Below are 72,089 nucleotides of genomic sequence, written 5' to 3'. Positions count from 1 at the left end.
TGGTATATTTTCATTTAATTTACATATGCTATCTCTTCCCTGAAGTCACAGGTTGCAACACCTATTTGACTGATACTAATATTAATAATAAAACAAAAAGCCATTATTTCTCTGGATCAAGGTTACCTCTTTATTAGTCATGGATTATTAATAATTGCAGCTGGACCTAGGGGCTTCCCAAGTGGTGCTAGTGATACAGGATCCGCTTGCCAGTGCAGGAGGCATAAGAGACTAGGGTTCAATCCCTGGGAAGATCCCCTGGAGACATAAATGGCAACTTCACTCCAGTACTCTTGTCCAGGAAATCCCATGGACTGAGGAGTCTGGCAGGCTAGAGTCCATGGGGTCACAAAGAATCAGACATGACAGGGTGAGTAACAAAAATAGGACAACAAAGAATAGGCTATAAGCAGACATCATATGTGTCAACATCATATGTGTCTATTATGGTCTGAAGCACTTAAAAACAGGCATAAGTTTTCCATACTCTTTGTTTCCCACCAGTGGTAAGCTTCGAATCCCTCTGTTGAAATGGTAAATCCACACAGTGTAAGCAGATTGGATTGTTGGATCCCAGTGTGAAAGGAAGTTGTTCTACAAAACTGCTGGATGCTCAGAGCAACTTGTAGAATGAGAAATGAACTTCATGTTTAAAATCATTAAGACTTTAAGATTTACATATTTCTGCAGCATAGCCTGGTCTGATTGACTAATACTAGTGGGTTAAGAGCAAATTTGATAAATATACAACTAAAATATTAAACATTATGCTCCTTCATAAGACAGTATTAATGCATTTTTTGTAGTTTGGTTTTCACCTCCTATATAATCACATAAAGACAACTACATAATGCTTAAAGTTTTTAAATTTCGGAAAGGTAATTTTATTGTAATTACATTTTTCACTACTGAAATTTTTTTCCAGGTAATGTCATATTCAAGGCTACTATAGACTCAATAACAAAAAATCAATACATCTCTGTATGAAACAATATTTATCTCATTAAAAAAAACTCAGTTAAAATCAGATGTAGTTATTCTAATGCCCAAATAAATGCTGCTGCTGCTGCTAAGTCGCTTCAGTCGTGTCCGACTCTGTGTGACTCCATAGACGGCAGCCCACCAGGCTCCCCCATCCCTGGGATTCTCCAGGCAAGAGTGCTGGAGTGGGGTGCCATTGCCCAAATACATATTTTGATACTAATGATGCATTGTCCTTTTGTAGCAATGGATGGGTAGCTATTGTGGACTATTTCATTTCAATGAGGAACTGAATTATTGTAGCCATTTATTTGTCCAATGTAAATGACTCTTTTGGACACATACATCAGGAAATTTGAAATCTTTAGAGTTGAAATGTCTTTTGCCCATCAGATGTTAGTGCATTGGAGTAGGCATTTACAGATTGTTTTAATAGATTACTATGGAATACAGCAATGTAAAATATCTATGATGTTGTTGTTCAGTACTAAGTCATGTCTGGCTCTTTGTGACCCCATGACCATGCCAGGCTTCCCTGTCCTTCACTATCTCCTGGAGTTTGCTCAGACTCATGTCCATTGAGTCAGTGATGCCATCCAACCATCTCATCCTCTGCCACCCCTTCTTCTCCTGCCCTTAATCTTTCCCAGCATCAGGATTTTTCTAATGAGTGGACTCTTTGATTCAGGTGTTTAAAGTACTGGAGCTTCAGAAATAGTCCTTCCAATGAATACTCAGAGTTGATTTCCTTTAGGATTGACTGGTTTGCTCTCTCCTCTCAAGAGTCTTTCCCAGCACCACTGTTCAAAATCATCTGTTCTTTGAGGCTCAGCCTTCTTTATGGTCCAACTCTTAACATCCGTAAATGACTTCTGAAAAAACCATAGCTTTGACTATATGGACCTATATCGGCAAAGTGATGTCTCTACTTTTAATATGCTGTCTAGGTGTATCATAGCTTTCCTTCCAAGGAGCAAGCGTCTTTAAATTTTATGGATGCTGTCACTGTCTGCAGATTTTAGAGCCCAGGACAATAAAAATCCATCACTGCTTCCACTTTTTCCCCTTCTGTTTCCCAGGAAGTGAAGGGACCAGATGTCATGATATTAGTTTTTTGAATTTCAAGCCAGTTTTTAAACTCTTCTTTTTTACCATCTTCAAGAGACCCTTTAGTTCCTCTTGGCTTTCTACCATTAGAGTGGTATCATCTGCATATCTGAGGCTGTTGATTTTTCTCCCGGCAATCTTGATTCCAGCTTGTGAGTCATCCAGCCTGGCATTTCACATGATATACTCTGCATAGAAGTTAAATAAGCAGAGTGACAACATATAGCATTTTTATACTTTTTTCCAAGTTTGGAACCAGTCAGTTGTTCCATGTCTGATTCTGACTGCTGTTTCTTGACCTGCACACAGGTTTCTCAGGAAACAGGTAAAGTGGTCTGGTACTCCCGTCTCATAGAGACTTTGCCACAGTTTATTGTGATCCACACAGTCAAAGGTTTTAGTGTAATCAATGAAGCAGAAGTAGATATTTTTCTGGGACTCCCTTATTTTCTCTGTGATCCTACAAATGTTGGCAGTTTGATCTGTTTCCTCTGCCTCTTCAAAACCCAGCTTATACATCCAGAATTTCTTGGTTCCCATACTGCTGAAGCCAAGCTTGAAGGATTTTGAGCATAAACTTTCTAGCATGTGACATAAGTTTAATTATGTGGTAGTCTGAACATTTTTTAGCATTGTCCTTCTTTGGGATTGGAATGAAAATGGACCTTTTCCAGTCCTGTGGTCACTGCTGCATTTTCCATATTTGGTGAAATATTTAGTGTAGCACTTAACAGCATCATCTTTTGGGATTTGAAATAGCTCAACTGGAATTCCATCACCTCCACTGGTTTTGGTGGTAGTAAAGCTACCAAGGGAACATTTCATGCAAAGATGGGCTCAATAAAGGACAGAAATGGTATGGACCTAACAGAAGCAGAAGATATTAAGAAGAGGTGGCAAGAATACACAGAAGAACTGTACAAAAAAGATCTTCATGACCAAGATAATCACGATGGTGTGATCACTCACCTAGAGCCAGACATCCTAGAATGTGAAGTCAAGTGGGCCTTAGAAAGCATCACTACAAACAAAGCTAGTGGAGGTGATTGAATTCCAGTTGAGCTATTTCAAACCGGAAAGATGATACTGTGAAAGTGCTGCACTCAATATGCCAGAAATTTGGAAAACTCAGCAGTGGCCACAGGACTGGAAAAGGTCAGTTTTCATTCCAATCCCAAAGAAAGGCAGTGCCAAAGAATGCTCAAACTACCACACAATTGCACTCATCTCACATGCTAGTAAAGTAATGCTCAAAATTCTCCAAGCCAGGCTTCAGCAATACATGAACCGTGAACTTCCTGATGTTCAAGCTGGTTTTAGAAAAGACAGAGGAACCAGAGATCAAATTGCCAACATCTGCTGGATCATGGAAAAAGCAAGAGAGTTCCAGAAAAACATCTATTTCTGTTTTATTGACTATACCAAAGCCTTTGACTGTGTGGATCACAATAAACTGGAAAATTCTGAAAGAGATGGAAATATCAGACCACTTGACCTGCCTCTTGAGAAACCTATATGCAGGTCAGGAAGCAACAATTAGAACTGGACATGGAACAACAGACTGATTCCAAATAGGAAAAGGAGTACATCAAGGCTGTGTATTGTCACCCTGCTTATTTAACGTATATGCAGAGTACATCATGAGAAACGCTGGTCTGGAAGAAGCACAAGCTGGAATCAAGATTGCCAGGAGAAATATCAATAACCTCAGATATGCAAATAACACAACCCTTATGGCAGAAAGTGAAGAGGAACTAAAAAGCCTCTTGATGAAAGTGAGAGAGGAGAGTGAAAAAGTTGGCTTAAAGCTCAACATTCAGAAAAGGAAGATCATGACATCTGGTCCCATCACTTCATGGGAAATAGATGGGGAAACAGTGGAAACAGTGTCAGACTTTATTTTTGGGAGGTCCAAAATCACTGCAGATGGTGACTGCAGCCATGAAATTAAAAGACGCCTGCTCCTTGGAAGGAAAGTTATGACCAACCTATGAAAAGCAGAGACATTGCTTTGCCAACCAAGGTCCGTCTAGTCAAGGCTATGGTTTTTCCAGTGGTCATGTGTAGATATGAGATTTGGACTGTGAAGAAAGTTGAGCACTGAAGAATTGATGCTTTTGAACTGTGGTGTTGGAGAAGACTCTTGAGAATCCCTTGGACTGCAAGGAGATCCAACCAGTCCATCCTAAAGGAGATCAGTCCTGGGTGTTCATTGGAAGGAATGATGCTGAAGCTGAAACTCCAATGCTTTGGCCACCTCATGTGAACAGTTGACTCATTGGGAAAGACCCTGATGCTGGGAAGGATTTGAGGCAGAAGGAGAAGGGGATGACAGAGGATGAGATGGCTGGATGGCATCACCGACTTGATGGACGTGAGTTTGAGTGAACTCCGGGAGTTGGTGATTGACAGGGAGGCCTGGCGTACTGTGATTCATAGGATCACAAAGAGTTGGACACTACTGAGTGACTGAACCGAACTGAACTGAACTGAATGCTTCCTAAGGCCCAGTTAAATTCACACTTCAAAATGTCTGGCACTAGGTGAATGACTGCACCATTGTGGTTATCCAGGTCTTTAAGATGTTTTTTGTATAATTATTTGTATTTTTGCCACCTCTATTAACTGCTGTTGCTTTTGTTAGGTCCTTACCATTTCTTTTCTTTATCATGCCCCTTCTTGCATGAAATGTCCCCTTGATATCTCTGTTTTTCTTGAAGAGATCTTTTGTCTTTCCCGTTCTGTTGTAGCACATTTCTAGATGAATAAAGCACTTCAGTTGATTTATATCAGCAGTAACTTAGAATTGGTAGATCAAATGAAATGTTCTCTCAACCTAGATAATTTCTAGCAATGCTAAATCAAACCAATTGAAATGAATTTTCTAATCAAGTCAAAGCCTTTGACTGATAAACCTGGAGATTTTTAAATTTGAATTTATTTTATGTTTATTTTTGTTTACTTACACAGTGATCCCTTAGTAGATATAGTACACATTCATAACCATAGTGAACAGTAAAGTTCATGAGTCAGGAAAAACACATTTATTCTTTGGTTGAAGTATATATTTTTAAATGCAATTTATACTAAAATAATAATAAAAATAACAAACGTGTTGAAGTCTTACTTTAAGTGCGTTACATATATTGACATCTTACAGGTGAAGTAACTAAGTCATAGAGACGTAAGTAGCCTGAAGTCACTCATACCACCCAGCTAGAAAGTAACTGAACTAAAATTAAAATCTAGGCAGTTTGTTTTCAGAGATCATTCTTTTAACTACTTCATAATGATGCATCTCAATTAAAAAATAATAAAATTAGAATATAATAATAATTACTAGTTACTCTGGCAAATAAAAATAGGGGAGGCATTAGGCTGTAAAGATTAGAAAAATTGTAGTACTGAGATTATTGGTGGATCTAGGTAATCAGCAATTAGTGTTCCAGCCATCGCCTACCTCTAGTCAAAAGACTGAAAGTTGTATCAGGTATATCACACATTTGGTCAACCATAGACTGAAATATTAGCTGACATTAACTGAGATGAGGATTGAAACAAATTTCCTACTTCTTCACAAACTCTTCTCAAGAACCTCAAATAAGAGACAAGATAGAACTGGCATTCCATGGAGACCTAGCAAGGGACCATGCTTGAACCGAAATATCATGCCGAAACTTATCTCACAGATACATATGAGAACTTCTTATGCAGAATATATTCAATTTCCCCCCAAATCTCTTTGTATTAGTACAAAAATACGTTTTATCCAATACTTTGCAATAATTTGATATTCTGGGGAAAAAACACCATGTTGAATCTGGAACTGAGTGTACTTACTGCCACTTAGAAGTGAAGTTGCTCAGTTGTGTGCGACTCTTTGTGATCTCATGGACTGCAGCCTACCAGTCTCCTCTGTCTATGCAATTTTCCAGGCAAGAGTACTGGAGTGGGTTGTCATTTCCTTCTCCAGGGGATCTTCCTGATCTGGGGATTGAACCCAGTTCTCTCGCATTACAGGCAAATGCTTTACCCTTTGAGCCACCAGGAAAGCCCTGGTGCTGCTGCTGTTAAGTCGCTTCAGTCGTGTCCAGCTCTGTGCAACACCATAGACGGCAGCCCACCAGGCTCCCCCATCCCTGGGATTCTCCAGGCAAGAACACTGGAGTGGGTTGCCATTTCCTTCTCCAGTACATGAAAGTGAAAAGTGAAAGTGAAGTCTCTCAGTCATGTCCAACTCTTGGCGCTACCGTCACTTAACTGCATCCCTAAAAGTGGGCAAAATGAAGATTTTTAAGTTCTGTATATTTTGCCACTATTAAAAATAAAAGGAAAGAAAAAGGGAGACATAGGGTTATGTAATAAAAATAGCAATTTCCCATGTGTAATATGCTACTTCACTGATACTTCATCCTATCCAAGCTACCTAGATCAGTGTCTCACTAGCTGGCCTCCGTAGCCTCAGACTCTCAAGTGACCATACATTTGTCCCCCAGACCTTTGATAGTAAAACAGGGCACTATTAATAATCATCCCAAGACAATTTGCATAAACCAAGATTAGTCTGTTCTCGACAGAGAAGCCAGAGTGTTCTTTGAAAACAGTCAAATCAGAACCTACTGAATACCTACAGCAACCTCCTGTCTCCACATGTAGCCAACGGCTATCATAATGGAAAGTGTTGAGCTAGATGATTATATACCTAAGCTCTTTATTTTTCCAAAAAAATGACCTTTTCCTCACTTTGAGAAGTTTAATAGTTTTCATGACTTCAACTAGGACATTAGCTCCATGAGCACAGAGATCGCATGTTTATTCACTCCCGTATGGCTAGTGTTGTCTCTCCTGTGATGTATCTCCAGAATTCAGTTAAGTGTCTGGCATGAAGTAAGGACTTAATATATTTTGAAATAAACAATAATTGCATTAGCAATTGTTGTTCAGTGGCCAAGTTGTGTCTGACTCTTTGCAACCTCATGGACTATAGCACACTAGGGTTCTCTGTCCGTTACCATTTCATAGAGTTCGCCCAAGTTCATGTCCATTGAATCGGTGATGCTATCCAACCATCTCATCCTCTGCTTCTCTCTTCTCCTTTTGCCTTCAATCTTTCCAAGCATCAGAGTGTTTTCCAATAAGTCATTCTTCACATCAAGTGGCCAAAGTTTTGGAGCTTCAGCTTCAGCATCAGTCCTTCCAATGAGTATTCGGGGTTGATTTCCTTTAGGATTGACTGGTTTGATCTCCTTGCTGTCCAGGGGATGCTCAAGAATCTTCTCTTCTCCAGCACCACAATTTGAAAGCATCAGTTTTTCAGTGCTCAGCCTTCTTTACAGTCCAACACTCACATCTGTACATGACTACGGAAAAGACCATAGCTTTGACTATACAGACCTTTCTCGGCAAAGTCATGACTCTACTTTTTAATATGTTGTCTAGGTTTGTCATAGCTTTCCTTCCAAGAAGCAATCATCTTTTAATTCATGGCTGCAGTCACCATCCAATACTGTATTAACAGTATTCAAACAGAACATGATTTTGTTTTCAGACCAGAAAATTTAGATATTTAAAATATATTCTAAATATTTAGAAATATTTAGAAATTTCAGTACAGTGTTTGAGGAATACTCCCCTGGAATTATATTTGTTTTCTATTTCTAATTTCTCTGATAAATATTGTGATAGAAAACATGAAAATGTTTGGTCCAAAAGGTAGATAAATAGACATTAAAATATCAAGGTGTCAATGTAACTGGTACACGCTGTTGGAAAATTGAACACAATATTTCAACTCTGTCTTTCCTTAGCCAGTACTGAGTTTTCACTTTTTCCTGGTATTTCTTTTACACAAAGGAGATACCCATTACAGTGGCTTCTACTGATCAATTGGATCACATTTTACTAATCACCACCATTCATAACCTTCACTTCTGGAGAGAGAGGGAGGTGGGAATGGGAAATATTGGTGGTGTGCAGGACTCACAAATAAATGCCAAGAAAGACCATGTAATGTCCTACTTCTTCTTCTTGTTTTTATTTAAGTTGGCTCAGGTAAGAAATGTATAAAGCTTCCTATGGGGTCTGTGTATTTGCGTGAAAGAGAGAGAGGAAGAGTGGGAGGGAGGAACCTGTGCTTGCTCATGAAAGTCAGAGGATGAAACTTGGTACAGGGACTTGTATCATTTTGGCTGTGTGTTCTGGTCATACTTCCTAGAAATGAGCCAATGGATTTTTCCATTTCATCATATTATAAGTAAATTTTTAATAGTGTTTACATTTTATTTATTTCTGCATTATTCACAGCACCAAGCTCTCAGTAGGCTGTCCCAATATGTTTTTTTTTAAGAGATTCCCAGTTAGTATTTGTTATCAACTGATGGCAACCAAAATTATATTTTTGTAATAATAAGCATATATTGCACAAATGTGCAGAGATTAATTGGATGACTATTACTACAGCCAGGGAGCATTTAAAACACTCAGCATTTCACATATGCAGTACAAGTATCTTCTTGCTATTACTGAATTATTATGGTAAAAGTTTTATTATTGCTGAACAGATGACTAATGATGCAGTAAGGAATATTGAAAAGTATTTTTGTTAACTGCATGGACAATGCATCTAAAAGTGTTTGAGGAAAGTGTTTACTAAACATTCATCTACATATGACCTCAAGCACTGTAAGAAGAAATGTGTGTGTGTGTGTGCATGTAGCAAGTAAAGACCAATGGGAATACAGGTTTTTAGTCTTTAATTCATGACATCAAATTCATAGTTAGCTCCTGGGCACACAGGGCTTAATCTCTTTCCTCTTTGCCATTCTTGTCTTTTGTCATTTGTTTACCACGAAGAGGCTGGAGAAGCTTGTTAAAGTACAATGGCAGGAGAATAGAGGGTCACAGAAGAAATCCAAAAACTAAACCACTCTGCCTGGCAAGCAGCCCATTGGAAGGCATGGCTCTGAAGAAGTTGGTAGGGGCACTTAGTTATTGCAGCCTTTAATTCAGCATGAGTTGCCCAAATACCAGGAGTTTGGATCTGTTATATATTAATTTAGTTAAAATAGGCAATTTTTTTCCTCAAAATAAACTGGGTGTGCAATGTATGCCTCTCAAATCCTGATTTATAGCCGTTCCATACTTGAGAGATAAGGGTTTAGGTAGTGTTGCATTTAAAACAAACACTTTGCCATTATCTGTAAAAATGTGGTTATTCTGACTTCAGGATTGTCCTTCCAGAGTCTTTTCCCTTCACACACACGCATACTCACACGTACACCTCATGAATGATGATGACATATAATGAAATAATGTTACCTTCTCAAAGCCACTTACTTTTGAACCCACCCCAGACAATACCCATTTACACTGAGTATGTGACGGTTGGACCAGATGCATTCTGACTTCTTTGCTATTGAAGTTGCATTCTATAAATGACAGAAGCTTTAACCTTTATTTAGCAGGCAAAACCATTAATCTGTCTTCTGACTTTCCCCTACCTCCCCACAGAAAAAAACAATTTGCTCTTCAAAAGTTTGTTTGGAAATGAAACCAAATTCGGTGTTTCCTCTACAGATGGTTGACCTCTTTCAGTTGGTGGCTGCATTACTCATTTAAACAATCATACAGGTCAATAATGTGTAATCTAAATTATTTAGTCTCTTAGTGTTTTTCAGACACTACTGACAGCTGGAGAAGCTCCAGCTGCTGATTGTACCTGGATTTGAACTCCACCCAATGATAACAGAGTTTTAGTCTGAATTCCAGAGCCCATCCATGGACAGTGCCTACGAACCCGCTTGACGGTCTTGCACGTTGGTCCAGAGGGATTATAGCTTAAGAATCTGTATGTTGACACATGACGATTAATTATTTTCAGATGAAAAGTTTAAAATCTGAGTGACTTACAAAGACTCATTACTACCTGAACGGTCTTTTCTTCTGAAGCCTAACTTTAAAACACCTTTCTTTTTTGTTTGTCCCCCACAGGGAGCAATTCAGCTCTACCAAATAGACTAGCAAAATATTATGATAACCTTTTCCATCCTAATTTGTACTGGAGGCTGAGTGTGTACTAGGGTCAACATTAATTACTGTATAACATTTCAGCAGTATGGTTCATGGAAATGTCAGGAACTTGGCTAAAGGGGACTTGGGGTCTTGGAAACATCAGGGGGGAAACAACTAAAGAACGTGTGCTCCACAGGACAATGGGGACTTACAATCACAAAATTTAAGGCTAAGGTGGAAAAAATAAATAAAAACAAAAACAAAACCCCCAAGTCTGAGGTGTTAATGCCAGGCAAATCCAATATAAGTTAGGTTTATCAAGGTAGAGAAAAGGCACAGTGCAATACAATTTGGTGGTCTTTCTGCCATTTTTAAATAATTTAAAAATTGCTAAAAACTTAAGTTCTAGCCATGAACACAGCAGCTTGTAAAAACCAATTCTTTACCATAAGGGATCTAGTGTGTTAAAGTTAATATATCAGTTTGAATTAATGAATTTTCAATTCAGATTCCTTTTGCAGCTTGAATTCAGACTAATTACAGGTTTTAAATTGTCACTAGTCGGAGCTCAGCCAAGGCATATTTCCTCTCTTCTTTACTTGTACCCTGAGAATTCATGAATCAATTTTTTTCTGGGTCATGACTTTGCCCCACCAGGAGCAGAGAGAACCCTTCAGTGAGAAGAAAATTCAATGGCAGGGATCCCAGTCAGTCAGAATTTACACGTAAAATACAAGGGAAGTAAATGACAGAGGAAATTTCCCAGCTATGAGGGGGAAAAGGCTTAAAATCACATATATAATCGAAATAGGAATGAATTTAGTAAATACTTTCAGGCACAGCAGTACCCACTTCCATCCTTGTAATTTAGAATTACTGAATATTTTAGGAAAGGGGCTGCTTTTTGCAAGCCTTTTTTTTAAACAGCAGAGGTCACCTTAGTACAAACCTCTTCGGGGGGAAATGCTTTCTGTTCAGTGGTAATAAATTAAGTACTTTTAAACCATCAGCAAGTCTTCTCTTATTTCATTGAAACTAAAAAATCAAACACATATGGTTAGCTGGATTTTTTTTTTAAGCTTAGACAAAGTGAATTTTTTTAATTAAATTACTCTCCAAGTTTACATCCTTTAAAAATGATTGTTTTTCAAAATGAATGTGCATGATAGGAAATAATATAGGTAATAATAGCATCAATTATATTTCCAATTTACTTAACAATTTTTTATTTACTATTAGAAAAATATCCAGCGAATCATTCTTATCCAGTCACTGTACCTTATTTTTAAATCTATAAAATATATCCATTAACAAAGAATAGCTAATAAATAGCTGACTAAATATAAAAATTTCCAAAAAGGGAAAAAAGTCATTTAATAAAACTTCATTTAATAGAACATACATTAACTTCAATAAATTGATAGTAAGCTCTATTTTTGTTATATGACTATTTTGATGTTGAACTGTAGTTCATCTAATCTTGGACTATAAGCTACTATGGGCATTTGCTTTTCATATATTTGAATACCAGGAGGTATACATGGAATGCTGTTTTTATAAGATTTCACATAAAATATTCTCCTTTTAGTTATCTAAAGTTCATTAGAATACAATTTTAATTAAAAATTATGTCTGGTTACATTATATACCTTTAAATATTTAATTCATATTTTCTAATGAGCTCATTACCTACAAGGGACAATCAATTTTAAACAAATATTTCTAATATCCTTTTAGTTACATGTGTCAGAATATTATTTTCATATTATAATGAACAACAATAACTATTGACAACGAGAAAAAGATTTCTAACTTCCTCTCCTTTCCCTGCCCTTTCCTTGTCCTCCAACAGATGACAAAGTTGCTTTAACTTTCACACTAAGATGGTGAAGACAATTGCCATTTTTAAGGGAATGAGAGGGAAATTCAAAGAAATAAAAATGCCCAGGAAATTCTTAAATGCTATTTTAGATTTTAATCACTTTATTAGATTTCTTGCTTGAGTGATTTGTGCAGAAAACATTTTATCTATTTTGTTTTCCTCTGATTACCAAACTGTGTTAGACACAAAAGTCTACTTGAAACCAGCTTACAGTTTAAAGACAGGTTTAATAACAGGTGAACACTGGAAAATATGCAAACAAAATGGCAGACATGAATGACTTCATTTAAGGCATAATTGCTTCTCATCAACCCAAGAAATCATGCAGAAACAGTCTCTGTTTTATCCAGCCAGGAAGAGACCAGAGAAATCACTCAGGCAGAGATACTAAAAAGAAGGTCCATTCTTGGGCCTCAGCCAGACAACCACTCCACACACAGATCCAAGCGTAAAGACAATAGTCCTTAGAATCACAGTTCATCATAACAGATAATTATACAGCAAGTAAGACAATAAGGTTTTTTGGCCTCTGACTATATAGACTAATTGCTGGCTATGGAGCTCTGCCTGGAAGGCACACAGCACTGCCTCTGCAGTGTCTTCTTATTATGTGAGGACTGGTGTAATTTGGGTGGACAAGAGCTTTAGTGTCTAGTGAATTCCATATGGTGGCTCTTTCTCTTCTGTTGATTTTCTTTTTTCCCTGACAGATATATAGCGATATTCCAAACATTTCCTGATTTATCTGTTTGGAAGGAATTTTAAGATGAAATAATCCTACCTAGTATTCCAAAGAAGTTGATTTAAAAAAAAAAAAGATAAAAAGACACAAGGAAATCTGGCCATTCAACTACAGTGTTTGCCTTTATACCTTACAAAATATTAAAATTAGGATATGATGTCAGGTTTTATTTAAATGCATATGAGTGTCAGCAGATTTGCTGGGTAATATAGGCAAAATTCAGAGTTAACAAACAAACACTGCTTTCAAATATGCATCTGGAAGAAATAAATTCTTCCCTTCATTTGTGTGGGTTTTATTGTCATTGGTCCCTTTACACTTTAACAGGATCTATCATGATTGCATTTATTGTTTTTTTGTTTGTTTGTTTGTTTGTTTTAATTTATTATCAGGAAATGTGTCTGTTTTATGAGTGAGTTCCTGGCAAGACAGTAAGGGATTCAGAGGCTCTGGATTAGCAATCCCTTCTTTCCCCATCAGAAACAAATACCTCTCTCTGCAATTTACACAGCCCCCAAACCCAGCCAATTAACTTGAAGTTGAGTTTTGACTCAAACTTGTGACCCTTCAAGCCATCGACCCCTCTTCTACCTCTGGTGTCATTGAACCAAGTTAGAGTAAAATAATCTCTGCTATTTGTGTGTGTGTGTTGCTTCTTTTCCTTTTTGTAAAAAAATAATAATAATTGATGTTTCTAAGACCTACTGAGGTCTTTAGAATTCCTAAAAGCTTTCTACATGGTATTTGTATGTTTTCCCCACTTTGGGAGGGAAAGAGAGCTGGGCAGGATATTTTTATTGAATAAAGTTTGCAGTTCACGAAAGGCTTTCTTGCTCCCATGTGCAAGTGCTGACCATTACATCATGCGCCCTGAGGGTTGTGCTAGAAAAGAAAAAAAGAAGGCGAAATCAGCAAAAATAAAAGAGTCTTCCTGACTTGAATGGGAAAAAGTGCTTGTTTTTTGTTAAACACCACAAATTCGTAGGAAGGCTGGCAAGTGTAATAGCATTCTGAGCATATGCTACATCGGAGGCACAAAGCCCTCCTTTAAAGAAATACACACAAAATGTACATTTTGATTCCCAAGGTTTGTTCAAATAAAACTATAGTTTCCAAGCTATGTCATCTATTTTAAAGTTAGTTTAAAAATTCTATTAGGATTAAATATGCACTAACCAAAACAATATCGTTTCACTCACTTTTTATTGTAAATTAATTTGAATTTTTTTCCACTGAAAAAAGAAAGAAGGTGGATATCTTTTGAAAGAAGGTGAGCTGAGAGTCAAAATAAAAAAGAGGTCCTGGGCAAAATAAATTTGCTCTTTTTTCCCCCTGCTTTATTCCAGTTTTCTAAGAAGGCAGTGACATTTAGCTGTTGGAGATGTTTGGTGTGTTATGTAAAAAATATATAGTTAGACACTGTAAGTAATAGTATAATAGAGGTTTCAGGAAATAATGAGGTTCATATGTCCAAAAGGGGCTTTGAACAGTGTCTGCAATTTAGCTGTCATTAAATACTCATCTCATTTCGACCCCATTTGTCTATTTTTAATTGGCAATAAAGTGAATTCACTATTTATTCGTGGTTTGATTTGTAGGGAAAAAAAGTGAAAACAAAACCAAGCCCAACAAGGCCAATCACTTTGCTATTGTGGTGGCATTTTAATGCATTCTCTTATTCTGTGTGTTTTTTTTTTGAAAGTACACAGATCTTAAATACCGTAGCTAGAAAGTTGATATGGTTTGGATTTCAGATGATAAACACTACCAAACGGTGTCATATTAAAATGTAAAAACTCTGCATGCATGCCACAGCCTCTGCCTGCTATGAGTTTGGTTGTAGGAGTGTTTTTTTGACTTCTAAATCACACATTTGCTAAAATGAGCTCTGCTAGATATCAGTTTGTGCTCAGGCACAATGTGTCTCAGTCAGATTCATAAAACAGATAGCTGAACTAGAGTTTGACTTTTGACATCAACAATCTGACTTCAATATTTCTCCACAAAAAGAGACTCCTGACTCTGCACTGTTTTCACATGATGGATAGCTTTTCAGCTGCTGACAGCACTGAACATAATAAATGTATTCATTAGCATTGGGGGCTGCATATCCCCATGTCTTAAGTTTTACAGCTAGTGGCTTTGAAATGCCACCCAGAAACACCTGCAGCACTGCCTCGTCTCTGCAGAACCACAGAGCCACTGTGCAAAAATATTATTATAAAGTTGTCTGTATATCAGCATTTCTGTGCTAAACAACCTTTTAATTGCCTACCCTCTAATTTTTCTTTGCCTGGAAACACTTGCAGGCACATATTTTAATTTAAGCTGCTCTGTTTGACTCCTCTGATCATCTGGGTTTTCATTGTCATTGCTTCACAATAATTTAATGTCATATATAATGGCATCAAATTGGGGAAAACCCTAAAAGCTGCCAATCCAAAGTGATCTGAATGTTCCTGCGTACAAGCCTAGATAAGCTTGATTTGTTTGTGCCAACATTATTCATCACATTCTGTGTCTAACTGGGCCAGGGTTCTCCTGCTCTTGCGTTTTCAAATCCTCTTTCAACATACACTGAAGCTTCTTAATCAGTGTGTTTTCTATACTATAGTTAACAAAATGGTTGAAAGTATGCATTTGAGACCAGAAAAAAAAAAAAAGAGTATTATGATGATGCTTAGCGTACTACTATCTAAACATTTTACCATACTGTTCTTTCACTTGGTTCCTGTTAAACAAATTTCATTTTGTTTGCCACTAGAAGAGGAGAGTTGGACCACATGTGCAATTCACCATTTGTTTTAGATTTTCATTTAATAATTCTACAGAGAGATAACTACCCTTAATGAAAACTTATTTGTGAGTCTTCTCCAAAGCTGATCATATATGTCTTCATGGGAGAAGAGTTTTATTTTATAGCTAATTAAAAGTTTCTAAAGATGCCGCGGATTTTTTGGGGGTGCAAATTAAAATTAATTAGAGTTATTAAGGAGCCATGAAAAGAAGGATTTGAGAAATAGTGAGAAATATTATTTAAACCCTAATGGAATTCAGTGAAACCCACAGGTCTATTACAAGCCCCTGATTTGCCAGGATCACTGCAGGGAATCTAACATTAATAAGCACACTGGTAATTAAATCATTTGTTACTTTGTCTGTAATGTTGTAATGTTTCACTGATACTCTGTCAGAGCTCTTTGTGCAGATCAGAGCTAATCAAAGGTAATCAATTTTCAGCATTTGAGAAATCTGTAAATGATTATACATTCATCAGATCATTTAGTGGAGTGCAAGGAAAGTGCAATGCAATTAATCTTCCTGCATGAGGAGGAATTACCACCACAGAATTCAACAGTTATAATTAATTTCATTGTCTTGCTGTGAATTTTGATTGCTTTTCTTTGGACTGTATAGTACAAATGATGATTCATTGCAAAGTATTTGCAAAGCAAACACACCAGTGTGCTATGCAAATTAAAGTAGCTGTATAACAGATAGGTTTCAAACTTCCTATTTACTCAGGGTTGTTGAGTACTAATTTGCCAAATAATAATTGCTTGTTAACTTTATACACTCTTCCCTTGAATATCAAGATTGGTAACCAACATAAATAGAAAGCACGTGCTATTTTGTATCTTATGGTATGTATGCAAAATACTAGTTAGCACTTAAACTTCTTCCCTTTACCCCAGTAGCCTAATTTAAGCATTAAAAAATAATAGTTATTTACCTCTGAAATAATTTGCTATTTATTTTACTCACATACAAAAAAGAGTAGCAAATAGATTATGCATAGAAATTGTCTTATAAGTGTATTGTTTTTTCCATTATTGTAACTATAAATTTTTAAGAGACTTTCACGTGAAACATTTGATTCTTAGAATCTATATCTAGAATGTTGCTTGTTTTAAAAAGAAGTAATTTTGATACATAGTGGGATGTTGCCAAAACACATTCTCCATAATTTGCAGATTTCCTATATAATTTCTTTTTAGTTTTCTAATATTGTTCATTTAAAAACATGCCTATGGGAACAAAAGCTGATTCAAAATGACCTAAAAGTTCATCTCACATTTTGTGAATAAAATGAAAGGATTTAAAAAATGGAATCAAGATTACTGACCAATAATGAAAAAACGTGTATAACTTTAATGTTAACTGTTTGCCAAATAACTCCAGTTCCTGTGGTAGTTAAAATGCGGATCACAAAATTTCTTTAAATCGCTTTGTGAGATCCAAGTCTCTGTTTTCCTCCTGTTTAAACCCTGTAAGTCTTGAAATCAACTCTGATTCTCTCAATTCATACAGATCCATGAACATGAAACCCTATTTTAATATTTCTTAATCAAGAAGTTGAACTATGTGAATCCCAATTGAAAACCAAGATAAGATATTACCTTTCTTTCAAATACATTTTGTTTGTGATGTTACTGAGGCCTTTGTTGAATGCATGTTGAGGAATAAGTCATTTTTCCTGTATATTAATTTTTAAATCTGTGAATCAGTTTAAATTAGCTCAAACCATTACTTGCTAAAACCAGAAGGGTTAATATATGTCTTTTTTCTGTTTTGGAAAAAAAAACCACAAACCCTTGAATAGGTTAACTAACTAAGCTAATGCATTGCAAATCATGTACAATTAAAAATGTCAAGGTATTTTCACTTAACATTCATGATAAGGTAACTAATACTGGGTAATAGACCAAAATAATGCAAAGATAATAGTAAACTAATGTTATTTTTTTGGAGAGAATTAAATTATCAAATTGTCTGGAAATGCAAAGAAATAGTCAAATAACAAATGAGGCCCCCGAACCACTACTTTGCTGTCAAAATTAATAAAGCAGCTATGGAAAAGTTTTTGGTAGCAACAAATCTTTCACATATTTTAAAATTCATGTCTAATGTGGAGATGCCATGTGTACCTCATTCAAAACTTTGATAAAAAAAATAGTATACAGGTGCAGAAAAGTCCTTGTTTATTAACCTTAAACATATGTACGTTTTCTACTTTTTCACAGGAACTCTTTCTCTTTTATTTATTCAGTTTGCTACCATCATGAAATGATTTTCCATTGTTGCTGGGATCATAGCATTCCTATTTGTCAGTTCTTTCAAGCTTTCATATTTGATGCACCATGCTGATTTCAGTTATTACAGTTGGTTCAAGCATTATTATGTGCTAAATATAGCTCAACTAATTTAAAATTATTTGAGCTGCCAAGCTTAGAAAATTTGTTTAAGAACAATCTTTTCAATTGATGCCTTCCATCATAATGTCTTAAGGTTAAATCTCCAAATATTAATCTATTTGATCATTTCAACTAAGCAAATTATTTGGGAAAAGATAGTCTATTTGGTTTAATAGAAGAAATAGAGATAGAAACACAATATAAAACAAGGATGGAAGCAAATGTAAATATATAATGTAACATGTTTTGTAATGAGGATCATGAGTTTGCAGTAAAAGAAAAAAAAAGAAAAGACGATTCAAATACTGGGTTAGCTTCTTTAAGGTGGTGTGATCTTGGGAAACTTTGCTCATGTAAACTTTCTAAGTCTCTTCTGTAAAATGGGAAAATCTATTTTATAGGAAGTGTTTTATTGCAAAAGTGAGTTAGCATGATTGGCATGCTGTAGGCACTCAAAAAATGAAAGCTGTTATTTTGATCCATGGAATGAAGAAAAGGAAATGTATGAGGTGATGGTGGAAATAGTGGAAGAAAGAGCCCTAACTTCTGGGTTTTATATATGAATGTCAATTTGTTTTTCAACCATATTGACCTCTTAGTTGTATAAATAAGGATAGCAAGAGTAGAAAATGTTATTGATCAACGAATTTAAAACACATGATTCACAGTGGGGTAGGGATGTTCAGATTTTCTCCATTCACTGTCTCTAAAAAGTTTTTCTGTTCTGTAAATGTATTTGAACAACTCCAAGCTTCTGTTTTTGAATGTTCATCAATTTATGTCTCTTGTATATCTATTTTTTAGAAAGTTTCTGTGTTCTCCCGAATTATTAACTTCTCCTTCATTTGCGTTGGGACAGACAAGTTTCAAATGGCAGAAACATCTCAATAATACCTATTAGCCTATTCAATATTATTTTTGTCAACAATAATTCAGAAAATTATGTATTAGATTTATCATTAATTTAGTTAGGCAATGATTTTCTAGATAAGATAGTAAAATCCAAGACAGAAACTTTTGGCTCATTAGAAGTCAATCTGATAATTCAGCAAGGGTCAATATAAAGCTGTCATAAGACAACCAAAATATTTTTAAAATTACTTTATTTTATTGAAGGATAATTGCTTTACAAAATTTTGCTGTTTTCTGTCAAACCTCAACATGCATCAGCCATAGGTGTACATATATCCCCTCCCTTTTGAACCTCCCTCCCATTTCCCTCCCAATCCAACCCCTCTAGGTTGATACAGAGGCCCTGTTTGAGTTCCCTGAGCCATACTGTAAATTCCTGTTGACTATATTTTACATATGGTGATGTAAGTTTCCATGTTACTCTTTCCATATATCTCACCCTCAAGTAAAAACTTTCTGGGTGGGGGAGGTAGATTTTCATGGTATAGTCTCTTTATAATTCTTGACTTTTAATTAAATCTCTTCTAAGAATTTCTAGTTTGAACATACATAAAAAATCTTTGTAAGTGAAAAGTAAACTTGGGAATAGTTTTATAAGATTGGGAAAAAACTGTTTATTTTGATTTTAATAATTACAAATCCAAAAAGTCCCTTGTCTGTCATTTAATTAAAAATTTGATGAGATCTGATGTTTTCCCCCAGTGCAAGATTCAGGGAAGCTCTTTATAACTCAGTAGTTATGTTTATTAACAAAATATATTTGATAAATATTTGCTTCCACTGGTAATTTCCATGATTTACCTACTCAGTAACAATTGCTCTTCCTTTTTCTAATTTTTTAATTTCAGAAAGTCTGATTTTATTTTGTTGTACATTCAAATGGCTTTGAGGAATCCCCAAGTGTAATTAATAAAATGAGTTGGAGAATGAACCATATATATTTTTGATAGATTTTTGCAAGTGTTCTATTTTTTTCTTTCAAAGCACCAGTCTTTGAAATTTTTCCTTGATATAAGATGGAGAGCATTATAAATAATCTATCTGACTTAAAGGATATAAAAAAAAGAAAAAAACTTGATAGATTCTTACAATATCATGAATTATGTGAAACATGAAAAAAAAAAGACATGCAAACATAACACCTTTCCTGTCTGGCTTCATCTGTATTCATTTGTTGTCAAAACAGGTTTCCATATTTAACTTCTTTTTTTGATTATGCCTTTTCCTTTATTTTATGGAATGATATGTTATTATCTCTGAAGTGTAGATTTCTGCCAAGTTCTATGCACTTCAATGTTAAGAGTATGGCCCACAACTCTGGGAATCTTTGTTGAAGCTGTAGAAATAAAATGAATAGTATAAAAGCTTGATGGCATCTGTGGATAGGAAACTCATTAAAGGCCCCAGCCCTCTGTTTTATTTCTAACCACATTTTCCCTGTGGGATTTCAATGTCTTGCAGGATGAAACCAGCAGGACTCATTACTCACAAAACAATGTTTAGAGTCCTTTGGTGGTGTTGGAATGCTTCTGCCAGTCAGGTAAAAAACCTAGGCCTTTATCCTTTTGGGGACAATGCCGACAAGCTCAAAAACTGCTTGGAAAAGTCATGCCTTTGAATGTAACTGCAGGTGTTGCACCCCAAAGACTGTTGGTTGGTACCCTCCTATGCAATGTACAATGGGATAATAGAAAATTCACTTTGGAATTCAAACAAAGTCTTAGAGAAATGGAAATAATAGGAACACAATTTTGAGACTTCCTTAGTTTTTCCCACGAACTATGGACCATGACTAATACCCTCAGGGCAAAAAACATCCCTTTGCCTTTAAGGGATGTATACAATTCAGTGTTTCAGATAAATAAGTTTCATGACCTCACCAATTTTGTGACTTCCATTCATTTACTAGAAAATATATTTAAGTAAGGGGAATACCATGTTATGGATAAGATCTTCAAGACTCTCAGTTTAATAAAAGATCAATGCATTTGAACATAAAGTATAACAAAGTTTTTTTTTTCTCTTAAAAAAAAAAAAAATCACTGCTCTAACTGGGTTCCCTAAATCAAATTAGTATAGTTCTGCCTGAATTGTCTGTCTCTCTTTGGCACTGTGGCTAGTGGCATTTTGGAAATATTCTTAGAACTTGTAAAATTCCTGCAAGAATAATAAGGACCTTGCTATTGTGGAATCAAAGAGATTCAATCACTTAAAGTAGTACTACTATAGGCTTGTCAAGTGGAATTGCTTTTACAGATTTGCTGAATAACTCATCCATAATGGCTGAAAATTTGAGCCATTTTGTTAAAACACCCAAGGCAGAAGAGATTAGCACACACCATAGAATAGCATATGTATAATCATGAAGAAGTTTAGACCACGTCTGCACTGTGAAGTACCATTTAAACATCCCAAGCTCCAGTCATTACATTATGGAAAACAATGTGAGCTATCTGAGAAATGAAGTGTGGCTTGCCCTGCACTAGCTGATGAGACTTCAATAACGTTTAAGCTAGGTAAAATGTATTTCTAAACAAAGTTGCTATCTTTACAGCTTATCTTTACAGATGAGAAGGTCATGTAGAATTTGACTGGAGGGAATTTAAAAAACAGTTAAATATGGCAACTATAGAGAGAAAGGTAAACAATGAAAAAGTGCTAATGTAGTTGTTGAAGAATTGATATCAATTAGATTCCTATTAATAATAATAAGATAAGCTGACAACAAACATCTGGGTTGCTAAGACGAGACACTGTTAAGCTCTTCCCTTTTGAACACATTTTGACAATGGAGACATGTATGTTATTTGTCAATGGGTAAGCTTCAACTAGCAGACTTCTGGTGTTTATCTTCACAATTTTATCTTAATTCTGAAAAAAGAATCAGGAACAAATTGCCATTAAAAAAAAATGTCCCTCAAGCCTCTTGTGCTCTGCAGAAGATATTGTGAAAGTAGTCAGGGATTTAGGAGAGGGCAGGGATAAGCCAATTTTTAAATGTCAAATTCACCTCTCATTTTCTATGCAAAACATGTCATCAGCACTATACTTGAATTTGTATAAAGGCTCAACTAGGCTTCATGGAGAAAAAATATTTTTTTCTCCAGTTAAACTTTGAATTTGGAGGTTATATTTATCTTGGGTTGTATATAACATTCAGAGGGATAAAAACATGTATATTAAAGTTACCTTCAGCTTGAATTTAAATTGATCTGCTTATTACCTTGTTTAAACAATAAAAAGGGAAAATATTCCCCAGGAAAGATGTTTAAATACCAGTATGTAAACAATGATGTCACCTTGTGATTTGAATGAAATATTAATGGAAAGAAGAGCAGATGAATATCAAAATATATTATGAAGATAGTAAATGTAACAGAAGGGTATTTTCTATCAAAATAAACGTGGTGAAAAATTTAATAGATATAATTCAATCTCATTAAAATTAATGCATTTGCAATAGGATATACAGAAGTCATTTAGCTTATCTCTTCCAAGAATCTCAAACTTCTATACACATTCAGATGAAAAAAATCAAGTTATAAGGATGATAACTCAACAACATTATCTTTTGGTTTTTACTGTTCACATAGCTCTCACCAGAAATCATGCAGTAGGTCACTTGCTGTGTCGAGAATCCAACTTTAATTCTAGCACTCTTTCTGAAACACTCCTTACATTCTCCAAAGCAAAGTTGCCTACATAGAAAGGGTTAGAAAATTTCTCTTCACACAAAGCTATCTAGGAAAAAAAAAAAAAAGCCAATTAACCTTGAGTCATTCAATAGTAAAAGCCGGATTTATTTGATATGTTCCAAATATGCCAGCAACTGCTGCCTCTTCTTCCAAATCAGATTGAGTCCCTGTCTACTGGGCTTCTCATTCCAATTAGCTGTGCCTAGGGTTTAGAGGAGACCAATCAATAGAAACGTCTCCCAAGTATAGACTCAGTTAAAAGATAGGTATTAGAAGCAGCTGGATGGAGCTCAAAAGGTCTGCTTTACTGCTGGTAAATGGTGGCATGGAGGAGTGTTGGGGCTGCACTGTTCTGTTCTCATAGTTTCCAGGAATGTTTTGGTAATAATCCTGTAGCTGGGATAATGTGTGGATGGAAAGAGCCCTGCACAAGAGGCCTAGGACTAGGAGTAGCACCAGGACATTGTTCAAGCAATATGGGGACTCAGACTGGGATTTGAGTCCCAGCTTTGCTACTTATCAGGACTGTGAGCATGGCCTTAGATCCAGACCTCATTTTTCTGGAGAAGGGTCACAACCTTCCAACAGCAGTAGCAATTCCTTTATACTACAAAGTTAAATCACACTATCATTCCTATTCTCTTGGAAAATAAACAATTCTGGTTTTACACAGTCTACTTTAAAGAAGTCTAGCTTAATTTTTAATGGTTATGATTGGGAAGATGGGTCAACTACCTCCCTGACTTTCCTTCATGGTCAACAGGAGGCTGTAACCAATGCCTGTGAACCTCTATGTAGAAAACAAAAATCAATATGAGCTCAACTTTCTTCAAATATTATTATAGACATAATACTTAAGATTTGTTGTTTGTTGTTGTTTAGTCACTAAGTCATGTTCACATCTTTTGAGACCCCATGGACTGTAGCCCGCCAGACTACTCTGTCCATGGGATTTCCCAGGCAAGAATACTAGAGTGGGTTGCCATTTCTTTCTCCAGGGGATCTTCCCAACTCAGGGATGAAACCCACATAGACTGCTTGGCAGTTGAGTATTTTACCACTGAATATCTGGGAAACCATGATGGTGTGGTCACTCACCTAGAGCCAAACATCCTGGATTGTGAAGTCAAGTGGGCCTTAGGAAGCATTACTAAAAACAAATCTTGAAGATAAATGTGATGGATTTCCAGCTAAGCCATTTCAAATCCTAAAAGATGCTGCTGCTAAAGTGTTGCACTCAATATATCAACAAATTTGAAAAACTCAGTGGCCACAGGACTGGAAAAGGTCAGTTTTCCTTTCAGTCCCAAAGAAAGGCAATGCCAAAGAATGTTCCAACTATGATACAATTGTACTCATTTCACATGATATCAAGTTTATGCTTAAAATCCTTCAAGCTAGGCTTCAACAGTACATAAACTGAGAACTTACAGATGTAGAAGCTGGGTTTCAAAGATGAAGACGAATCAGAGATCAAATTGCCAACATTCTTTGGATCACAAGGGGCTTCTCTGGTGGTTCCGATGGGAAAGAATCTGCCTGCAATGCTGGAGACCTGGGTTCAATCCCTGGGTTGGGAAGGTCCTCTGGAAGAGGGCATGGTAACTCACTCCAGTATTTTTGCCTGAACAATCCATGGACAGAGGAGATGGACGTGCTATAGTCCATGGGGTCACAAAGAGTTAGACATGACTGGATGACGAAGCACAGCACAGCACTGGATCATGGAGAAAGAAAGGGAGGTCCAGAAAAACATCTTCTTCTGCTTCACTGCACTAAAGCCTTTGACTCTGTGGATCACTGCAGACTGTTGAAAATTCTGAACAAGATAGGAATATCAGTCCACCTTACACGTCTCCTAAGAAACCTGTATGCAGGTCAAGAAGCAGCAGTTAGAACCAGACATAGAAAAAATGGACTGGTTCAAAATTGGAAAAGGAATATGTCAAGGCTGTATATTGTTACCCTGCTTATTTAACTTCTCTGCAGGGTACATCATGAGAAATGCTGGGCTGGATGACTCACAAGCTAGAATCAAGATTATCAGGACAAATGGCACTGTTCCAGTTTTTCATGGAACTAGAACAAAATATTTCACAATTTCTATGGAAACATAAAAGACCCTGAATAGCCAAAGCAATCTTGAGAAAGAAGAATGGTGCTGGAAGAATCAACCTTCCTGACTTCAGACTATGCTACAATGTTAAACAGTTATCAAGACAGTATGGTACTGGCACAAAAATAGAAAGACAGACCCAATAGAACAAGATGTAAAGTCCAGAGATAAACCCATGCACCTATGGGCACCTTATCTTTGACAAAATAGGCAAGAATATACAATGGAAAAAAAGATAGTTTCATCAGTAGGAAGTGCTGGGAAAACTGGGCAGCCACATGTGAAAGTATGAAATTGGAACAATTCTTTACACCATACCCAAAAATAAAACTCAAAATGAATTAAAGACCTAAATGTAAGACCAGAAACTATGAAACTCTTAGAGGAAAACATAGGCAAAATACTCTTGGACATAAATCACAGCAAGATCCTCTATGACCCATCTCCTAGAGTGATGGAAATAAAACAAAAATAAACAAATAGGACCTAATTAAACTTAAAAGCTTTTGCACAGCAAATGAAAGTATAAACAAGGTGAAAAAACAACACTCAGTATGGGAGAAAATAATAGCAAGTGAAACAACTGACAAAAGATTAATCTCCAAAATTAATCTGCTTGGGTTGCAAGCAGCTCATGCAACTCAATACCAGAAGAACAAACAGCTCAATTATAAAGTGGGCAGAAGACCTAAACAGACATTTCTCCAGATAAGATATACAGATGGCTAATAAACACATGAAAAGATTTTCCACATTGCTCATTTATGAGAGAAATGCAAACCAAAACTACAATGAGATATCGCTTCACACTGGTAAGAATGGCCTTCATTTAAAAATCTGCAAACAATAAATGCTGGAGAGAATGTGGAGAAAAGGGAACCCTCTTGCACTGCTGTGGGAATGTAAATTGATACAGCCACTATGGAAGACAGTATGGAAATTCCTTAAAAAATTGGGAATAAAACTACCATATGACCCATAATCCTACTACTAGGCATATACCTTGAGAAAAACATAACTGAAAAAAGCACATGTACCCCAGTGTTCATTGCAGCACTATTTACAATAGCTAGAACATGAAAGCAACCTAGATGTCCATAGACAGATGAATGGACAAAGAAGCTGTGGTACATATACACAATCGAGTATTGCTTAGCTGTGAAAAGGAACAAATTTAAGTCAGTTGTAGTGAGGTGGTTGAATCTAGAGCCTCTTATACAAGTGAAGGAAGTCAGAAAGAGAAAAACAAGTATCATATATTAACATAGATATATGGAATCTAGAAAGATGGTATTGATGACAGTAAAGCAGAGGCAGACATAGAGAACAGACCTCTGGACACAGAGGGGAAGAAGAGAGTGGGACAAATTGAGAGAGTAGCATGGACATGTATATATTACCATATGTAAAATAGATATCCAGTGAGAATTTGCTGTATGACTCAGGGAGCTCAAACCAGTGCTCTGTGACAACTTAGTGGTGTGGGATGGGGTGGGAGGAGGGAAGGAGGTTCTAGAGGGAGGGGACATATATATGTCTATGGCTGATTCATGTTGATGCATGGCAGAAACCAACACAATATTGTAAAGCAATTATCCTTCAATTAAAAGTAATAAATTAAAAAAAGATTGCCAGGAGAAATATCAACAATCTCAGATATGCATATGATACCACTCTAATGGCAGAAAGTTAAGAGGAACTAAAAAGCCTCTTGATAGGGTGAAAGAGGAAAATGAAAAGCTGGCTTCAAACTCACATTAAAAGAAACAAATATCATGGTATCCGGGCTCATCACTTCATGGCAAATAGATGGGGAAACAATGGAAACAGTGACAGACTTTATTTTTTGGGGCTCCAAAATCACTGTGGACAGTGCCTGCATCCTTGTAAGGAAAGTTATAACAAACCTAGTCAGCATATTAAAAAGCAGAGACATCACTTTGCCAACAAATGTATATATAGTCAAACCTATGATTTTTGCAGGAGTCATGCATGGATGTGAGAGTTGTATCATAAAGAAAGCTGAGCACTGAAGAATTGATGCTTTTGAATTGCGGTGCTGGAGGACTCTTGAGAGATCAAACCAGTCAGCCCTAAAGGAAATCAACCCTGAATATTCATTGGAAGGTCTGATACTGAGCTGAAGCTCCAATACTTTGGCCGCCTGATGCAGAGAGCCAACCCACTGGAAAAGACCCTGGTGCTGGGAAAGATTGGGGACAAGAGGATAAGGGGGCGGCAGAGAATGAGATGGCTAAATAGTGTCACTGATTCAATGGCCATGAATTTGAGTAAACTCCAGGAGATAGTGGAGGACAGAGGAGCCTGGTGTGCTAAAGTCCATGGGGTCACAAAGAGTCAGACATAGTAACTGAACAACAACTTAAAATTTGCAATATACTTTCAAAGTCTCACAAGTTTCAAAACTGTGCTCAAGGTGATATCATTTTAAAGGAAACTTTAAAATTCTGAATGCTTTTATTAGTCATTCATTCACTCATTGTTCATGTCACAATTATTCATTCTACAAATATGTATTGTACATCTTCCCAGGTATGAGCCTTATCATAGGCTCTGAGGATCCAGAATTCAACAAGACAAGGATGCCTGCTTTCACAAACCCTGTTCTTCACTCAGGGGAGACAAAACTCATCTCTAGAGGTAAAGCCTTTGATGTCCTGTTTCATCAATCTTGATCATTTTGAGTTAAGAGCTAGAAAAAAAGAGATTGAACATTTCATTTAGTAAAAAATGAATTCAATATTTTAAAATTTTATGAATAAAAAATTAGCAATGATATTTACTGGGTGAAAACTAGCCATAGTTTTGATAGGTACATGACTTTGCATAATCAGGTTAATTCTCAGAAAACACTGAATGATGGTAATTTAAATTAACAGTATCACTTGCCACTGAATGTAAGGTAAATCAATTAATATCTAAGTATGTGAGGTTGGCTTTCTAGAAACAGAGCAAACTGTGCCCAGAAAATATGATATGCAACATGAGAACATCTGTCTAGCAATCTATTTATCTGTCCACATACATGACATCTAATACATTTACTGTTTTGATACAGCTGCATTTTTTCACCAGGTGCTATTATTCAATCAAGTGAAAACTTTAATCACTTATATTTCAGCAACTACCCTTGACGAGAAATGTGCCTTGGAATTTTCCATGTTTCTATTATTCTGTGGAAAGATAGTATTGCATTCTGCCTGAAGAAGGTGCTCATAGTTTTACTTCTTGCCCAGGACTCTTACATTTTCTATTTTAAACACTTCTTTTCCTCCATTTCTGACATCTGAATTCATCATTCACGTCTTTGACATGTTTTCATATTATCATTTAATACTGATGTCAGTACCGAACAGTAATAAGGGTGCAAACATCTGTTGTTTACTCTGAAATGATTAGCTTCCATATATAATAATAAAAATTTATCCTATTGCAATAACATTAAAAAAAAAAAGCCTTGCAAACATTTTGGACTCTGGTGATACCTTTAATAAGGCAATGGAAAATCAGCTATGTGAAGTTTGCCTGCTACTTGCTTAATCCTAGTACCATCTAGGATAAGTGGGACGTAAGTTCATTCCAGATATTGTTTCCATTAAGGAGAGTCTATTAAATATATGCATAAAACTTGTTGTTGTTTAGTCCCTCAGTCGTGTCCCTGACTCTATGTGACCTTATGGACTGGTACACAGCATTGCTGGTACCCAATATAGCTATATATTGCTTGATCATGAATAAGCAGCCCAATGTTGGACAAATATGACAAGATACAAATACATCAAGCAGTGTGTTAGATAGGCCAAGGGTGAATATTTCTTTCCTTTAAGACCTAATCATCTAATAGTCCAGATGTAAATGTACCCTGCCATGAGAGTACACACAAGTTACAATGGGAAAAAGAAAGGGGAAATTAATTAGCTCAAGGGAAGAAATGTCAAGGAAATATTTTGGAAGAGGGACTGTGGGGACTAAGTACTGAAAAATGTATAGTTACTCACTGACTTATTGATTACCTCAAAAGTAAGAGAGCAAGACAACTTTGGGAAATTGGAAAGAGTTTAATATGTCTTGAGTTTAAGATTTTAAGAGTAGAAAATGGTGCTGGAAAAGTAGATGGAAGTTAGAAGAGGATGGATGTAATTTGAAATGTGAAGTATTTTATTTTTTAACCTGAAAAATGAGAAGCCATTGAAAGATTTTAAGCAGAGGATGATATAGTAAGATTTAAATTTGAGAGTGATACTCTATGGTATCATGATAGAGATGAAATATTGGGAGCACAGGAAATAAGGAACAGAGAGGAACTGAGGTATGGGAGTCAGCGATAGCTTAGAGATATACTGAAAAAGTAAAGTCACAAAGACTTGGTGAATTAAAGTCTTTGTCTTTACTTTACACTGTCTTTGAATTAGACACCTTGCCAGACAAGGTGTCTGGATTGGCCCATTGAGGGTATGAAGGTGCATATTCACTGAGAAAAGTAGTGTATGAGGATAAGGATGTGAACCCAGTTTTGGGCAAGGTGTGTTTGGGCAGTCTGGTTGACAAGAATGAGGTCCAATAAGTAGTAAAATGTATAGATCTGGAGTTAAGGCAAGGTCTGCAGTAATGATATAGATTTGGAATTTTTCATGCTTGTTGGCACTGTAGGTGTTATAGTGGACACTGGTAGTTTGCACACAGACCCCCTGGGATCCCTTATGCATTTTCTGTTTTCTAGCCAGCATCTCCACCCCATCTTCCATATGATCCTGTGTCTCATGGCTTGTACCTGTGGGGAACTGCCCTTAGGAGCTGTGGCTACTTTGTCTGCAGGTTCAGAGATCTGGAAGCTTCTGGCTGTTTCAGTGCCCAAGGGACAGACCTCAGCCAATGATCAAATGATACTAGAGCACAAAAGACCAGCTTTCTTGCCTCCAGTTGGGGCAAACTGTGAGGTGTAATTTGCCCTCAATTGTATCTTTGCTTTGATCCTGTTTCCTGTTTTGCTTACCCAGTCCCTTACTGGCCTCCCTAGGAAGCACTTCTTTAATGAATCACTTGGACACAAGTTCTCATTTCAAGTACTCTTTCTGGGTTTGTTTACCTACATCATGTTGTAAATAAGATAACTTAAATAGAGTGATTAAAATGAAAAGGAAAAATATCCAAGGCAAGAAATCAAGGGAGTACCACCAGTTAAGAGGTAGGCTGTGAGACCTGTTATCTAGAATCCCATGATTATGGGAGGACCACCTTAGGGCTTGAAAACTGTGCTCTTAGAATAGGTGGCTTCCTCACCCATTGCTCTCCTTCTGACAGGACAAAATTCCTTCTGCTGCCAAATGTGCAGAAAGGCGAGATTGTCTGATGAAGCATCACAATGACACTGTTAGCAAGAATGCTGATGAGCATACCATGACTGTAATCGGGGACTGAGCCCTGAAATATGGCCAAATGGATATTGTGGATGTGATTATTAGGGGAGAATGAAAATATGCTATTTCATATATGGGGAGGAGCTGTCAGTTTTCTTCTTTCAGTCTACTGATTATGTGGTGACATCTTTCTATACAAATAAATATAGGCATATATGGTGTGTGCTCAACTGTATCTGAACTCATTGTGATCTAATGAACTGTAGCCTGCCAGGCTCCCCTGTCCATGAGATTCCTTAGGCAAGAATACTGGAGTGGATTGCCATTTCCTCCTCCAGGGCACTTCCCAACCCAGGAATCGAACTTGCATCTCTTGTGTCTCCTGCATTGGCAGACAGATTCTTAACCACTCACCACTGGGAAAGCCCATTAGGTATATATACTTTTAAATAACTCATTGTATATTATTATGTGTATAAATTATGGTTAAACATATGACTAATCTCTTATTTGTGGTATCTTGGTTTTCTCCATGCCTTTACTATTGTCGATGATGTCTTTTTTGCTATGAATGATTTGATGAACAATCCAGGACACATGATCATGATCTTCATGACACAGATAACCACGATGGTGTGATCACTCATCTTGAGCAGTACATCCTAGAATGCAAAGTCAAGTGGGCCTTAGGAAGCATCACTAGAAACAAAGCTAGTGGAGGTGATGGAATTTCAGGTGAGTTATTTCAAATCCTAAAAGATGATGCTGTTAATGTGCTGTACTCAATATACCAGCAAATTTGGAAAACTCAGCAGTGGCCACAGGACTGGAAAAGGTCAGTTTTCATTCCAGTCCCAAAGAAAGGCAATGCCAAAGAATGCTCAAACTACTGCACAATTGCACTCATCTCGTCTCACACGCTAACACAGTAATGCTCAAAATTCTCCAAGCCAGGTTTCAACAGTACATGAACTGTGAAATTCTAGATGTTTAAGCTTGATTTAGAAAAGGCAGAGGAACCAGATATCAAATTGCCAACATTCATTGGATGATCAAAAAAGCAAGAGAGTTCCAGAAAAATATCTACTTTTGCTTTATTGACTACGCCAAAGCCTTTGACTGTGTGGAACACAACAAACTGTGGAAAATTCTGAAAGAGATGGGCACACCAGACCACCTGACCTGCATCCTGAGAAATCTGTATGCAGGTCAAGAACAACAGTTAGAACTGGACATGGAACAACAGACTGGTTCCAAATCGGGAAAGGAGTACATCAGGGCTGTATATTGTCACCCTGCTTATTTAACTTTTATGCAAAGTACATCATGCAAAATGCAAGTCTGTATGAAGCACAAGCTGGAATCAAGATTCCTGGGAGAAATATCAATAACCTCAGATACACAGATGGCAACACTCTTATGACAGAAAATGAAGAAGAACTAAAGAACCTCTTGATGAAAGTGAAAGAGGTGAGTGAAATTTGGCTTAGAACTCAACATTCAGAAAATTAAGATCACGGAGTCTTGGTTCCATCACTTCATGGCAAATAGATGGGGAAACAATGGAAACAGTGATAGACTTTATTTTCTTGGGCTCCAAAGTCACTGCAGATGGTGATTGCAGCCATGAAATTAAAAGACATTTGCTCCTTGGAAGAAAAGCTATGACCCAAATAGACAGCATATTAAAAAGCAGAGCCATTATTTTGCCAACAAAGGTCTGTCTAGTCAAAGCTATGATTTTTCCAGTAATCATGTATGGATGTGAGAGTTGGACTATAAAGAAGCTGAGCAGTGAAGTATTGATGCTTTTGAACTGTGGTGTTGGAGAAGACTCTTGAGATTCCCTTAGATTGCAAAGAGATCAAATCAGTCCATCCTAAAGGATATCAGTCCTGAGTATTCATTGGAAGGACTGATGCTGAAGCTGAAACTCCAATTTGAACACCTGATGCAAAGAACTGACTTATTGGAAAAGACCCTTATGCTGGGAGATTGAAGACAGGAGGAAAAGGCGACAATAGAGGATGAAATAGTTGGATGGCATCACCGACTCAATGGACATGAGTTTGAGCAAGCTCTGGGAGTTGGTGATGGACAGGGAAGCCTAGAGTGCTATAGTCCATGGGGTCACAAAGAATCAGACATGACCGAGTGACTGAACTGAACTAGGACACAAATCTATTTTTGTTTAGTTGAGCATCTTCTCAGGGAAAATTTCTTCTAGTGCATTTTTTTTGTTTGGGTAATTATATGAAATTTTTAAGTTGAATTGGCAAACCATATTCTTGTATATAATTTATAACTATTTTGCTCATGATCTGACATTATCTCTATTAAAATCCCCCATTTCCACTTGATAATAGTTGCTGTATAGTCAACTTCAGATTTAATCAGTTCAATAAACTAATCTTATATTTAGTTAATACAGAATAAAAATTCAACTATGAAGGGGTTTACATTTTCTACCCTGGTTCTATTTCACCTACCCTCTAGGGGATGAGTTCCAGGTTCAAGGAACCATATGCAATTGCCACCAGTGTTGGGGAAGGAAGGACCACTTCCTGTTCTGGTTCTGAATTGATTCTGTGCTGGCATTTTCCCCAGATATCACTTATCAAACCTGGCCCCAGTCACGAAGTGTCCATTGTTTCTTCAGTGATGACTAGTCGGTGGTTTTAATGGAAATCTGCTTGGATCTTTGGTTCAAGTGATATTTCCAAGATGCAGCTGTGTTGTCCTCAGGTTTCTGCTTTGGAACAGTAACCAACTCTCATCTTGGCCCATAGGACCCCGATACCCCTTTTGGCTCTCTCAGCCAATTTTCTTTCCCTCATGGCACATGAGAAATTTGGATTTCCTTCCACACAAACAAATGTAGGAAAAATACAATGTCCAACAGTTTTCCCTTTATAGACTTTTCCCCCTTAATCTTCATAAGAAAAGAGGTAATTCCCTAGGTAATTCTGAAGGGAATGAATTTAAGATTGTAGTTAAGTATTAAAAGAACAGCTGAGAACAGAAAGCAAACTACGAGGAAGAAATGTAAGGTAATACTAAAAAAAGCCATAGCTTCCATAAATTCCTAGTGGAAAAAACTGGACCGATATGTGAAATTTTCTCCATTGTTGTTCATTCAATGATAGCCAGGCGTTGAAGACTTGGAGGAAGTGGAGGGATGCGGCACTGGAAGATGGAGGATGTCTGCAAATGGTGGGAGTAAAACAATAAATAAGCTGGAGAGTTGACAGATGTGATCAGAAAAGAAGGCAATGAGTTTTCATAGTTTCAAGGTAGAAAGATTTTACTGTGACTCTGGGGTTTTGATGGAAATTGAAGGTAGTTAGAATGAAAATTAGACCTGGGGTAAATAAGAAGAAAAAGTCAGGTTCTAAACTATATAGAAAAATGATGGGCTGTTATATGGAAGGAAGTAAAGATACTGTGAGTGACAACAGCAAAGAGAAGGAAAGCATGATATTCTAGAGGGCAAAAGCCTGAAAGGAGGAAAGATTTCATATGATGTAGGAAGATAAAGGTCTGGACGTGAAGACCTGGAAATGTTAATACTAATTAGTCCCTCCATTCTACTTCCCAAACTCCAGACATGTGAAATATACTTAGAAAGATGAGGAGAGCTGTTCTCAGGGGTGAGCCAGATTTTAGTTAGAGGCAAAGAGGTGAGGTGATTTCATTTGGCAACTGACTCAGAGCAGAGGGCATCCCATGTGGCTCAGATGTGAAGAATTCGCTTGCAATGGAAAAGATCCGAGTTCAATCCCTGGGTCAGGAAGATTCCCTGGAGGAAGGGAATGGCAACCCAGTCCAGTATTCTTGCTTGGAGAGTTCCATGGACAGAGGAGCCTGCAGGGTTACAGTCCATGGGTCGCAAGGAGTTGGCCATGATAGAGGGACTATCACTTTCACTTCCAGAGAGCAGGAAGGGCATAGTGAATAGGAAGTGAAAGGACAGGAAAGAATGAGAGAAAAGTCAGGCTTACATTTTGGATGATAGGCAAAGCAAACTGGATTGGGAGAGAAATCTAGTTGAATGTTTGTGTTTTCAAGAGGACTTATGCACACAACTGCTTGCTGTCACTGGCCGAGGTCTCAGAAGTTATAGGCCTGTCTACTTCCTTTCTGAGGCCTCATTAGCAGAGGGCAACATGGCTTGAGGTTCCAAACAGAATATTGACTGAATACACTTAGAGAATTAAATCCAGAGTGGGTGTGGGGAGCAAGCATGGATCACATAAAAGTATAACTTGCTTGTGGGCTGAAGTGGTTGAAATTCTACTGTAAACCTAGATAAAGTCTAGCCAAAAGTTGTGGAGTTTCTTGTGTTGTATGGTATACTTTGCAAAAATCCTTTTAAAGACATTCAAAGTCACCTTCCCCAAAGTAGATGCCGCTGCTGCTGCTGCTGCTGCTGCTAAGTTGCTTCAGTCGTGTCCGACTCTGTGCGACCCCATAGATGGCAGCCCACCAGGCTCCCCCGTCCCTGGGATTCTCCAGGCAAGAACACTGGAGTGGGTTGCCATTTCCTTCTCCAATGTATGGAAGCGAAACGTAAAAGTGAAGTTGCTCAGTCGTGTCCGACTCTTTGCGACCCCATGGACAGTAGCCCACCAGGCTCCTCCGTCCACGGGATTCGCCAGGCAAGAGTACTGGAGTGGGGTGCCATTGCCTTCTCCAAGTAGATGCTAAGAGCAGCTAAAAGAAGCAGTCTGTTTTATCCAAAATCAAGAGTATAAAAGAAGGTGCTGCAAAATTCACAGCTAACTTGTCTTACTCTATTCAGATTCTGTCATCCTTAATTCTTGCTTTGTAGTTATAACAAAACTGAACCCCAATTCTCATTAGGAAAAGAATTTTAAAACATGGGTGGAGTCATTAAAAGAAAAGAAATGACAGCACGCCTGTTACTTTCTTGCTTTTATCCCCAGTTCTCCAGGAGAGTGGCAGTAGTATCAGGCAAGTATAGGCCCTATTGTGGTCCTGTCCTAGGAGGCCATAGCTGAAGATATCAGACTTGGATACTGGTTTTGCGTTTCTGTTCTGTCTTTAATCACTCATTTCCTGTTTGGTGTGAGTTAACAGTTCCTTTGGTGGATATTTTTTTTTTTCCTCTGAGTCATCTTACTTGATAATGTCAGCCATGGGCTCACTGGCACATGTTGTATTGTCAATCTGTGATTCTCACTTTGGGCCATTTCTGTTGCTTGTGTCTCTTCTACTTGCAATTTCCCTTTGGTCGCCATCCCCTATTTTAGGAGAACTCAGTCCACGTGCAGAGAAATATTATAGGTTAATCTCAGCAGGATGTGTGAGAAAAAGACCTTAGAAACAGGATGAAACTTGGAGTGTCATAATTCTATTTGCAGAGACTTGATCCTTGCTTACATGGACTGATCACAGTTGCTGAAAAAAAAATAACTCTGTGATATTTTCATGGAATCAGCCATATGGCACCGCCCTACCTGAACCATCATTCTGTTTTCCCTTACAGACACTGAGGAATGCAATATGGACACCCCGTCTGACTGCACAGTATACAAACTCTTTACCTAATGTCGCAGATGGGTTTCATGTATCTAAAGGGCTGTTTATTAATGTGGATATTTTTTCTCTCGCTTATTTACATATTGCTCAGAAGCCTGCCTACAACATGGAAATGATTTGCATGCATCTCGCTTGTTAGGAGTAAAGCACACTCCTACACAACAGGGCACATCACTTCACAGAGAGAGGCAAGTCATTTTGGGGTCTCCATTTCCATGTTTTGTGGGGGCAGTGCCATAAAAGCACTCTCTACACAAATCACTTTCTTTCATTTATTTGAATTTTTGAGCAAATGTAAAGAGGTTCGTCAATGCTTATAAATAGTAAGGTGTAGTAATAGTAAGGACCCTGGGGAGTTTGGTAGAAGGGTAGGTCTTGGAATAAGGCTGACTAAAGACATATTCCTGGACTTACTGCTTACTTCCTGTGTAGCCTTAGAAAATATTTACCCTGTGTCAACCTGGTTCCTCATCTACAAAGCAGGAAAAAGAACATATTATGTAAATTGTAAGGACTGGACACTATGAATGTACAATTTAAAATGGTGGTAAAAATGGGAGGATTAAAAATAGTATTGTTAAACATTTTTCAGGGATTTTTATTATCTATGTTTTCTTGGGCTTCCCTGGTGGCTTACAGGGTAAATGTCTGCCTGTAATGCAGGAGACCCAGGTTCAATCCCTGGGTCGGGAAGATCTCCTGGAGAAGGAAATGGCAGGATATTGAGCATCCAGAAAGCTAAAATAACTGCCTTTAATTATTTTCCTTTTCTCCATAAGAGTTCTTGAAATGTATATCCCCAGTCCCTATGGAAGTACCTGGCAAGTAGTAGATGCTCAGCCCATGTTTGTTTAATTAACTATAAAATTGTTTCATTCATATGGAAACAATTCATATGTCTAAATAGGTATCCATATTTAGGGAGATGAAATCAAAATTTTATAGACAATCACTGGACAATTTTCTGGCATGAAAAGATATCAAATATGAAAAGAGATGTAGATTTTTTTTCACTCTGTCTCAAACTCTTTTGGTTTAGAAACGGAAACCTGACACTTGGAGAACAAAAGAATAGGAACATCATTCCATGAATTTCTTCACTTTTATATGGTGCCTTCCTTTAATAGAATGTTAACCTGTGGGCTTCCCTGGTGGCTCAGAGGTTAAAGCGTCTTCCTCCAATGCGGGAAACCCAGGTTTGATCCCTGGGTCAGGAAGATCCCTGGAGAAGGAAATGGCAACCCACTCCAGTATTCTTGCCTGAAGAATCCCATGGACAGAGGAGCTTGGCAGGCTACAGTCTACAGGGTCACAAAGAGTCGGACACGATTGAGTGACTTCAGTTTCACTTTCAACCTGCCTGCCTGAGAACAGGGATATGGCCTGTTTTATTTTCTGCTAAAATCTGCTTATCTAAAATAGCATATTGAACACAGTAGTTGCTCTATAGTTATTGAATAGATTTCTGTCTCTTTGTAATTGTAATATGTGGAGAAAAATTTGTAAGTACACCTTTCTTCCTCTTTACCCCTATAATTCTGAAGCCCAGTCTGTATAGTCAGGATTTTTATTGCTTATCCATTATATTTTATTTAGCATATTAATCTGAAAGTGAATTACTTAGATAAAAAACACTTCAAACGCTCATGAATAGTGTTTCCAAATTCTGTTCTGGAACAATTATCCCAAATTATTTTTTTTCAAATTTTATTTTATCAGAGTATAATTGATTTACAATGTTGAGTTAGTTTCAGGTTTACAGCAAGTTCAGTCACTCAGTCATGTCTGACTCTTTGTGACCCATGGACTGCAGCACACCAGGCTTCCCTGTCCATCACCAATTTCTGGTGCCTGCTCAAGCTCCTGTCCATTGAGTTGGTAATGCCATCCAACCATCTCATCTTCTGTCGTCCCCTTCTCTTCCTGCCTTCAGTCCTTCCCAGCATCAAGGTATTTTCCAGTGAGTCAGTTCTTTGTATCAGGTGGCCAAACTATTGGAGCTTCAGCTTCCATGGAATATTCAGGACTGATTTCCTTTAGGATTGATTGGTTTGATCTCCTTGCAGTCCAAGGGATTCAAAGGGATTCAGATTCTTTTCTCATATGGGTTATCATAAAATATTGAGTAGAGTTCCCTATGCTATACAGTAGGTCCTTGTTGGTTATCTCTCTTGTATATAGTAGTGTGTGTGTGTGTGTGTGTGTGTGTGTGTGTGTATTCATCCCAGGCTTCTGATTTATCTCTCCTAACTGCATTTCTCCTTTGATAACCATATGTTTGTTTTCAGTATCTTTTTGTCTATTTCTGATTTGTAAGTAAGTTCATTTGTTTCTTTTAAAAAATTAGATTCCACACATGCTTAACTGACTTCATTTAGTTTGATAATCTTTAGGTCTATCCATGTTGTTCAAAAGGGCATTATTTCATTTTTATATCTGAATAATATTCCATTGTATATATGTACATCTTTTTTATCCATTTCTCTGTTGGTGGACATTTAGGTTGTGTCCATGTCTTGGATATTGTAAATAGTGCTGCAGTGAACCTTGGGATAGGATTTTTTAATTCCAATATTTATTTTTATTTTTGACAAAATATTTCTTCTTTTACTATTAATTTCTGCTTCTGTCACTTGGTTAAATGGTTATCAAAATAATTTACCCTTCATACCTAACTTTGTTTCAGTCAGAATTCTTAAATGTGGCTATCCATGAGAATCTCTTGGACTGCAAGGAGATCCAACGAGTCCATTCTGAAGGAGATCAGCCCTGGGTGTTCTTTGGAAGGACTGATGCTAAAGCTGAAACTCCAGTACTTTGGCCACCTCATACGAAGAGTTGACTCATTGGAAAAGACCCTGATGCTGGGAGGGATTGGGGGCAGGAGGAGAAGGGGACGACCCAGGATGAGATGGCTGGATGGCATCATGGACTTGATGGACATGAGTCTGAGTGAACTCCAGGAGATGGTGATGGACAGGGAGGCCTGGCATGCTGCTATTCATGGGGTCACAAAGAGTCGGACACAACTGAGCGACTGAACTGAACTGAACTGAACACCAATCAAATTAATGTTTCTTTTTTGTTTTGTCTGTGTAGACTCAGTCATGAATTTCAGGTGTTTTTTTTTAGGGGGGAGGAGGAACAGACCTTAGGAAGCACAGCAAGCTTTGTGGGACAAAATGTATATTAATTATTTTCTCAGAACTTAATTTTTTGTTTCTATCAGAAAATATTTCCATATGGATGACAGATCAGAGTCACATTTTCCTGTTATCTTATGTCACATGGAAATACTTGATTTGCAAGCTGGAGCACAACGATCTGATCATGTAACTGTCAACAGCATAACCAGCATACACCTTATGCCCTGATCCTCTAATTTGCACATTTTTTCTGACATGTTTAGAAAGTGTGCAGTCTGAACCCTTCAATTCATGTTCATTTAAGAGTTAGTGAAGTTGTAAAATATACCAGGTCTAATAGGAGTTGAATGAGAACCAGTAAGCCAAACCATTGATTATTTCCAAAGCCAATTAATATCTTCCATTGGAACTAGAGTAAGGATTGGCATCATTGAGTTTCTTGCACTTCTTATAGTAAATTTTCTGATAAGTGTAACTGTCCACAAAATGAGATATCACACACACTGGGCGGAACTTAGTAGTGAAGGAGAAAGGCTGATTCTAGGTCCCCCAGCCTGTTATTTGGTTGCACGACCTTGGGAAAGCCTTCTAAACATTAGGCCAAACTGATTCCTCATAGAACATAAGAATGGTTTCAGTAAGATAATTTTGAAATCCTTTATATCTCTAAAATTTTTATGATCTGTAAACTAGGTAGGTCAATCGTAAATTATTAAAAAATTGATACATAGTTGTATGAGATGAAACAGATATTTCTATCACAATAAGCACTTTAAATAATAGCAAAGATCCTTAACCTTGCTTACATTTACATGACAAAATGCCATGCCAGTGACAGCCCCTGTCCTTGAGGGTATCATTCATCAGCAATGTGCTTTGAAACATCTGAGGGGTTCAAAGGATCACTCAGAATTTGTCTCTTACAAGTTGAAGAAAAATGAATTCTGCCAAAAATACAATCCAAGGTCTGTGTTAGGGTGCTCTGGAAAATTTTGAACAATAAAAGGACCAGCAATAGCAAATATAACACTAATTTTTGGATCACGACAGAGCTTAGGCATGTGTGTGTGGCTTATCTCTATATTCTAACATGTTGACAACAGAGCAATAATGATGTTTAATTCAAACAATCTTTTTATGGCAGGCAGCATGTGAGAAATATTTTTGATATATTCATCATGTTTTTTGTGTTCCAGGATCATCTTGCAAAAGCAGGCTTGAATCCTTCCTAAACGCGTGGTCCTTCGATTTGAACTGATAGAATATTATGACTTCCTTTGTCTTCTGTTTTGTGATTTTGCCAGTAGTTGAAACAAGGAGAACAATAGAGTGTGCATGAATAGAATTGAGCATTACAGAAGGTGTAAAGATACTGAAAGCTGACAAAAATGGAACACTAATGAACCAAAAAGAAAATTGGTTTAATTTCTTGAATTAGGGATTTCTATATCTACATCTCTGCATCTTTTGCTTTCCTTTATAAAAGGATGAATAATTTATTCAGAGGGAATTAATTCCTTCGTGAACTGCTATATACAATTTATTTCAACCTAAATAGAATCTATGTACTATACCTAAAAGAAAAAGATAAAATGATCCCGATCTTTGTGGGGGAGAGGCCTCATATTAAAAAAGTGGGACCTCAAATACTTGTGTTTAAATTGTTTATTGATTTATTTATACATACTTTCTAGGTCTCATGTGATTTTGCTCTAATTCTTATCATTAGCGACCTCTAGCAGAAAGTCAATTGCTACATCAAAATGATCTTTCATAGCGTACAAGCAGTTTGCTCCAGGAACCCAGGCACTGTAGTTTATGTGGACTTTGTTTGTTTTAGAAACCTTTCTCCCAAAACCTTTGTTTATCTTTCTTCAACTACCAAGTTGCCTCTGTTCTGTCAACTGGGAATATATCACCTCTCCCTCGACCCCTCTATGCTGAATTTCCTCAAATGATGGACTCCTGTCTCTATAATTAATACTCCAGACTCTTCTCCCTCCATCACTCTATTAGTTTGGATATATTTTTGATTTGTTGTGGTTTTTGTCTTTTTAAAATTTTTATTTCATATTAAAGCATAACTGATTAACAACGTTGTGTTAGTTTCCAGTGAATAGCGAAGTGATTCAATTATACCTATACACTATTCTTTTTCAAATTCTTTACCCATTTAGGTTATTACAAAAATATTGAGCAGAGTTCACTGTGCTATATAGTAGGTCCTTGTTGGTTATCATGTATGGATGTGAAAGTTGGACTGTGAAGAAGGCTGAGCACTGAAGAAGTGATGCTTTTGAACTGTGGTGTTGGAGAAGACTCTTGAGAGTCCCTTGGACTGCAAGGAGATCTAACCAGTCCATTCTGAAGGAGATCACTGCTGGGATTTCTTTGGAAGGACTGATGCTAAAGCTGAAACTCCAGTACTTTGGCCACCTCATGTGAAGAGTTGACTCATCAGAAAAGACTCTGATGCTGGGAGGGATTGGGGGCAGGAGGAGAAGGGGACGACAGAGGATGAGACAGCTGGATGGCATCACTGACTCGATGGATGTGAGCCTGAGTGAACTCTGGGAGTTGTTGATGGACAGGGAGGCCTGGTGTGCTGCAATTCATGGGGTTGCAAAGAGTCGGACACGACTGAGCGACTGGACTGAACTGAACTGTTGGTTATGTTTTCAAGATAGCAGTGTGTACATGTCAGAATAGGTTTAGCTCTAGTGTACATTTTAGTGAAAAGAGATCGCTTAATTGGTGGGTTTACCTGATTCCCATCCTCACTCCCTGTGTATTCTTGACCTTAAACTTCTTATCCTGGCAATAAAAACCCTGATTTGGTTACTTTGAATTTTCATGTTTGTTGAAAAATAGTTAACTTCTTTCCAAAAAGAAAGTATTTTGAAAACGTATTTATTTATTTATGGCCGTACTGGGTCTCTGTTGCTGTGCACAAGGTTTCGTTAGTTGTGGACAGTGGGGATTACTCTTTGTTGCAGAGCACGGGACTCTACAGCTGGGGCTTCAGTAGTTTGTGGCTTGTGGGCTCAACAATTGCTCAGTAGTTGTGGTGCAGAGACTTGAGTTTCCCCACAGCGTGTGTCATCTTCCAAGTCCAGGGATCAAACCCGTGTCCTTTGCATTGGCAGGCAGATTCCTAACCACTGGATCACCGAAGAAGGACCTCTCCCCAAAAAAGTATTTTGAAAGGAAAACGTTTTGCTTTTTCCTAGTCTATGTGGCCCTTTGATTTGTACTTAAGTATTACTTTCTGCCATTACACTAGATCCCCCAGTCCTAGGTTAGACCACGTTAGTTACTTGTTTCTGGGCACAGTGGGCCAACAGACTTCACCTCCCAGATGGAATGATGCCTCCCCCTTCTCCTCTGTGCAGGATCCAGAGGAGGTTAAGCATGCTCAGAATTGCAGTCCCAGTTCCTGCTTCTGCTTTTTTCCACTCCAGCTGCAGCCTTTCTCCCTTAGTGTGCCTCCAGGTCTCTCTCCCTGTGATATAGGAATGACAGCCATGTGCCCATCTGCTATGTTTCACAGTGTCTCAGAGGCCTCTTGGAATAGTCTCTAGCTGCCTCCACTTCTTTCCATCCAGCAAGGAAATACCTTCCTTTCTAGTGTCCAGATTGTGAGTGGTGGTGGTCCCAGTGAGACCAGGTCCTAAGTGCCACTGACTTTTCAGCTTTGCTGAACGGAAGCTCTGTTCCTGGGACTCCATCTTCTGAATAGGGCTCTTGATTTGCTTGGCAAAGACAGTTTTGAACCTTATTCTTAATGCTTTGCTTAGGAATTCTCTTAGGAGACTCTTTTTTTCTCTCTGTAGTCTGGCTTCTATTTTCACTCTCTCTTAGTCTATAAGACATATTAGTATATGTTTGGACTCCTATTGAAGACTGGGTTCAAGTTCTTCCCCACGGTGTTCAGGCGTGGCATACGAATCAGAGGATGTGGCTGTTGACCTCTGCTTAAGTTTCTGTAAGCAGATAAGGAGGCTTTGTCTTACCAGTGTCAGCTCTCGCCCAAATAAATCACGTTACACCACATTTCTTCATTTGGTCAGACTAATTTATTTATTCAGAGTACAAGAGGGAGAAAGATCTCTCTTTTCACTGCTAGTCTAAATATTACATTAACTCAGCTGCCTGCTTTGTTATTAGCTTGGGGAGAGGGAATACCAGGACATATGGGGGTTATTATGACTCCATTTTTTTTTTTTTTGCACACTATTAGTTGCACATTCTAGACCAACAGATAAGGACGGAGTGAGTGGAACACTTCTGTATGGCTAGAGTCAGATAAATAAAAAATGGGAAGAAACTTAATGCTAAATGAGCATGAATTTACAGAGAAAGAGGACCCACAGATTTTGTAAGCAGAGTAGAATTTTGGGACACTGAAAATTAAAGACAGAGCTAAGAAATCCAGAAAGGAGCTGTAAGATAAAGAAATGATTTTGTGTCACGAAGCGGGTCCTGAGGAAGAGAAGAGTAAAGTCTTAATCACTGGGAAGGGATCTCAGATATTTGAGTAAAATGAGAGATTTCAGAGTAGAAAGTATGTACACAAAGTCTTCTGTGAACATGACAGAAGTTTTCTTATTTAACTCCTACGAAATGTCTGGAAATTAATACCTTATAAAATTTTTGTGTGATATGAAATGTGTTCATTTTAAATAATCTTTCATGATTTTAGAAACTTTCTTTTATACCCTATAATTAAATGTTGGTAAGTATGGTTAGGAGGTAATAGTGACAGTTCCCGACTAAGAATATGAAATTTCAAGATTTTAATTTACTTAACCAAAGTAAATTAATGCATTACAGAATGCATTTCTTTAAAAACGGATTCTTTCCTTTGGACTACAAATCTAGAGAGGTTATCATATATATGTGTTGCCAAGAAACAGTGTCATTAGTAAATAAAAATTCTTAGGTCAATATCAATAGAATGATGCTGTTGCAGAACAATCTTTAGAGGATTCCCCAGTGGTTAAAACTCTGTGCTTTCACTGCCAAGGGGCCAGGTTCAATCTCTGGTCTGGGAAGTAAGATCTCACAAGCCATGAACTGTGGCCAAAACCAAACCAAAACAAAACCAAAAAAAAGTCCTTAATTAGTGAGTTACCTTCATGAAACTTGTTCCGAACACAAAGTCTTGAGTGCTCATGAATGTTTATGAAGTTTGTCTCTGATTTTTATCCTGGTATGATTTCACTGGTGTTTCAAACTGTGATACAGTGGTGGGATAACTGCTAAAACAGTGTTATAAAATTGATGTAGGCATTTTCATTCCCTGGTAGGTTGCATCTTAGTGCCTCTATGATATGAAAGCCCCCACATCACAATGATGAGGAAACCAAAACTATATCCTGTCTATCTTCCACCTCAGATTGGACATAAGATATTACTACTGAGAATGTGCTAGTTTTGTTTGTATATTCAGTGGATTCAACTAATAGAAGCTTAAGGTCATTTCCAGATCTGATTGTATGATTCTTAATATGATTATCAGTTAATTCAAGGTGGAAAGATTTAGATCTCACCATGCTGAATCTTCCCATTCTACGTTGTTGTTTTCCAGTTGCTAAGTTGTGTCCAACTCTTTGCAACTCCACGGACTGTAGTATGCCAGGCTCCTCTGTCCTCCACTGTCTCCTGGAGTTTGCTCTTACTCATGTCCATTGAGTCTGTGATGCTGTACAACCATCTCATCCTCTGTCGCCTCTTTCTCCTCCTGCCCTTGATCTTTCCCAGCCTCAGTCTTTTCCAGTAAAATGGCTTTTTGCATCAGGTGGCCAAAGTATTGGAGCTTCAGCTTTAGTATCAGTCCTTCCAATGAATATTCAGGGTTGATTTCCTTTGATATTGACTGGTTGGATCTCCTTACAGTCCAAGCGACTCTCAGGAGTCTTCTTCAGCATCATCCTGTATAATTATTCATTTTAAGTCATTTAATTATTTTATACTTTAGTGCTTATTAATTTTTAATTTGGTATTTTAGAGTTATTGCTAGGATAGGAAAGCTAATATTGTTCAACATTGCCAAATCTAATAATTTATGAGAGAGTTTTCTGTTGACAGTCTCATGTTTTCTAGATAGACATAATAGCATACCTCATGTATTTGACATTTAGAGTGGATCTTTTTTTGGCACTCTGTTCTCTACATGACAAAATTATTTTCAGTAATAATCATGAAAGGAAACAAGTAATAATAGCAGCTAGGATAGAAATGCAGACAGATTATACATTTTTAAATTTAATTGAATATTTATATACATGGTAGCTAAAGTTAATATTTAAAAGAATACAAGTATTAAAGTACATAAAAGAAAAAAACTATGGCTAATACTTTTAAATTACTTTAATGTATTTTTTGAAAAGAGGGAGAGTTATATAATCAGTAATAATAATGTTTTGTTTTTTATTTTCAAGCCTTAACTTCTGCAAATTTGTCAATTAAACTTTGAAAAAATTAATCTTGGTTGTTCATGTTTAACAGTATAAGTTAGTATAAGTTTGTTAATCTATCCTTGCTCATAATGGATAAAATATTTCTATTAGATTTAATTTTAGATAGAGTTTTTTTTTTTTTTCACAAGAAGTAGCAGATAGACAAAAAGGAAAAGTCTTAAATGTAAAGATAAAATTTTCAGTGGTTCATAAAGATCCTATATCTTAATACAGTCCAGAAATTATAATACTGTCCATATGTACGTTTATTGGTTATCAATTCTATCAGCTCCCAAATACCATTGCAAGCTAAAAACTTCCATTTAAATATCTTCATCAGAAAGTCATAATAACTTTCTATTACATTTTATTGAAAGAAGTATTTGTTTTCCTGCTAAATCAGAGGAAATAGTAAGTTGAATGGTAAGAAAATATTAAGAAATATTATTTCTTACTGAATAGTAAGAAATTCAGTAAGTTTCTGAATTTCTGAGTAGTAAGAAAACGTTGATGTTACTTGATCCATTGCTTCAGAATGAGTGTCTGGTTCTTGGGGGAAATGATTGAGGCATTCAAGCCCAGTGTCTTTAGTCTTTCTCCTGGCATCTCAGACAATCGCAGAACTGAAGTAAATCTAGTTTAATTTCTTCATCTTTATAATCACCTTGCCATAAATTTTTGCTTTTAAACCTACTGTTTCAAGGCAGGAACATGTAGTCCCATAGGGGTATGAGACACAAACAGTGCCTGAAGCAACCTGAATAATCCTAAACTCTTAGGAAATTTCTCTCAATACAACTCCATGTAACTTAGCCCTAGGTCAGAGCTGACTATATAACTAGGAATTTTCCATAGTAGCTTCCAGATATATTACAAGTTATTAAAGGAAAAATAATAAAATATGCTAATACACATGTATGCACACATTAGCAAACAATAGTCACTGAGGCTGTAGTTTCAGTTCTTGCTCATACGCCTGCTCAGTCTCTCAGTTGTGTCCAACTCTATGACCCCATAAACTGCAGCCTGCCAGGCTCCTCTTCCATGGGATTTTCCAAACAAGAATACTAGAGTGGGTCGACATTTCTTCCCCCAGGGAAACTTCTTGATCCAGAGATCGAGCCTGCACCTCCTGCATCTCCTGCATTGCAGGTGGGTTCTTTCCCCCTGAGCCATCAAGGAAGTTTTAGATCTTAGACCAGCAATATTATTTTTCCAGAGAGAAATATCTTATTATTGACATTGTTTAGAGTTACTGCCACATGATGGTAGTAAAATCAGAGTGTAATAGCTGATTTTGCTACCATTTTAGAATTCTCCATAGACAACACATACCTCCTTATATCTGAAGGTGACCATTCCTATCTTTGCATAGTAGCAGTGACAATGAGCATTCTTGACTAGTTTCTGACTGAAATGAAATTGACTTTAACTTTTCCATTGGGTTTAAGTTTTTGATAGTTATTTTGTAAATAACCCATTGCCAAGGAATATTCCTTCTATTTCTAATTTATTAATTTTCAAATTAGAAGTTAGTGCTAAGTTTGATAAGATAACTTTATCTATTATGATTTTTATTCTCCAACTTTTAAATACTACATTAATAATTTTCCAGAGATTGAAGTATTCTTGAATTTTGTGATAAAACTTACTTTGTAATGTATTGTTCTTTTATATAGTGCTTTTGTAATTTACTAATACTTTGTTTATAAACATTTGTGGGAAGTTGTCTTTTTTATGATAACCTGTTTTATTTTTGATGTTAAGGTCACAACATCTCATTGAATGAGTTAGGAAGGTTTATATATATTTTGGTATTCTGGAAGATATTATACAACACAGTAATAATCTGTTCCTTGCAGGCTTGGATCTTTTTTTTAAGGAGTAGTTTTTGTATTTTGTTATGTTCTGTCTGCCACTCCCAGAATTGTTTGTAATATTGTGAAAGGATTACATCTTGACTAAAACATAAATGTGCTATCTTCTTCAGTCTCTCTCAGAAACATTACTTAAATTATTTTAGAGTTACCTGTTTTTTCCTTCTAACAACCCTGTTTCACTTGGTGTGGGGTTTAGCTCTTTTCTGTGTTGACTGTGTTGACTTTAGTTTCTCTCTTGCTGGTGGTTTTCCTCAAATATCTGCCAATTCTTGGTTATCTCTTTTCATGTGTAAATGAGGTTCTAGGTTGAACAGTATTGGTATCTGAAATAGAGTTTCAAGATATCTGCAGACAGCCAAAAGTTGCTAATGGAAATTGAAAGCCCTTCTCATCACTTCACACTTTTCACTCTCCAGCCATGAGAACAAACAGGCTCTTGGACAGTTATAGGGAAGATTAGAGTGGATAAAAAATGATCCTGTGGATGAGTTCTTTTCCAGTAAGGCCCTAGGTCCTTTATGCAAATAAATCATTGACAGGTCTATCAGGGATGTTCCCAGACACAAAAATTTTTCTCAGTCATTGAGTGCCAGTGGTTTAGTTTGCCAAGCTTGGAATCAGACAAAAGGATAAATAATGAATACATAGGAGTGAATAATAATGTTCTGTTCTGAAAATCTGGGACCTGGTTTGTGAACACAGATGTTTATTAGCTATTATCTTTTAGAATGTACATAAAAATTGACTCATATTATGTATGAAACATTTAAAAAATAAAAGAGAAAGGCTAAATGAACAAAATAAATGCAAGAAATTCCAGGATCTCTTCTGAACCAAGAATTAACTTTTGAAATTACATGTGTACAGACTAAGACTCTACAGATAAATTTATATAATAATGTTTAATTTGCATGGCATAACCTGATCATTTGGTTAAAGTCTACTTATTTTTCATATTGTTTTTGTTGTGGTTTAGTTGCTAAGTCCTGTCTGACTCTTTGCCACCCCATGGACTGTAGCTGACCAGGCTTCTCTGTCCATGGAATTTTCCCGGCAAGAATACTGGAATGTGTTGCCATTTCCTCCTCCAGGGGATCTTCAACATGTATTAAAGCAACACGTTCTTTAGGTTCCATCTTAACCAATACTTTTAAAGGGTCTGAACTCAGAAGGGAGTGAAAGAGTTAACACAGCATTTTTCAGTAGCGGGGAAAGGCAGAGCCGTCAAAATTCTTGTTGAGTGGGATGAGGGCAGGGAAAAAGGGGGAGACCTGAGGGTCCCAGGGAAGGAAACTGGGACAGCCTATGAATTCCATCTCTGAAAAGATCCTTGCATCCCCAAAGTCATTGCCTTGGTTCATTTTCATTTTCTCTGTCTAGTTTATCAGTATTGTTTTCTGATCATTCCCTTGACTAAAGTCAGCACACCGCTCCAATATGTCCTCCATGTTGTCTTTCTAAAACACACGCTTGAGTAGTCACTGTCTTCTTAAAAACCGTCAGTGACTCCCTGTTACTACAGAATAAAGTTCAAATTCCCTGCAGGGATTCAAGGCCATCCTGTCTTTATTGTATATGTATTGGTGTTTGGGAATTCATGCTCTGGGCTGTCTGGCTTCAATTCTTAACTCTACCACTTACCTGTTGCATGACTTAGAATGAGATACCAAGCCTTTCTTTTTCTCTGTCTCAGTTTCCTCTTCTAAAACAATGGTAATCTTAGCTTCCCGTGGAGTTATTGTAAAGGGCAAAGGAATGAATACATGGCAAGTACTTGGAGTAGTATACGGTAACCATTCAGTAAACGTTAGTAATTATTTTTTAGCAATTTAATTACTTTCTTCGTTCATTTTTGGCTCTGCTAGGTCTTCATTGCTGTGCACGGGCTTTCTCTAGTTCTGGTAATTTCGGACTCCTCTGTAATTGTGGTGCTGGGGCTTCTCATTGTAGATAGCCTCTCTTGCTACAGAGCGCGGGCTCTATGCCATGTGGGCTCGGTAGCTGTGGAGCGTGGACTCAGTAGGTGTAGTGCTCAGGGTTAATTGCTCTGCAACATGTGGAATCTTCTCGGATTAGGGATCAAACCCATGTCCCCTGCATTGGCAGGTGGATTTTTAAGCTCTGTACCACCAGCAAAGTCCAAACATCATATTATAGCAATCTGTACTGTGTAATTGACTATTATATTCAAGTAGTTATAGTTCCCATTAAGTTCTATGTAGGCTGTATACGTGTGGCTGATTGACTTTACTATACGGCAGAAACTGAAGCAACATTGTAAATCTCCAATAAAATACTCCAATTAAAAAATAAAAGTGCTAGGTAGTCACTCTCCACCCTCTTAGTGCTTCAGTTTTGCTTATTCTATCTTGTAAGTTGTGAATTTAAGTATTATTAGGCATCTGGTAAAGCAGGGATGGAAACTGTGTGAACTGGAAAACATATGCCCTTTCCTTACAAAGGCATACAAGTTAAAATTTTTACATTTTATACTGTGCTGAGCAAAGGAATTATATCTGTGTTTCTTACTCTACTTTTATGGAAAATCACAACCTATAACTCAAGGCCAACAGAAATATTATTCCTTCTATTGACTTTTTGGATTTCCTTCCTCCTTTGTACTCCCATAGTAACAACTGTATTCATGTTCCCATTGTAATGTTTATCTTACTGTAATCTAGTTACCTACATAATTGTCTTCCCACATAATTATTTTAGTTCTCTGAAAGCAAGCAGAATAGCTTGTCTAGTTTTGCTTTTCCAATATCTAGCCAGTGCTTATCACATTTTTCGAATGAATGTGATAGCGTCTAGGCTTCCCAGGTGGCTCAGTGGTAAAGAATTCACCTGCCCATGCAGGAGACACAGGAAATGCATGTTTGATTCCTGGGTGGGGAAGATCCCCTGGAGGAGGAAGTGGCAACCCACTCCAATATTACTGCCTAAAAATTCCCATGGAAAGAAGAGCCTGGTGGGCCACAGTCTATGGGTCACAAAAGTTGAACATGACTGAGTGAGCACACAAGATAGTTTCTGGATACCTGCAAATATGGAAAACTAATATGAGTAGGGATAAAAAATCAAGAGGCCAAACTGGTGGGGTAGTGAATGCTTTTCATGTTTGTATTGATTTTGACTAGAATCTCACTTATGGATTGTCCCCTTCCATCATCTTTGGTCAAAGGTTATGAATGACACCACTTTTAAGCCTGTGCTTATTCAACAAAGCAAGCAATTAAAAGGTGATTTGATAAAGTAATAGACTTATTTCCCAATGGAGGTTGGCTGGTTTTTACATAAAAACTGCTAATAATCATCAAAGTCACTGATAGAAAATACTCAATAAAACATTTGTTATTTTTCAGATGTGTTTCCTTCTCTGTTTCATGAAGATAGTTTTGTAAAGCAAAATGGCTGAAATGTCAATAATTTAGCCAACTGAAGTATATCTGTATTTATGTACAACAAACAAACAGCAAACAAACTCTCCTCCCCACATAAGAAAACACATAAGAAAACAAAACCAACAAAACCAACAAAAGCCAACACTATCAATGGAAAGGGACATGGCAAGCATCCGGGGTTTGTGGCAACCTTTGCTGGATTGTGCAGGCTCCATTACCAGCTCAGGAGTTCACTGAAGCAGTTCTTATCTCCCCATTGCCCAGTTTCTTTGACTTACCAGTAGATCTGCAGGGAACTCTCACTTCTCTCTGGGTATATTAATCAGCTTTGGCTGCCAGAGCAAATTAGCATAACCTAGAAGGCTTTAACAACAGAAAATCATTTTCTCACAGTCTGAGCACTGGGAAGCTCATGATCAAGGTGTGGTGGTGTTCAGTGCCTGGTAAAGTCTCCCTTTCTGACTTGTAGACGGTGGCCATTGACCTGTGTACTTGAATGACCTCTTCTTTGTGTGCCCACTGAAGGAGAAAGAAGGATCTCTCTTTTCCTCCTCTTATTAGGCAGACAGTCTTATTGGATTAGGGCTCCACCCTTAGGGCCTCGTTTCATCTTACTTCTTAAAGGTTCTACTTCTAAACATAGTCACACTGAGGCCTAGGATTTCAACATATACATTTGGGATGTGTGGATACGATTCAGTTCACAGTGCTGGGGTAAAGTCCTCTTAAAAAGTTGTTTTGAGTGCCAGTTTACATCATTCTCTTCCCTTTTGAATGAAACACCTTTCTGATTAATTATATCCTAGATATTGACTTCTATCTTTCAAACCTCTCTAAACATGTCATTTCTTACTTTAATAAATTCAGCGAGCTTCAGTTGCTGCTGAGGGAGAGGGTCTCAACAAATGTAATGCCTTTCAAAACCATAAGTAAAAGCATCAATAAAGGAACAGAGATTAATATTTTAAAGACCTTCCTTCTCAAACAATTTTTAATCATGAATCTACCCATACTAGTATGATCTCAATTAAAAGAACAAAATCCCAGAATTTATTTGTGATCACATTAAACATTAAAAATAACATCAACCTTTTGCAGCTTTTCCTCAGCCTAAATTTTTGAGAACCCCAAATCCGATGGTATGAATGTAGTTCTGACTTACTAACTCAGCTGATAAACATAATGCATTAGATTAAGCAAAGGAGGGAGAAGAGAATATTTTTAAGTACATTTTTTGGGTGTTTCCAATAAAGCTTGTTTTTTTTTTTTTTTTTTCCATCTCCCTGAGCTGCCCAGTCCTTCCTAGAAACTTTCCTGTCATGATGGTACCTGCAGAGTGATACCACTACCAGACCTGGCTGTTTGTTTCTGAGTAAGAACAGCTGTGCGACAGGCTGTTTGAACAGTCACAGTTTCAGGATACAGCAAGGCTCTTTGACACCAAGGCAGTAGCGCACCAGCTGGCTCCACGTTCAGTGCTTTGCTATTCCTGGATGAGTTACCTGTTCTCAGCCCTGTCACCTTAGTGTTTCTGCCATCTAATTAAAAACCCATGTTACTGGATCCACTCCGCTGCAAATTAGCAATGCTATCTGTGTTCTCTCTGAGCCTAAACTGGCCATTTTTACTTTATGATACATGATTTATTTTTAAATTCATACAAGATGCTTGATTATTTATTTGTGGTATATTTTAGCTCTCTTGTGGAGTCTCGATCGGAGTAATCCTCTCCTAATGTATTCATATAGAGTGAAGATCTAAATTTCCTAATCAAAATCATGTCAGCAAAAGTAGAGCTGCTCTTATGATAACATTTTAGTCTAGAAAATGATTTTCCTTTAAAAGGGATTCAATGGACATGATGACATAAAAAGAAGCAGCAAAATTACACACAATCAGTTCACATAATCAAAACAGCAATGTTTTATATTCAGCAAGGATTTCTTTTTTACTATAATAAATGGGACAAAATAGTCCTTTTGGAATTCTGCAACTGTGTTACGGCTACAAATGCAGTACTACCAGCATTCTACAGAATTAGGGACAAGCATTTTCAAAACTTCAGAGAAACAGATCCCATTGAGACATAGACCCTAAATATACATTTGGATAATATTTCATTGCTTGCATTGATGTTCTGTCTTCACTTTAACTTCATTAGGAACTCAATATTAAGCCAAGATTAGTCTATTTTTCAAACAGCCTAATTCATGCAAAATAGTCAAATGGTGGCATTTTAATCGTGATTACCTACGAAAGAATTAGTTTCTTAACATATACATTGGAAGTGTATAACATCTATGGAACTTTTCTAGATTCATTAGGAAAACTGGGTCCTGTCTTGTGGGAAACTCTGATGCCCTACGTGTTTGCTTCTATCAGGATAGTAGTCCAGAAGTGTGTGTTGTAAGGTGCATCAAGATTGTCAGAAGATAGCCATTCTGTGAAACAAGTATCATATATTGCAAATCTTTATGGTCCTAAAACCTAGCCTGGGCCTGAAATATGGTAGGTGTTCCAAAAATGACTCTTGATTGACTTTATGAAAGCTATAGGAATATGGGCTACTGTTTATATTACTAAGGCACTAAGTTAATTACCTACACAAGAAGTAAAATTGTCACACCTGTATCTACAAGAGAGTATCCAAAACCATTGTATGAATTATTGTGCATAATCATAATCAAGGCTCTGCTTCTTTTTTATAAAATGCTCTTTGTTTCATAAACATACACACATATACACACAGACAAGCATACACACATATCTTTTATGAATATGACCTGCTTAGATAATCACTTCCTACTTAATGATCACATTATGTTTAGACACTTGACTTTAAGGGTTTTATTTATATAATGCATTTCTGTATTTTATACTGTTAACTATAACGAACCTTGCGTAAATTTTAGAGTCATCAGTTTATATACTGCAGTGGCTACATTTGGGATGTAAAGATGGGGTGACAGAGGAGCTGGAGAATTTAAAAATTATTGAATGTGTCTCTCAGTAGTTAGGCTGCCTTTATTGTACAGGGAATCACAGCCTCAATTCAGGACAGACACATACTGCTGCAGTGGTTCTGGAAGCCTTTGTTATGAGCCTGGGAGTCACTAGGCATTTAAAAAGGGATAGAGGAAAATATCATTCAGAAAGAGGATTTAATTCCCCAGGGGCAATCTGCCTACCTTCTTTTCTCCCAGAAGCTATTTCTTTCTGCTTCAAACCACAAGGGTGTCAAGAAAAGAAAATTTTCCCTTTTCATGAAAGCATACTGTAAAGATTCATAAAGATTTACAGATCAGAACAGAGCGATCTGTTAATGGGAAGTTGTCAGATTCCTTCATGAGTTAGAACAAGCATCATAACTCGCTGACGTGAAACTAAGATTATAGCAACCGAGACTACCAGTGTGGTCAACAAGACAAAAACGTAAATGGATAAATGGGCAATAAAGTCACTGATGAAAGCAGGACCAGGAAGATCATTGCTCTTGTAACTGTTTGGCATAAATGCAGAGGAAACAGTCTAAAATATAGCCAAAGAGAAAGTATAATGTTCAGGGTCTGTATTGACAGCAGCTGGAAATGGGTGCAAGAAGGAAAACATAAATACAAGAAACGCATATAGCGAGCAGAGGAATAAATATCAGTACTAGTAATAAAGTTTTCATATTGAAGTGAAAAACCACTGAAAATAGAGGGAACCTAAAGTTCTTTATTGCTTACAAAGAATATCATATAGAACCCAAGAACTGGACAAACTGATTAGGGAATAAAAAGAAAAGAGGCCCCTCCCTGCAAAAAAAGGCAAACAACTCTGATTTTGCATACAATTTTTGTACAAGTGTGTATAATTCTTTGTATGGACCACACATGCTTTTTTGTGTTTTATAGTAGGAACTTGTGGCATCCATTTATGTGCTTTTTTCTGAGCTTGAAAAATCTAATCGGTATTTTTTTCTAATCCTCATTTTAATTCAAGTTATATTTAATTATGTTATGTATCTTTTTGCCTAAATATCTTTAATTATTTGTAGATTAAGGCAGATAATTTGAAAATAAAAAATAAATACTTGTGTTTATGCTAATTATATACATGTAACAATTACCTTAAGCACAAATGTAATTATTTATATAATATATTTTACATATAAATTTATACTTAGGTGTATAGTTGACTACATTAATTATGTACACATTTTTACCTGTGTTAATTTAAGCATTTCTAAAACTAATTATAAAAAGTTAGAAAATATGTTTTTTCACAAAAAGTGCTACTTTGTTCCTCTGAACTGATCAGCTTTTTTTTCTCTATAGATCCTAAAGAACCACCCCGCCGCTGACCCAAACATTATAAACCATACCCAGGTGAACTCAGGACCCAACTAACATTAGGCATTATCTTGGAACATATGCCCAAACAGAGAGGATAAATCATTATACTCACACCATCTATTATGAAAAAGGAGGTGCCAGTGCCCTGTGATCCTCCCTGGGTTTGAAGGCATTACTGGTAGACCACATATTTGAATGTCCTTCTGACCTATATCCCTGGAGTAAGAAATGGCAACCCATTCCAGGATTCTGGCCTGGGAAATCCCATGGACCAAGGATCCTGGCAGGCTATAGTCCATGTGTTCGCGAAAAGTTGGACATGTCTGAGCACACATATGCTGACTTACACAGGTGACATGAAGGTGAAAGTTCATCAGCTGTGTCTGACTCTTTGCAACCCTATGAACTGGGGCCAGACACCTCTGTCCATGGGATTCTCCAGGCAAAAATACTGGAGTGGGTTGCCATTCCCTTCTCTAAGGGATCTTCACAACCCAGGGATTGAACCCAGGTCTCCTGCATTGCAGGCAGATTCTTTACTGCCTAAGCCACCAAAGCAGCTGCATAGGTGACATAAAAGGCTGCTATTTTGACTGGGCCCTTTGAAGGGCCTTGCATCAGGTTTATGTTGCAGTAAAAGTAGCTTTGCCACTTGGCCTATATAATCTGGTTAAACTCCATGGTGTTAGAGGTATTAGTGGTGAGGAGAATGGCAGGTAGATTTTGTAGCAAGTCCTGATGGGCAAATCACAACACAGACAGCAAGGGTTTGGAAGCCAGGACATTCACCTGCAGTGAAGAGTTAAACACCTTGTGGAAAACAGCTACTTGTAGGCTTCTGGTTCTGAGTAGACAAGAGGTTCTGGTTAGGCAGACTGAACCTGACAGCTCTAGCCATCTAAGAAGCCTGGCTTGTCAGCATTCTCCATCCAGGTGAGGGTGACTTGACAGTTATTCTTCACCACTGCTGCTGCTACTGCTGCTAAGTTGCTTCAGTCGTGTCCGACTCTGTGTGACCCCATAGACGGCAGCCCACCAGGCTCCCCTGTCCATGGGATTCTCCAGGCAAGAACAATGGGGTGCGTTGCCATTGCCTTCTCCAATGCATGAAAGTGAAAAGTGAAAGTGAAGTCACTCAGTCGTGTCCGACTCTTAGCGACCCCACGGACTACAGCCGACCAGGCTCCTCCTTCCATTGGATTTTCCAGGCAAGAGGACTGGAGTGGGTTGCCATTGCCTTCTCCACTAGTCCAATACAAAGACAAGTTGGAAAATATCCTTGAACCTACTAGATTGAACTGTATGAAAATTACATTTTTTGGTAGGTAAGAATGAGATCAGTAATTTCATGTGCTTTAACCTAATATAAAAAGAATATAGAATTTATTCAGTGCCAAGAATATGCCCAAGTAAGGACACCATCCTCCTTCTTTCTCTTCCTTCCCCCCTCCTTCCCTTCCACTTTCCTTCCTTCTTTTTTTCTTCTTCCCTTCTTTACAAATGTACTTTCCATCCCATTGTATGATTTGACACCATTATTCCTTTCTAAGCTACTAAATGCATTTGTATTTTTGAAGCATTTACTGCCTTGATTTTTGTGATTATGGTTCTTGGTTGCAATAAGAAATTGCATGGAAATCATAACCAGCCCCAGTTTCCAATGATCAGCTTACAAATTGATAGAAATCCTTCTTTTAAAATGCCTTCAAAATGTATGAGGCACACATCAATGGGTGTTAGAAACCCACAGGCAATAAAACAAAATGCTTAAAAGCCAGTAAATAAAAGTTTGCCAGCATTGAGCATAATTTTAGCCAAACTATAGACAATAGCTCAGTTGGAAGCACACTTGACTTTTGGTCCATTCTCCCTTTTTATCATTAAAGTACCCATAAGACAAAATGACACCATCGGATACCTAGAGTTACTTAATAAACTTTTATACCACAGAAAATGCACATCAGGTGCTTGGACAGAATTGCCGGGGAAGAACTGCCCTTGTCATCTGGTGAGTTATACAAGTATGCATTTTGCCAAGAGTTAAGAAATATTTCAAGAGAATAGAATAGTTTTAAAGGACAAGGAAAAAAAAAACTACTAATTTTCCCCCACAAATGGTATATGACCAACCTAATGATTTTTAATTTAATAAATTTGGAAACATTATTAATATTTAGAGGCCGTTTCATCCTACCTATTTACCATAATATTTACAGTGTTAGTCGCTCAACTGTGTCCAATTCTTTGCAACCCCATGGGCAGTAGTTCACCAGTCTCCTCTCTCCGTGGGATTCTCCAGGCAAGAATACTAGAGTGGGTTGCCATTCCTTTCTCCAAGGGATATTCCTGACTCAGGGATTGAACCCAAGTCTCCTGCACTGCAGGCAGATTCTTTACCATCTGTGCCACGAGGGAAATCCAGTATTTGCAACAAAAACTGTAACTAATTAAAATAATTGAAAATGTTCTTTAAGGAATTGAATTGATCATATATAGAGCCTCTTCATCTTCTTATCTTTAGCATAAGACTTCAAAAAGTAGAACAATATGAGCTGAATATAGGGACATCAAAACTGCTAGTCTAAGTCCTTTTATTTTACAGATGAGCAATGTGTAGCCCAGAGGGTGACTTGTTGATGGAACCAGAACAAGAACTCAAGTCTCCTGACTACCTATCCCTATGCCTTATTTCATTACCTACATGAAACAAGATGAGAAACATTTTGCATTCAGTACTGGGTACCACTTGGTCAATTGCAGAAACGTATTTTTGCTTTGTATACTTATCTAGAGTAAAGCAATGTACTAAATTTAGTACACCATATACTATATGTACATAATTACTGCTTGACTGGTCATTATTTTCTGACTGTGATTAAATTTTTGTTTGTGATTAAATTTTTCACATAATAAGCAGAATGCTTAGATATTATCTTTAAAGCAAATATAAAATTAATTTCCTACTAAAGAGTGAGTATCTTAAAAACACAGAATAGCTGGAAAGAGAGAGAAAGGATTTTAAGAACAATGAACTTAGAAGATATGACTAATTTTTGACATGTTTCCATGTTCCTTCACCTACAAGTCACCTGATAAAAATGACCTAAAAGTTTTTTCTCTGATGCTATCTCTTCAGCTCTGAACCTGTCATTTTAACTAGTAGAAAAGCAGCCTATTTGTACTTTTTTCCCTTCTGCATCAGTTTCGATTTCTTTTTATGTACTTGCTTTTATCTAGGTGTCAGATTCTCTCTAAATGATAGGTTGTAATCTCAGCTATAGCAAAAAAAAAAAAAAAGAAACTTACAAAATGGATGGCTATGATTTTAAGCGATGTGGTCTAGTCAGGTGGAATACACAGAGCGACTAACCTCTTGTGAGCTTTATTATTATGTGTGTTTTACATTAACTCTTGGACTCATGCCTATGAAAATATAAGAACTTTCTTTGTTATATTTTGTAAAATGATTTTAAGAGTCTTCCTCCTTAGGTCTTTGAGGATAATCCAAAACCTCTGGCAGCTTTAAAATCAGGATATAAATTATATTCTGCAGTCCATTTCACTTTCACTTTAAGTCATGTTTTGTTGTTTAGTCGCTTAGTCGTGTTGGACTCTTTGCAACCCCATGGACAGCAGCACACCGGACTTACCTGTCCTTCACTACCCTCCACAGTTTGCTCAAACTCATGTCCATTGAGTTGGTGAGGCCATCCAACCATCTTATCCTCTGTCACCCCCTTCTCCTCCTGCCCTCAACCATTTTCCGACATCACGGTCTTTTCCAACAAGTTGGCTCTTCCCATCAGGTGGCCAAAGTATTAGACCTTTGGTATCAATCCTTCCAATGAATATTCAGGGTAGATTTCCTTTAGGATGGACTGGTTTGATCTCCTTGCAGTCCAAGGGACTCTCAAGAGTCTTCTCCAAAACCACAATTTGAAAGCATCAAAAGGTGCTCAGCCTTCTTAACAGTCTAACTCTCACATCTGTACATGACTACTGAGAAAACCATAGCTTTGAATGTACAGACCTTTGTGGGCAAAGAGATATCTCTGCTTTTTCATATCCTGTCTAGGTTTGTCATAGCTTTTCTTTCAAGGAGCAAGTTTATTTTAATTTTGTGACTGCAGTCACTGTCTCTAGTGATTATGGAACCCAAGAAAATAAAATGTGTCACTTCCACCTTTTCCCCTTCTATTTGCCTTGAGACCAGATGCCATGATCTAAGTTTTTAGAATGTTTAGTTTTAAGTCAGCTTTTTCATTCTTCTTTTGCACCCTCATCAACTAAGATGCTTTAGTTCCTCTTTACTTTTTGCCATTTAGTGTGGGATCATTTGTATATCTGAGGTTCTTGATATTTCTCCCAGCAATCTTGATTCCATCTTGTGATTCATCCAGCATGGCATTTTGCATGACGTACTCTGCATGTAAATGAAATAAGCAGAGTGATAATATACAGCTTTGTCATACTCCTTTCCCAATTTTGAGCCAATCAGTTGTTCCACGTCCAGTGCTAGCTGTTGCTTCTTGACCTGCATACAGGTTTCTCGGGAGACAGCTAAGGTGGTCTGGTACTCCCATCTCCTTAAGAGTTTTCCACAGCTTGTTGTGATCCACACAGTCAAAGGCTTTAGCATAGTCAATGAAGCAGGAGTAGATGTTTTTATGGAATTCCCTTGCTTTTTCTATGATCCAGAACATGTTAGCCACTTGATCTCTGGTTCCTCTGCCTTTCCTAAATCCAGCTGTACATCTGGAAGTTCTTGGTTCATGTACTGCTGAAGTCTAGCTTGAAGAATTTTGAGCATTTCATTGCCAGCATGAAAAACTAATGCAATTGTACTGTAGTTTGAACATTCTGTGGCATTGCCTTTCCTTAGGATTGGAATGAAAACTGAGCTTTTCCAGTCCTGTGGCCACTGCCGAGTTTTTCAAATGTTCTGAGTGTACGTGTAATAAGAACATGCAAATTAGTCATTTATTTGATCTTTTTTGAATTATGAGAAATTACTTATTAGAAATATTTAGCAATGTGAAGGATGAATAAAACTTTCATGGAACTTATAATTTAATGGAGGATGCAAGGAAGTAACGCTACAATAATAGTATGCCAGACCTTATCCTAGAGGTAAGAAACCTGCTAGATAGAATAAATTTGTGGCTTATGTAAGCAGAGACTGTGTGGAAAGCATACTTTGTTTTCCTAAAAATGATGTCTCATTTGCAAATATTTTCTCCCACTCCATAGATTTTCTTTTCATTTTGTTTATGTTTTCCTTTGTTGTGCAAAAGCTTTTAAGTTTGATTAGGACCCATTTGTTTATGTTTGCTTTTATTTTTATTCTTTGGGAGACTGACCCAAGAAAATAGATACAATATATGTCACAATGTTTTGACTATGTTTTCTTCTGGCAATTTTGTTGTGTCATGTCTTATATTTAAGTTTTTAATCCATTTTGAGTTTGTTTTTGTGTGTGGTATGAGGGAGTGTTCTAACTTCATTGATTTACATGTGGTGGTCTGATTTCCCAATACCACTTTCCTGAAGAGACTGACTTTTCTCCATTATATATTCCTGTCTCCTCTATTGAAGATTAATTGACCATAGGCTGGTGGGTTTATTTCTGGGCTCTCTATTCTCTTCCATTGATCCCTAAGTCTGTTTTTGTGCCAATACCTTCTGTTTTGATTACTGTAGGTTTGTTGTATTGTTTGAAGTCACTTGGTGAAGGGGAGTTATGCTCTAACTTTGTTCTTTTTCCTCAGGATTGCTTTGGAAATTCTGGGTCTTTTATGGTTTCATATAATTTTTAGGATTATTTGTCTAGTTCTGTGAAAAATGTCAGGGATAATTTGATAGAGATTCCTGAATCTGTAGATTGCTTTCGGTAATATGGCCATTTTAACAGTGTTAATTCTTCTAGTCCAAGAGCATGGGATATCTTTCCATCTCTAAATCATCTTCAGTTGCCTTTATCAATATTTTATAGTTATCAGCATATAAGACTTTTACCTCCTTCATCATGTTTATTCCTAAGTATTTTATCTTTTGATATGATTTTAAAAGGAGTTGATGTCACTTATATTTGGAATCTAAAATATGATACAATGAACTTATTTACCAAAGAGACTTACCGATTTCAAGGCAAACTTATGGTTACCAAAGGGGAAACTTAGGGGCGAGAGATAAATTAGGAGCTTGGAAGTAACACATACACACTACTGTATATAATATACATAACCAAAAGGTAATAGTACAGGGAATTCTGCTTAATATTCTGTAACAACCTATATGGGGGGGAAAAAAACTGAAAAGGAATGAATATACATATATAAAAAGAATTTAAATATTGTATTAAGATTTCCACAGATCCATTTTAACCACAGACCTATACATTCAGAGAATATTTTAAGATATCCTGTTTTCTGGAGTTTATATTAATTTGATTTAGTTATCTGAGCTAATATGACCCTATTTTTAGATTTGATTTTGTTGAAACAACAGCAATGAGACATGCACATCAAGTTTATCATGAAAATAATTGTTAGATGCAAAGCTGACATATAATACTTTTCTTCTAAAAATTACCTCACACTTATTTAGTACTTTACATTTTAGAAAACATGGTTGTTGTTAGTGGTAATCTTATAGTCTTTCCTATTACACAATTTTAATTTGCTCCTGTATCTTATTTGATCTCCTTTTACCCTCTTACTATCTCTTTCCTCCAAACACCCCTTTCTCTTTTCTATTCCTTGGGCTCTTTTCTTTTGTTTTTTTCCTTCTTGTGGTAAAAATTTAATGTAGGTGTTCCAAATGAGTAGTTTCTCCCATATGCCTAGCTTGGGCTCTACTTTTCATTTTGGACGCTGTATTGCTTGTGGTAGAAGGTTCATTTCTGAGCCTGGGGTGAAGGTATAGGTAAGAAGGCAAAAATGTGACATTTCACACTTAGAAGCATATCACCCAGGTTACTGTAAATCAGTGTTCTTGCCATGCTCTTTTCTCCAATTTCCTGGCTTTGGAGAAGGCAATGGAGAAGGTAATCCCCATGGACGGAGGAGCATGGTGGGCCGCAGTCCATGGGGTCTCTAGGAGTCAGACACGACTGAGCGACTTCACTTTCATTTTTCACTTTCATGCATTGGAGAAGGAAATGGCAACCCACTCCAGTGTTCTTGCCTGGAGAATCCCAGGGGCAGGGGAGCCCGGTGGGCTGCCATCTCTGGGGTTGCACAGAGTTGGACATGACTGAAGCGACTTAGCAGCAGCAGCAGCAGGGGCAGTATAGTGTTTTTTTAAACTTTTTCCCTTAGAGAAATTTCATTTTAAATCCTGCCTTCTACACAATGACGCCCAGCATTCTGATGTTATTTTTGTCTTCATATTATCTGCCAGCAGAGCAATGACAAGGGTGTCTTTGATAATCAGGTGGGACACATTTATTGGAGGACTTCTCATTATTTTATATAATTGGGATAGGTTTTATCCCAATTATATACAGAAGCTTATTTGAGGAGAAAACAGTAACAGCAAACCTATCACATAGGAGTCCATGGTGTTGCAAAGAGTCAGACATGAATGAGCAACTGAACTGAACTATCACACAGGAGTATTAGCACAAAATCATCCAAATGCCTTCAAGTGTCCAAAATGCCTGCAAACAAGACACGTGCATCCCAGCATCCCAATATGTTTTCTTTTTCTCTTCTTTTTCTTCTTCCTCTGTTCCTTCCTTTCTTTATGGAGCTTTTTGGATCAAAGTAACCAGTTGTGATTTGACCAGGAGGAGTAATCTGTGGGAGACTGGAGCCTGGGAGGATGGAGAGGTGTGGCAAACCCCTTCTGAATCAGGTTTGCCACAGTTCCGGCAGTGGTTACAGCTTTCACTTCCTCTCTGATCCAATCACATTGTTTCTTTCCCTCAATGCTACAGGCCCATGGATGCTAACAACTTCCTATTTTTGTCAATATGTAGGTGCCTTAGATTTCAAGTCAGTTCCATTAATTCTGTTTATACCTATGTAAAAATGTCTCTTCCTCAAGTCTCAAAACTGCAGCTCACTGGACTTTCTGCTTCCTGCTGAGTCCCTCGCTTATATGGAGAATAATTTAAAATCTAAAATTTTCCCTAGCAAGCATCCAAGAGCTAAAGCCTCAGTGAGTTCATGACTTGAATCCCTAGAGATGGGCAACATTTGAAGCAACTATTTATGAGAATGGCCATCTTTACAGCCTGGGATGTAGGTGTCATCACTGTACTAACTTCATTCTATGTTTTAGGGTCTGGTACTTATAAGACCCCACTTTTAGGACCAGATTCTATATTAAGTATTATGCTTGCCTGGAAAATTCCATGGGTGGTGAGCCTGATAGGCTGCAGTCCGTGGGGTTGCACAGAGTCGGACACAACTGAGCGACTTCACTTTCACTTTTCACTTTCATGCATTGGAGAAGGAAATGGCAACCCACTCCAGTGCTCTTGCCTGGAGAATCCCAGGGACAGGGGAGCCTGGTGGGCTGCCATCTATGGTGTCGCACGGAGTCGGACATGACCGAAGTGACTTAGCAGCAGCTCCTCTAGTAAGTGGCAGAAAAATCTAACTTAAGCCTAAATATTAAAGAAGATATATTATCTGATTTCCCTGGTAGCTCAGCTGGTAAAGAATCCACCTACAATGCAGGAGACCCTGGTTCAATTCCTGGGTCAGGAAGATCTGCTGGAGAAGGGATCAGCTACCCACTCCTATATACTTGGTCTTCCCTTGTGGCTCAGCTGGTAAAAGAATCCTCCTGCAATGCTGGAGACCTGGGTTTGATCCCTGGGTTGGGAAGATCCTCTGAAAATGGCAAGGTTACCCACTCCAGTATTCTGGCCTGGAGAACTCTATGGACTGTACAGTCCATGGGGTCGCAAGAGTCAGATACAACTGAGCCACCTTCACTTCACTTTCATTGTACATCTCATGGAGTGTACAAAAGTAGGGAAGGCTTTAGAGCAAAAACTTCTTTGTTATTTTTTATGTTTTCCCTCCCTTCAGGCCTCATGTGGACTTCATTCCTGTTTTTGTTTGTTTGCTGATTTCATTCTTATAATGACTTGCCTCATGGTTGCAAGATCATTGTCCAGTGCAACCAGAATTACATGTGCCCTAGTTTACATCGAGGAAGAACCCTCACAGCTATCATGCCCACATATTAGGCTTTGGGTATAGGGTAAACAACAGCAACAAATATTTTATGATTCAGCAGAAAAAAAAATCTGAATTCCAAAAAGCTTAATATAGGAAGGATCCTTTATTTTTCCTTAAATATTAGACAACAAGTAAATATATTCAGGGACTTATCTGTATTTTATTGTGACAAAAATGGATTTAAACATGTCCAACCTGTGCTAATCTACATTTAATTTTTTAATCACTAATAGTTACTAATGCCAAAGAATGTTCAAACTACTGCACAAGTGCACTTGTTTTACATACTAGCAGGTCAAGTTCAAAATCCTCCAAGCTAGGCTTTAGCAGTATGTGAACCAAGAACTTCCAGATGTACAGGCTGGATTTAGAAAAGGCAGAGAGACTAGAGATCAAATTGCCAACATCCATTGGATCATAGAGAAAGCAAGAGAAATCCAGAAAAACATCTATTCTGCTCTATGGACTATGCTAAAACCTTTGTGTGGATCACAACAAACCGTGGAAAATTCTGAAAGATAGGGGAATACAAGACCACCTTACCTGCCTCCTGAGAAATCTGTATGCAAATCAAGAAAAAACAGTTAGAACCAGAGATAGAACAAAAGACTGGTTCAAAATTGAGAATGGAGTACATCTAGGCTGCGTATTGTCACCCTGCTTATTTAACTTATATGCAGAGTACATCATGTGAAATGCTGGGCTGGATGAAGCACAAGCCGGAATCAAGATTGTTGGGAGAAATATCAATAAGCTCAGAAATGCAGATGACACCACCCTTATGGGCAGAAAGCAAAGAGGGAACTAAAGAGCCTCTAAATGAACGTGAAAGAAAAGAGTGAAAGAATTGGCTTAAAACTCAACATGCAAAAAACTAAGATCATGGCATCTGGTCCCATCACTTCTCAGCAAATATATGGGGAAACAGTAGAAACAGTGTCAGACTTTATTCTGGAGGGGGGCTTCAAAATCACTGCAGGCAGTGACTGCAAACATGAATTTAAAAGATGCTTGCTCCTTGGAAGAAAATCTATGACAAACCTAGACAGCATATTAAAAGGCAGAGATCTTACTTTGCCAACAAATGTCTGTCTAGTCAAAGCTATGGTTTTTCCAGTAGTCATGTATGGGTATGAGAGTTGGACCATAAAGAAGGCTGAGCACTGAAGAATTGATGCTTTTGAACTATGTTGTTGGAGAAGGCTCTTGAGACTCCATCGGGTGACAAGGATATCAAACCAGTCAGTCCTGGGGGAAATTAACCCTGAATATTCATTGGAAGGACTGATGCTAAAGCTGAAGCTTCTGTACTTTGGCCACCTGATGCAAAGAGCCAACTCATTGGAAAAGACCTTGATGCTGGGAAAGATTGAAGTCAGAAGTGAAGTGGATGACAGAGGATGAGATAGTTGGATGGCATCACCAACTCAATGGACATGCCTTTGAGCAAAATTTGGGAGATGGTGAAGGACAAGGAACCCTGGCTTGCTGCAGTCCATGGGGTCACAAAGAGTCGGAAATGACTGAATGACTGAACAACAAAAACAACTAATCATTTGCCTTCAGATTATAGTTAGTTATCTTGTTTGCTACGTCATTAGTAGATATATGTTTTATGCTTTCATGAGAATAGCAGTGTGACAAACTTTTAGCTGTTTAATAAGTAAATATGAAATTCGCTTTGCTGGTCAAGTGCTATTAGAAACCGTCTAAAGATGTCAAGAGAATGAAGATGTGGTCCTGTGTGAAAAATGTCTCCACTTCTTCACCTGTGCAGCATCCCACCTAACACTTCTGATGAAAACACGTGATTCAGATGCTATTCAAAATGTGTGTTTCCATTTATTTCTCAAAGTGAGTTCCAAATAACACCATTTTAAGCTGTGTAAGGTTCCATGGTCAAACAAATTTAGGGAACAATGAGTTAAAGATTGAGTTCAAAAATGCATCTTTACACCTGGACTTTTCAGAATTTTCAGTAGAAAACATGCATTGTAGATGGTCAAGAGGGTGGTTAGTATGTTGTGCTCCTCAAATAGGTTTAAACAATAGAAACTCTTCTGAGACTGCAATTTGAAGGAGTGTACCAGATAAATGACAGGTTAAGGTACTTGCTTACTTTGTACCTATTTTAGAATTTATGAATGTCTATGTGGTTTGAAAATATATTTATTCATTCAGCAGAAGTTTAACATTGCTTACTTTCTTCCTGCCTTAGTCCAACTGGAATGCTAGTTGGCTTATAAACAGTGGGAATTTATTTCTCACAAGGACAGGTCAGGAGGCTGGGTGGTGCACAATCAAAGTGCTAGTAGATTTGGTGCCTGAGCACTCTCTTCCTGGTGGACAAGTTACTATCTTCTGTTGAGTACTCACTGAGTAGAAGGTGCACCTTTATAAGAGTGCTAATCCCATAACAGGGGCTCTACGTTCATGGCATAGTCACCTACCAAAAGCCTCTCCTCCTAATACCATCATATTGAGGGTTAGGTTTCAACATATGAATTTGGGGAGAGGCATACACAAACACTCCTTCTGTGGCACTTTTCTTGCTTAATACAGTGAAAGGGACCAAACAGAAGCTCCATAAATTTGAGGCAAAATCATTTCTATTAAAACTGTATACACCTATTGACAGTGTCCCATTGCACTTGGGACACTGTAATAAGAGACCATGACTTTAAGGGCTTCATGTTATAATTTGAAAGATAAGATCAACATAAAAAGTAATTAAAGCTACCAGGTACTCTGTGCCAAGTGACAAATATACAACAGGTGTTCAAGTTGGGTTATCACCAACGAATGAAAGGTAAAGAAAGAAAAAAAAGGCTTTCTGAAGAATGTGGGAGCTAAACTGAACTTTGAAGGAAGGATAGGGGTTGTAGGAGGTTCAGGTGAACAAGGCATTTGGAGATCTTCTGAGAGTCATTTCTAAGAGAAACAGAGATTGTCTTTCCCTACCAGGTTAGTAATCAGTGTTGCTCTTTGTCAATACACATTGACATTTTTGTCTTTAAAAAAAAGATGTAAAGAAAAGGATTCCCCTGAGGATTTACAGATATCACCCACCAGGCAAAGAGCTCATAATATCACGAATAGTTTTAAAACATCTATAAAACTTTGAAAATAAGAGAAGCTGTAGCATTTTAAGGCATTTTGGGGGCCATGCCAAATCTAAATGACTATTGGAAATCTAGTAAGAATTGAAGCACTTGACACAGAAAGCACCTCTTATTGTCATCTAATTTCAAGTTTATCTACTAGGGATAGTGGAAAATCATGAACATCAAAAATTGTAGATTCTGTAATTTCCCTGCCTTTTTCAATTTTTCTTTTTTTCCTTTTTCCACAAGTAAGTTTTCATTGTAAAGAAATACATTTCTCTCATTTCCAGTAGCAAAGACAAAAAACCTTGAACACATTTCCAAATTGGCACTGTATCTCAGCTATGCTAGTTTTAACTAAATCAGAGACAGCCTATAAATTAAGCTGTAATTATTTTTTTTCCATTTTAAGAATTATATAGAAGCTTATGTTGGGTTCTTTAAATCCTAGTTGCCATTTCCAAGAATTTGATTGTTTCACAAGCACTCAGCTGGAGTTAAGGCACTTGAAATTACTAAACCACTTTCAGTATTTTTTTATCCTAATTGGCCATTTTAATTATTTATTAATAAAATCTGTTGACCTCAGTCATTGACATCATATTCCAGTGGTCCATTTACTCCATTTTGGTGAATGACAAGCATGACAATGTAAGAATGTGAAGAGTTATTATCCAAAGTCTATGTCATTAATTGGAAAGCACAAAACTTTGGGTTGAATGATACCACTGAACAGATCTTTATCCAACAGTCACAGAGTCCAAGATACTATTAAAATGATAGTAGGGGCCCAAAGATGGATGAGTAAATCATGAGCATATTTTCATAGATTTTATTGTCTTCTGGGAGGACCATAAGTAACTAAACAGTGATGAATCAATGATAATATGTTAAATAACATTAAGGAATAAGATGAAAATCAGAGTAGGGGAGTGAGAACAAGTGGGTTTATCAATTAGGAAATAATCAACGTAGTGGAGAGGAATTTAAGTTATGCCTTTAAAAAAAAGTGAGAATTTATACAAGAAAAAGTGAGATCTTGGGAGGAAGATGAAAGTGACAGCTATGTCAAGAACAAAACAGAGAGAGACAAGTAAAAGTTTTCAGTAATAGGTAATTTCCATTAGATTGTTTCATGGGTTGTCAGTGGGGAAATGACCAGAACAAAGGTTGGAAGTGAGGTCTGGATCATACTGAAGTGCCCCATGAAAGACAGGGTCAGGCTTTGGCCTTGATTTGGTTTTGGCAATGAGAAGATTACTTAAGAGAACTATCACTGGCATGGAGCTTGTAACTAAGAATAGATAATACTGAGGGCTTTCTTGGTGGCACAGTGGTAAAGAATCCACCTGCCTATGCAAGAGGCTTAGGTTTGATTCCTGGGTAGGGAAGGTACCCTGGAGAAGGAAATAGCAACCCATTCTTGCCTGGGAAATCCCATGGACAGAGGAGCCTGGCAGGCTACAGTCCATGGGGTTGAAAAAGAGTTGGACACAACTTAGCAACTAAGCAACAATGAATAGATAATACTGAAGTTAGGTTACCAGGTAGGAGGTCACTGCCTTATCCAGTGATATACAATTGGGGCTTAGAAGAAGACACTCTAACCAAAATAAAATAATTTAGATCAAACATTAGAAGGCATTTGAATCAATAACAGTTTTTACTAATCTTTGCTTAATTTTTCCTTATTCCAGACATAAAATATTGAATGAAAAAATAGAAGTTTTCCTTAATATCTAGTTTTACACTACTTGCTATTCCAAAGATAATGATTAATGATAATAATAATTTCTTGTAGGTAGAATACTTGATGTTTAAAAGTGTTTCCGTATGAATAGGCTACTACGGACTTCCCTGGTGGCTCAGATGGTAAAGAATCTGCCTGCAATTCAGGAGACCTGGTTTCAGTTCCTGGGTCAGGAAGATCCCTGGAGAAGGGAATGGCTACCTACTCTAGTATTCTTGCCTGGAGAATTCCATGGACAGAGGAGCTTGGCAGGCTACATTCCATGGGGTTGCAAAAACTTGGACATGACTAAAGCGACTTTGTAGGCATGCAGGCTAAGCATAAAATGCAGGCCCCTAAATTGTAATCACCCCTCAACCCAACCCTGCCCTGCATTTAGCATTGTTCCCCATCTGCTCCTCCTCCTCTTTTAGCATCTTTCTCAAAGGCACTTATTTTTGCTTCACAAAAGCACTAATAGTCTGTTTTCCAATCTAAAAACTGATACATTTTTCTTCAATTCTTCACCATTTTTTCTACCACCCCTTCAATCAAGCCAATATTTCTGTCTTTCCTTCTCTTCTTTCCTTCCTTCCTTCCTTCCTCATTCTTCTCTCTCTTTTACACACACACACACACACACACACACACACACACACACAGAAAGGGTAAAATATATTTATTTCATACATCCTAATCAATTAACCCATCATTTTCATTCTGCTTATAGTATTTTTGGATCATAATTCTTTGCTTTTGTTTTAACTTTCATTATTAATCTATTAAGTGCAATTTCTGAAATATAAACATATTATACTTGATGCCCTTTAAAACATTTCCTGTATATCTGTATCTATTTATCTATCTATGCATATCTATCTAACACTTACAGAGTGAGCTGTATTTTTCTTTTGACATTTTAAAATATAGAGTTGTCAGATAAAATACAGGACACTCAATTGATTTTGAATTTCAGATGAACAACAAATAACTTTTATATAAGTATATCTTAAATATTGCGTAAGGCATAACTATACTAAAAATTATTTGCTATTTGCCTGAAATTCAAATTTAACTGGTGTCCTGTAATTTTTTTTGTTTTATTTTGCTTTCTTTCATTGAGGTATTTTTTTAGGTGTAAGAAACTGAGCTCACTAAGATATTACTCAGGTATTGCACAATTCTGCCAACTGGGAAGAGCACATGGAAACGATTTTTCAAACCACTTAGCCAATGAAAACAGTTCTTGATGTCACTGATCAATAAAGGAATTTTCTTCTTAATAATATAAACACAATTACACTAAACAATAGTAAATATTTCTTGAGATAGAATACAAAAAAAAGGTTGGCAATTCTATTCTACTTCCTAAAATCCTCTAGAGAATTTTACTCCTTTCTCCTAAACTCTGGAAATCACTAATTTAAAATATTTCACTGCTTTTAGGTAGTTCACATCAGAATTGATTCATTGTCTAGTCCACAAAAATGATATTAAGGTAGTTTTTACCCACATGAGTTTATCTTTGCTTATTCAGTTACTTCCAAGGTGAGTTGGTTTAAATTTTCTATTGAGAAAGTTCTCACTTAGTCCATTTAGTATATTCTAAATGGACGATCATCAAAATAATATATGGCATATTATTAAAATCATTATAAGTTACAAATAATAATGTGGATTGACTTCCACTTGGGGAAAGATAACCAAACTCTTCCCTGAGTGAAATGAAAAACCCTGAACATACATGCAGAACAAACAAGGAGATTTTGAAAAGTGAAGAGAGAAAAACACACTGGCTAGGAGTGAGTTACCTAGCTTTCCTTTTGCTTCATATATTATAGACTTAGAGCTCAAGAATTTAGTAGCCCAGTAATGCCAACTGGTGAAGACACAGTAAGCCCCAACAAAAGCCTGCTTTCTAGTCGAATGACAGGAAAGGGGCAGTCTAGCACGACAGATAATTTTACACAATGACTGCTTTGAATTGTTTTTATTTATATGCTAAGTCATGTCTGATTCTTTTGCAACTCCAAGGACTGTAGCCTTCCAGGCTCCTCTGTCCGTGGGATTTTACAGGTAAGAGTATTGGAGTGGGTTGCCATTTCCTTCTCTGGAGGATCTCCTGACCCAGGGGTTGAACCTGTGTCTCCTGGATTGGCAGGCAGATTCTTTACCACTGCTCCACATGGGAAGTCCAAAGATTGTTTAATTTTAGCCAAAATATCAGAAAAATTTGTGACTGAGCCCCTACTTAGACCAGTAAGGGCTAAGTGGGGAGCCTAGAATTCCACCCTCCCTAGGCTTTAATGAGGCTCCTCAAATTTCTTGCTGGGGTGGTGCCAGAGATGGTTGAGTGGAGAGATAAAACTTTTATCCCTTACTAAGACATAATGAGCCCTGCACTCTCTCTTCCCACCAGGTCTGCCCCACGAATGACGTCAGTAGGGAACACCTGGAGAGCCTGAACTTAAACCCTCAACTAGCTGTAATGAGGTGCCAGTCTGCTTCCCAGCTAGGGTGGGGTCTTCCCACCTTCTTCTCCCATCCCTGTGGTGTCAGTAATGAACCATTCCTACCCTCTCAGTCAGGGACTCATCAGTGGAGGCAAAACAAATGAAAGTGGAGGCAAATGAAATGGGATATCACTACAGACCCTGTAGTCATCAAATGGATAATAAGGGAATACTATATGCCAGACACAGAAACTGGGGTGCGTAAAAAGTTTCCCTCTAAGAGATACTGGCACCAGAGCAAGGCAGGAGAGTGTGAAATAGTGCCCACCCTTTGAGGCCTCAAGAAGGGTCAAAGTCAGCCCTAAGCCTCTCCCTGGTGGTTCAGACAGCAAAAGGTCTGCCTGCAATGTGGGAAACTCAGGTTTGATCCCTGGGTGGGGAAGATACCCTGGTGAAGGAAATGACAACCCACTCCAATATTGTTGCCTGGAAAAATCCCATGGATGGAGGAGCTTGGTGGGCTATAGTCCATGGGGTCACACAAGTTGGACACAACTGAGCAACTAAACACACACATTTAGGTATTTAATTGAAAGCCTGCCCCTCTGGCTGCAGCTGTAATCTCCCAATCCTCTTTCACAGGAAGATTGAGTTCCTGGATCTGTGGCTTTTTGCTGTGTCTTGGGGCTGGGAGCTGTTTTTGAACTCTTTCTTCACTGGTTACAGTCCAGTGAGACCAAGAATCATAAGCCACACTGGTCACCAGAGCCAGGTGATGTAGACGTGTCCCTGGCAGCA

The sequence above is a fragment of the Ovis canadensis genome, chromosome 18, assembly GCF_042477335.2.
Source record: "Ovis canadensis isolate MfBH-ARS-UI-01 breed Bighorn chromosome 18, ARS-UI_OviCan_v2, whole genome shotgun sequence".
Classification (NCBI taxonomy): Eukaryota; Metazoa; Chordata; class Mammalia; order Artiodactyla; family Bovidae; genus Ovis; species Ovis canadensis.
The sequence above is the reverse complement of the archived record's forward strand: the minus strand, read 5'-3'. Positions refer to the sequence as shown.